Genomic DNA, 72,089 nt, shown 5'->3' on the forward strand with positions numbered 1-72,089 from the left:
TGTATAATACCTGTGTGTTTATAACAAATACAATATAAGATTATTTTAAATGTTCTCTGCAATAACTTATATAAGAATGTTTGCGGCAATACGACACCAAGGGGAAACACACATTTTGGTAAATTGATTGCTTAGCTGGAGGAGACACCGGGGGACTGTGCTTAAGAATCATATGCATATGAATCTCCCCGTGTCTAAACTAGCAAAACAAAGCCGGCAACAAGAATATATATACTGATAAATAGGGGTTATATTTATATGATTATTAAATGCTGCGCATGCGTAGGATAAGTATAATATTTACAAATGAACAAATTCATATATGTTCACAGTAATAGAAATAAACTTTCATTATTATTATTTTAAAAAATAGTAAATAAAGAAAAACTGTAGAAAGATAACTCCGGTTGTTCTAACCGGCGTACCTGAAATATGTTAAGCAAACACTACCATGTAATGGCGACGACCATAGACCGAGAAAATTTGCTATTTTTCTCTTTCTTTTTGCACTTAAATCTGGAAAACTAATAACTTAATAACACAATGTCATTCAGGAATAATCAAATGTTTCAAAGATCAAACCAGGTTAATATTTGTATTAGTTTTACTGTGTTACGCTTTGTCGCTGAATGAGCATGAAATATTTGTCACTGAACGTTAACAAATGCAACTATAAATCGATAATGCCTGAAATACAAAAGCCATACTTATCACAGTATTGAAGAATCGATGAGAATTGTGGAAAGCTACATTTATTAATAACAAAATATTCCTCAAACTCATTTGTCTTCTCAGAAGAGCAAATCATAGATATGAAACATTTTGTGCCTTATTTGGCAAATCATGCGTCAAGTTTTGAGTTTAAATAAAATACTAAATAGTGGAGAATAACTGAAGATATAAGGGTAGTTGCTAAACTCTCCAGTAATTGTCATCTAATTGATAGAGTTAGGGAAGGTCTTCTTTGGCTCAGTGGATAGAGTGCTGCCTTTAGATCCCGAGATTGAGGGTTCAGATCCCGAGATTGAGGGTTCAGATCCCGCTGGTACCATCCATGTATTATCACGTTAGAAATAAATGTGATACTAATGATGATGTTAGAATTGAGAATTTTTTCATCAGATTTGTGGGCATATTTCAAGATCTCCTTTGATGGTGAATTCAACAGTGTGACCATTAGCATGATGAGGCATGTTCACAATTTTTGTGCTGAAAACTAAGGAGCACATGATAGCAGATAATTTTTTAAGACACCAAAAATAAAATTAAGTACATAAACTAAATTAATTTTCACAGTCTACTTTTACTATTCATTATTTCTCTCACCCAGAACAAGACACATTGTGATGTCAAAATTAACTTACCAAGCTTTGTACTTCAGTGCTTAGTTTCCGTATGTAAATTGTCCTGATGATGCCTGCCTTGCAGGTGAAACATGTCGGCCAGCTTTAAAAAAAATTGCCGTCTACAAATGAAGTGTTGTCAAATTGATAATATTTTTTGAGAACCCTGCTTATCAAGGTGTCCACTTCAAGAGTCGTTACTACCAAAATTTAATACAGTGGCATTGGTTCACTAGATGTTATACATGTATATGCAGTGAAATGGTTCGTTGTAAATTAACCCATCAGTTACTAATTTTTAATTGGATCAGGTTATCCCTGGGTCAATTTTCTATTTTGCCATCCCTTTCACCAAAACAATGATTTTTTTCACCAATTGTTTTGCTCTTTACTAACAAGCTAAACTTCAGTTTGCTGTGTCGTCTTCTCATGTCCATCTGAGGGTAATATTGAGTCCCAGTGTACATATATATAAATAACATTTTGATAAATGAACACTGAATTAAAACAATATTTTTATTTATATGTATGAATTCTGTAAAATTACACTACAAAATAGAATATATAACTCTCCTACTGTCCCCTCATTGTGGTTATCGCAGTGCCAATAAATATATATGTATCGAAACATCAATGTCTTCAATCCATTTATCAGATAATTTCTGTTTAGTTGAAGAGCTTCGAATAAGATCAAAAGATTTTTCTTAATTTTGTAGATGTTTATTTTTTTATTAATTATAAAAAAAACAGCTTTCTTTTTTGGTCTATTGTTAAAATATAAATCGTTAAAAACTATTTATCTAAAAATAGGAGCACTAAAATGATTGCGCAGTGCCACAACTTCAAAACTATTATTTTGATTTAAGTTTTAAAAACAGCTCATTTTTAAGTGACATATGAAGCTATTTGTCCAAACAATCTTTTTAAACTATGCAATTAACATCTTTTTTTGCTCACTTGGCCCTTTTCCCATCACTTGGCGTCCGTCGTCCGGCGTCCTGCATCCTGCGTCCGTCGTCCGTAAACTTTTACAAAAATCTTCTCCTCTGAAACTACTTGGCCAAATTTAACCAAACTTGGCCACAATCATCATTAGGGTATCTAGTTTAAAAAAATGTGTCCGGTGACCCGGCCAACCAACCAAGATGGCCACCATGGTCAAAAGTAGAACATTGGGGTAAAATATAGATTTTGACTTATATCTCTGAAACCAAAGCATTAAGAGCAAATCTGACATGGAATAAAATTGTTTATCAGGTCAAGATCTATCTGCCCTGAAATTTTCAGATGAATCGGACAACCCGTTGTTGGGTTGCTGCCCCTGAATTGGTAATTTTAAGGAAATTTTGCCGTTTTTGGTTATTATCTTGAATATTATTATAGATAGAGATAAACTGTAAACAGCAATAATGTTCAGCAAAGTAAGATCTACAAATAAGTCAACTTGACCAAAATGGTCAGTTGACCCCTTAAGGAGTTATTGCCCTATATATTCAATTTTTAACCATTTTTCGTAAATTTTTGTAATCTTTTACAAAAATCTTCTCCTCTGAAACTACTATGACAAATTTAACCAAACTTGTCCACAATCATCATTAGGGTATCTAGTTTAAAAAATGTGTCCGATGACCCCGCCCGCGAACCAAGATGGCCGACATGGCTAAAAAATAGTACATAGGGTAAAATGCAGTTTTTGGCTCATATCTCTGAAACCAAAGCATTTAGAGCAAATCTGACAGGATAAAATTGTTCATTAGGTTAAGATCTATCTGCCCTGAAATTTTCAGACCAATCAGGCAACACGTTGTTGGGTTGCTGCCCCTGAATTGGTAATTTTAAGAAAATTTTGCAGCTTTTGGTTATTATCTTGAATATTATTATAGATAGAGATAAACTGTAAACAGCAATAATGTACAGCAAAGTAAGAGCTACAAATAAGTCAAACATGAACAAAATTGTCAATTGACCCCTTAAGGAGTTATTGCCCTTTATAGTCAATTTTTAACAATTTTCATAAATTTTGTAAATTTTTGTAAATTTTTACAAAATATTTTCCACTGTAACTACTGGGCCAAGTTCATTATAGATAGATATAATTGTAAGCAGCAAGAATGTTCAGTAAAGTAAGATCTACAAACACATCACCATCACCAAAACACAATTTTGTCATGAATCCATCTGTGTCCTTTGTTTAATATGCACATAGACCAAAGTGAGCGACACAGGCTCTTTAGAGCCTCTAGTTTGATTAGTTTATTGCCAATACCTATCAAATGCTTGAACCTTTTTTCAATCAGCTGAATACTGATTTTTTTTCAAGATCAAAACATGTGACGAGTTCAAGGTTAAGAAGACGACTCATAAGGAATAAGTCAGAGAGACGTGAAAAATAAACAAGATGGACGATGTCGAACTGCTATAATTCTTTTGCAAAACTTTTGCCAATAATATTTTTTTTCACCACAATTTAATTTTGTTAACAATATTTGAAAATGGCAAACGTCAGTGGAAACCCTGAGTTGGATCACCTTGAGTGTATGTACCATAAGATTAGCTGTAAAAAGCCCAAGATACTGTATTAATCCAAATGTGAATAATTTGTAAATATAGCCTTGACACTTAAACATGATCTGATTACAGTTTCAGGCATCAACACCTCAGGCCTTTAACCAACAACAACAGATTGGAAATGTCAGATTTACTCCAAATACCTCAACAGCTAGGATGCAAAACATGTTCAACCCACTACAGACATCGGTACAGGCTGGAATGCCACCGTGGGGGGCAGGGGTAGCAGTGCAGGCAGGGCAACAAAACTTTCAGCCTCAGATTATCCCAGCAGGGTTACAGAATCCTGCAATGGCCAATATGACCAATCCTCAACAGAATGCAGCTAACATGATGGGATTGCTAGCTAACCAACAGTTACTGGCACAGGCAGCAGGCTTAGTAGCAACTCCTGGTCTAGGAGTTGGAATGCAGGTATGCCATAGAATCTAGTCCTTGTCATTTATTGGGGACTTCAGTGCACACAGTGATTCACTATTGAATCTTGCTGCCATGCTGGTATTGAGAGAAACACTAATGACTTTGAAACAGAGTGATTGCTGGTGATTTTAAGTAACAGCTGATTCACTCTCTCTTTCCTGTTGTTTTTTTTATTTTACAGCTTAAGAAAATATTCCCCAGTGACCACCACTGTTTGCAACATCTTAGTTTAAAAATACATTTGTACATGGACTATTTTTTAGTAATTCAACCTATGTATACTTCTGAATAAGCAAAACATGATTAAGTCCTAATGATGTTAGTTTTTCAGACAGCTTATCAGGCCATTCACAACAAGTCTTAACTATGCAAATGAATTATATTGTGAACAATGTTAGATTAACTATATGTTTTTGTGCAATTTTGTGTACTGACAGTGATTCTGTTTCAAATTAGAATTTAAACATATTTTGCAGGTGCCTTTTACTGGGCAAGGGATACTTGGTGCAGGTCCAATGAGAGGACAGTTACCTCAAGTATTTCAAAATGTAGGACAAACTGGCTTAGGTAGTAGTGGACAATATTCACCGAAATCAAATATGAATCAGCGTAATTCTAAATCATCCAATCAAAATCGTGGTCGTCAATCAAATGAGAGAAGTTCAGGGAATAAGGATCAGCGGTCATTTGATAGATCAAGAAGTGATAATAGAGGAAGCCGTGATCAGAGTAAAGATAGAAAAATTAGGGAGGATAAAAAAGATCCACGACGTGAGGACAAACGAGATGATAGAAAATCAGTCAGAGGAGATGATCAGAGAGACAGTAAAAATGTTGACAGGCGGAGTGAGGGAAGTCGAGACAATAGGAAATTTGATCGACCAGAGGATAGAAAAAATGATTTCAGAGAGGACAGAAAAAGTCGTTATGACAGGAACATTGATAGACTAGATGACAGACGAGGTGTTAGAAAAGACGATAAAAATATTCTGAGAAAAGATGAGGGCAAAAGGGATGATAAAAGGTAAAGTTTGCATACATACATACATACATGGGGAATGAAATAAATATGTGCAAATGACACAGGCAGTGTGAACCAGCTCAAAGGAAAGAAGAATGACTATTGGTAGAACACATATTCTCACATGATGAATTAGTGGACGAAATTTCACAGTTTTGTTGTTATGTTCATTCTTGTTATTAATATTCCATTAAGAAAGTAAAACACATGGCAATTCATGCAAGTATATCAGATTTGAAACAACATCAAATTTTAACCAGTCACTAGATAGAAAAAAAGCACTGACAAATAGTTTTGTTCAGGAAAGATTGTTGAAGTTTTTATTGTCCAGTGAAGAATAAGTGGACTTTTCAATTGAATCCAAGAAATTTTTGCTTGCTGCAAGGATAGGTTTTTTTTACCAAATCATTATGTTTTGTACTTTTTCACAAGGGTTTTATGTGTTAGTCCCCATACTTAGTTTTTGACATAGTCACTAAAAAACCAAAAAATACCTGTTCCAGCATGTGTCCAGTAATTGTTCATTTTAAACTTGGATCAGGAAGTGCACAGAATGCTTATTCTGAAGTAAGACTTGCAAAAATTTTAATACTACAATATAGCCATGATAATGGGGAAAATGAACTAGTGAATACTTTTAATAAAAAAATACCTTTTTTCATGCATGTTATTTTTGCAAAGGAGTAGGTCCGGTAAGGGCCGATTTTGGCCTCAAATTTCAGGTTCATCTGATGAAAGATTTTGGACACTTTTTATACGACCGCAAAAATTGAAAATTTTTTGGACGTATATTGGTATGACGTTGGCATCTGGCGTCGTCCGGCGTTGTCCGAAGACACATTGGTTTTCGCACTCTAACTTTAGTTTAAGTGAATGGATCTCCATGAAATTTTACCATAAGGTTCAATACCACGAAAGGAAGGTGGGGATTGATTTTGGGGGTTATGGTACCAACAGTTAAGGAATTAGGGGCCAAAAAGGGGCCAAAAATAAGCATTTTTGTAACTTCCAGACAATAACTTGTGTGTAAGTGTATGGATCTCTCTGACATTGTACAACAAGGTTCCATATCACAAAGGGAAGGCTGTAATTGATTTTGGGGGTAATTGCCTCAAAATTTTAGGAATTAGGGGCCAAAAAAGGGGCAAAAAACAAGCATTTTTCTAGTTTCATGACAATAACTTGTGTGTAAGTGTTTGGATATTTCTGAAATTGTACTACAAGGTTCCATATCACAAAGGGAAAGCTGGAATTGAGTTTGGGGGTAATTGCCCGAAACGTTTAGGAATTGGGGGCCAAAAAGGGGCCAAAAATAAGCATTTTTCTAGTTTCCAGACAATAACTTGTGTTCAAGTGTATGGATCTCTCTGAAATTGTACTGCAAGGTACCATACCACAAAGGGAAGGCTGGGATTGAGTATGGGGGTGATGAATCATAAGGGGGTTCAAAAAATTTGGGGGGGGGGGATTTTTTTTTTTCTTTTTTTCCTTTTTTTTTTCTTTTAAAATTTTCCATTTTAAGTTGGTTATTTCTGATTAATATTTAAAAGCAAATAATAATGATATGGTAGGAGATACACACCAAACAGGATGTGTAAATTATTATATAATAAGTATTGTGCAATAGCAAGAAATTTTCAATTGCACAGTATTGCACAATTGCAAGAAATCTTCAATTGCACAGTATTGCGCAATAGCAAGAAATCTTCAATTGCACAATATTGCGCAATAGCAAGAAATATCCAATAGCACAATATTGCGCAATAGCAAGAAATTGTCAATTGTACAGTATTGCACAATAGCAAGAAATATTCAATTGCACAGTATTGTGCAAAAGAAGATACTTCGTATAAATTGCTTATTTCTTGATCAATTTCAATGGGGTTTTATTCTTGAATTCTTGGGGTTCTTTAATATGCTGAATCTAACCGTGTATTAAGTTTTTGGATTTTGGGCCCCGTTTTTAAATTGGTCCACATTGAGGTCCAAAGGGTCCAAAATTTAACTTTGTTTGATTTCATCAAAAATTGAATTATTGGGGTTCTTTGATATGCTGAATCTAACCGTGTATTTAGATTCTTAATTTTTGGTTCTGTTTTCAAATTGGTCTACATTAAGGTCAAAAGGGTCCAAAATTAAACTTAGTTTGATTTTAACAAAAATGAATTTTTAGGGTACTTTGATATGCTGAATCTAAACATGTATTTAGATTTTTGATTATGGGCCCCGTTTTCAAGTTGGTCCAAATCGGGGTCCAAAATTAAACTTTGTTTGATTTCAACAAAAATTGAATATATGGGGTTCTTTGATATGCTGAATCTAACCATGTATTTAGATTTTTGATTTTTGGGCCCCGTTATCAACTTTGTCCACATTGAGGTCAAAAGGGTCCAAAATTAAACTTTGTTTGATTTCATCAAAAATTGAATTCTTGGGGTTCTTTGATATGCTGAATCTAACCATGTATTTAGATTTTTTATTTGTGGACCCGCTATCAAATTGGTTCATATTGAGGTCAAAAGGGTCCAAAATTAAACTTTGTTTGATTTCATCAAAAATTGAATTATTGGGGTTCTTTGATATGCCAAATCTAACCGTGTATTTAGATTTTTAATTTTGGGTCCCGTTTTTAAATTGGTCTACATTAAGGTCCAAAGGGTCCAAAATTAAACTTAGTTTGATTTTAACAAAAATTGAATTCTTGGGGTTCTTTGATATGCTGAATCTAAACATGTGTTTAGATTTTTGATTATGGGCCCAGTTTTCAAGTTGGTCCAAGTGGGGGTCCAAAATTAAACTTTGTTTGATTTCAACAAAAATTGAATATATGGGGTTCTTTGATATGCTGAATCTAAACATGTATTTAGATTTTAGATTTTTGGCCCAGTTTTCAAGTTGGTCCAAATTGGGGTCCAAAATTAAACTTTGTTTGATTTCAACAAAAATTGAATATATGGGGTTCTTTGATATGCTGAATCTTACCATGTATTTAGATTTTTTATTTTGTGGGCCCGCTATCAAATTGGTTCATATTGAGGTCAAAAGGTCCAAAATTAAACTTTGTTTGATTTCATCAAAAATTGAATTATTGGGGTTCTTTGATATGCCAAATCTAACCGTGTATTTAGATTTTTTATTTTGGGTCCCGTTTTTTAAATTGGTCTACATTAAGGTCCAAAGGGTCCAAAATTAAACTTAGTTTGATTTTAACAAAAATTTGTTTTTGGGGTTCTTTGATATGCTGAATCTAAACATGTGTTTAGATTTTTGATTATGGGACCAGTTTTCAAGTTTGTCCAAGTTGGGGTCCAAAATTAAACTTTGTTTCATTTCAACAAAAATTGAATATATGGGGTTCTTTGATATGCTGAATCTAAACATGTATTTAGATTTTAGATTTTTGGCCCAGTTTTCAAGTTGGTCCAAATTGGGGTCCAAAATTAAACTTTGTTTGATTTCAACAAAAATTGAATAAATGGGGTTCTTTGATATGCTGAATCTTACCATGTATTTAGATTTTTTATTTTGTGGGTCTGCTATCAAATTGGTTCATATTGAGGTCAAAAGGGTCCAAAATTAAACTTTGTTTGATTTCATCAAAAATTGAATTATTGGGGTTCTTTGATATGCCAAATCTAACCGTGTTTTTAGATTTTTAATTTTGGGTCCCGTTTTTTAAATTGGTCTACATTAAGGTCCAAAGGGTCCAAAATTAAACTTAGTTTGATTTTAACAAAAATTGAATTCTTGGGGTACTTTGATATGCTGAATCTAAACATGTGTTTAGATTTTTGATTATGGGACCAGTTTTCAAGTTTGTCCAAGTTGGGGTCCAAAATTAAACTTTGTTTGATTTCAACAAAAATTGAATATATGGGGTTCTTTGATATGCTGAATCTAACCATGTATTTTGATTTTGGACATTGGACCATAATAGGTAAATTAAAAAAATTGAAGTTCTTAGACCACATTCTTTCTGTGTCAGAAACCTATGCTGTGTCAAATATTTAATCACAATCCAAATTCAGAGCTGTATCAAGCTTGAATGTTGTGTCCATACTTGCCCCAACTGTTCAGGGTTTGACCTCTGCAGTCGTATCAAGCTGCGCCCAGCGAAGCATTTTATTAAACACTTAAGTGTCTACTTCAGTCGATTCAATTACTTTATGTGAAAGATTTGAACTGATTTAGTCATTTCAGTCGCTCAAATTCAAGCTTAAATATGAAAAATCTATCAAATATGCAATAATATGTACATTTTCAGATGGTTTTTGTCAAAAATGAAAGTGGCCGCATCCGTGTTCACTCTCAACCTTTATATATGTTTATATGTATTATCATCAAATACAACTTACATTTAAATATTAAGAATGAACACAAATGCGGCCACTTCCATTTAAGATGGATACCGTCTAAAATTTAACTCAAATGCTAAAATTGTGAAGATTTCAGTAATATAGCATGACTAAATGATGCTAGTACCCAATAAATGTGCATTATATTGTTTAAAACAGCCCATATTTATGTAACAGAAGTATTCTACTTTCCAATAAATAGCTAAAAAGTTATATTTTAACAATTTTGTAAAACAGCTATATTTTGGGGCCAAAAAGGAGTCTTACTGGACCTACCCCTTTGAATTAGGCAACAACTTACTGTTATGATAAAAAAAAATCTCTACTTTGCACCAAATAATGTCCTATGAAATAGAATTAGATCAGGCATTTACATGTATATCAATCTATAATACTTTGTTTCTCTTATTGAAATTTATCTCTTACCTGTTAAAAGCTGAGCTTTTGGAATCCAGATTGATTAGAAAAGAAAACAGCCTTTTCACCATAGTTTCCAAAAGATATGCCACTCATAGTTGCCAAATCAAATACAATTGTGTATCTTATAAAATATTTATGCATTCACCATATTCATGTATGTAGCTCCAAAAGGGTTCTACCCCTTAATCTGCTTCTAAAATAGGTAGTTTTTGGCTTAATTTGTGTTGGTGTTTTTTCCCTTGCCTGCCATATTGGATGGCAAACTGGTAACTTTTCTTATTTGACTAACCAAATAAAAACGTGTGGTACAAGTAAGTCTAAAGAAAGTTAAATTGAAGTTATTATACAAGGCTCCAAAAATAAAAAAACAAGTTGTTTCTTAAGTCTATCAGTCAATATATCAAGTTGAATTTGTTTTATTTATGAAGGAATTTGTGCAAATTGATCTCAAAAATTGTGGCAAAGTCAAATAACCCTTACTTAAATAAGACAATTCAAAACTATCTACTGGGCAATGGATACTTAAAGAAAAGAACCTTACTTAAATAAGACAATTCAAAACTATCTACTGTGCATTGGATATTTAAAGAAAAGAACCTTACTTAAATAAGACAATTCAAAACTATCTACTGGGCAATGGATACTTAAAGAAAAGAACCTTACTTAAATAAGACAATTCAAAACTATCTACTGGGCATTGGATATTTAAAGAAAAGAACCTTGCTTAAATAAGACAATTCAAAACTATCTACTGGGCAATGGAAACTTAAAGAAAAGAACCTTACTTAAATAAGACAATTCAAAACTATCTACTGGGCATTGGATATTTAAAGAAAAGAACCTTGCTTAAATAAGACAATTCAAAACTATCTACTGGGCAATGGATACTTAAAGAAAAGAACCTTACTTAAATAAGACAATTCAAAACTATCTACTGGGCATTGGATATTTAAAGAAAAGAACCTTGCTTAAATAAGACAATTCAAAACTATCTACTGGGCATTGGATACTTAAAGAAAAGAACCTTACTTAAATAAGACAATTCAAAACTATCTACTGGGCATTGGATACTTAAAGAAAAGAACCTTACTTAAATAAGACAATTCAAAACTATCTACTGGGCAATGGATACTTAAAGAAAAGAACCTTACTTAAATAAGACAATTCAAAACTATCTACTGGGCAATGGATACTTAAAATGGATACTTAAAGAAAAGAACCTTACTTAAATAAGACAATTCAAAACTATCTACTGGGCATTGGATACTTAAAGAAAAGAACCTTACTTAAACAAGACAATTCAAAACTATCTACTGGGCAATGGATACTTAAAGAAAAGAACCTTACTTAAATAAGACAATTCAAAACTATCTACTGGGCATTGGATACTTAAAGAAAAGAACCTTACTTAAATAAGACAATACAAAACTATCTACTGGGCATTGGATACTTAAAGAAAAGAACCTTACTTAAATAAGACAATTCAAAACTATCTACTGGGCATTGGATATTTAAAGAAAAGAACCTTACTTAAATAAGACAATTCAAAACTATCTACTGGGCATTGGATATTTAAAGAAAAGAACCTTACTTAAATAAGACAATTCAAAACTTCAAAACTATCTACTGGGCATTGGATACTTAAAGAAAAGAACCTTGCTTAAATAAGACAATTCCAAACTATCTACTGGGCAATGGATACTTAAAGAAAAGAACCTTACTTAAATAAGACAATTCAATACTATCTACTGGGCAATGGATACTTAAAGAAAAGAACCTTACTTAAATAAGACAATTCAAAACTATCTACTGGGCAATGGATACTTAAAGAAAAGAACCTTACTTAAATAAGACAATTCAAAACTATCTACTGGGCAATGGATACTTAAAGAAAAGAACCTTGCTTAAATAAGACAATTCAAAACTATCTACTGGGCAATGGATACTTAAAGAAAAGAACCTTACTTAAATAAGACAATTCAAAACTATCTACTGGGCATTGGCTATTTAAAGAAAAGAACCTTACTTAAATAAGACAATTCAAAACTATCTACTGGGCAATGGATACTTAAAGAAAAGAACCTTACTTAAATAAGACAATTCAAAACTATCTACTGGGCAATGGATACTTAAAGAAAAGAACCTTACTTAAATAAGACAATTCAAAACTATCTACTGGGCATTGGATATTTAAAGAAAAGAACCTTACTTAAATAAGACAATTCAAAACTATCTACTGGGCAATGGATACTTAAAGAAAAGAACCTTACTTAAATAAGACAATTCAAAACTATCTACTGGGCAATGGATACTTAAAGAAAAGAACCTTACTTAAATAAGACAATTCAAAACTATCTACTGGGCATTGGATACTTAAAGAAAAGAACCTTACTTAAATAAGACAATTCAAAACTATCTACTGGGCATTGGATACTTAAAGAAAAGAACCTTACTTAAATAAGACAATTCAAAACTATCTACTGGGCAATGGATACTTAAAGAAAAGAACCTTGCTTAAATAAGACAATTCAAAACTATCTACTGGGCATTGGATACTTAAAGAAAAGAACCTTACTTAAATAAGACAATTCAAAACTATCTACTGGGCATTGGATACTTAAAGAAAAGAACCTTACTTAAATAAGACAATTCAAAACTATCTACTGGGCATTGGATACTTAAAGAAAAGAACCTTACTTAAATAAGACAATTCAAAACTATCTACTGGGCAATGGATACTTAAAGAAAAGAACCTTACTTAAATAAGACAATTCAAAACTATCTACTGGGCATTGGATATTTAAAGAAAAGAACCTTACTTAAATAAGACAATTCAAAACTATCTACTGGGCAATGGATACTTAAAGAAAAGAACCTTACTTAAATAAGACAATTCAAAACTATCTACTGGGCAATGGATACTTAAAGAAAAGAACCTTACTTAAATAAGACAATTCAAAACTATCTACTGGGCATTGGATACTTAAAGAAAAGAACCTTACTTAAATAAGACAATTCAAAACTATCTACTGGGCATTGGATACTTAAAGAAAAGAACCTTACTTAAATAAGACAATTCAAAACTATCTACTGGGCAATGGATACTTAAAGAAAAGAACCTTGCTTAAATAAGACAATTCAAAACTATCTACTGGGCATTGGATACTTAAAGAAAAGAACCTTACTTAAATAAGACAATTCAAAACTATCTACTGGGCATTGGATACTTAAAGAAAAGAACCTTACTTAAATAAGACAATTCAAAACTATCTACTGGGCATTGGATACTTAAAGAAAAGAACCTTACTTAAATAAGACAATTCAAAACTATCTACTGGGCATTGGATACTTAAAGAAAAGAACCTTACTTAAATAAGACAATTCAAAACTATCTACTGGGCAATGGATACTTAAAGAAAAGAACCTTGCTTAAATAAGACAATTCAAAACTATCTACTGGGCATTGGATACTTAAAGAAAAGAACCTTACTTAAATAAGACAATTCAAAACTATCTACTGGGCATTGGATACTTAAAGAAAAGAACCTTACTTAAATAAGACAATTCAAAACTATCTACTGGGCATTGGATACTTAAAGAAAAGAACCTTACTTAAATAAGACAATTCAAAACTATCTACTGGGCATTGGATACTTAAAGAAAAGAACCTTACTTAAATAAGACAATTCAAAACTATCTACTGGGCATTGGATACTTAAAGAAAAGAACCTTACTTAAATAAGACAATTCAAAACTATCTACTGGGCATTGGATACTTAAAGAAAAGAACCTTACTTAAATAAGACAATTCAAAACTATCTACTGGGCATTGGATACTTAAAGAAAAGAACCTTACTTAAATAAGACAATTCAAAACTATCTACTGGGCATTGGATACTTAAAGAAAAGAACCTTACTTAAATAAGACAATTCAAAACTATCTACTGGGCATTGGATACTTAAAGAAAAGAACCTTACTTAAATAAGACAATTCAAAACTATCTACTGGGCATTGGATACTTAAAGAAAAGAACCTTACTTAAATAAGACAATTCAAAACTATCTACTGGGCATTGGATACTTAAAGAAAAGAACCTTACTTAAATAAGACAATTCAAAACTATCTACTGGGCAATGGATACTTAAAGAAAAGAACCTTACTTAAATAAGACAATTCAAAACTATCTACTGGGCATTGGATACTTAAAGAAAAGAACCTTACTTAAATAAGACAATTCAATACTATCTACTGGGCATTGGATACTTAAAGAAAAGAACCTTACTTAAATAAGACAATTCAAAACTATCTACTGGGCATTGGATACTTAAAGAAAAGAACCTTACTTAAATAAGACAATTCAATACTATCTACTGGGCATTGGATACTTAAAGAAAAGAACCTTACTTAAATAAGACAATTCAAAACTATCTACTTGGCATTGGATACTTAAAGAAAAGAACCTTACTTAAATAAGACAATTCAAAACTATCTACTGGGCATTGGATACTTAAAGAAAAGAACCTTACTTAAATAAGACAATTCAAAACTATCTACTGGGCAATGGATACTTAAAGAAAAGAACCTTACTTAAATAAGACAATTCAAAACTATCTACTGGGCAATGGATACTTAAAGAAAAGAACCTTACTTAAATAAGACAATTCAAAACTATCTACTGGGCATTGGATACTTAAAGAAAAGAACCTTACTTAAATAAGACAATTCAAAACTATCTACTGGGCATTGGATATTTAAAGAAAAGAACCTTACTTAAATAAGACAATTCAAAACTATCTACTGGGCAATGGATACTTAAAGAAAAGAACCTTACTTAAATAAGACAATTCAAAACTATCTACTGGGCATTGGATACTTAAAGAAAAGAACCTTACTTAAATAAGACAATTCAAAACTATCTACTTGGCATTGGATACTTAAAGAAAAGAACCTTACTTAAATAAGACAATTCAAAACTATCTACTGGGCATTGGATACTTAAAGAAAAGAACCTTACTTAAATAAGACAATTCAAAACTATCTACTGGGCATTGGATACTTAAAGAAAAGAACCTTACTTAAATAAGACAATTCAAAACTATCTACTTGGCATTGGATACTTAAAGAAAAGAATCACATTATATTCTTCAAAAATAAATTTTGATATTTCATTTACAGTGTAGATAAAAGAAAACCATTCATTGACAGAAAAGATAGTGAAAGAAGAAATGTAAAGGGAGATAACAGGAACAGAGGCGAAGGTGATCGGTCAAAGGGAGAAGGAGATAGGTCAAGAGACTATGGGAGGAGAAGTAACCAAGGCAGTAGGTCTCGTAGAGATGACGACCAATCAGACAATGCTTCCAGGTTTGATTTATAATGCACAACAGAAAAGTTCTTTCTCTTATTCATCATTTGTTAATTTGATGGGCTATTTTTCATTTTCAGTCTGCAATGATTTTGGAATCAGAAACTTGCCTTGTCACTAAATTAGCATTTTCATATTACTAAAAAGATGACATCAAGATTGTATGTGATCTGTTTTTGGAAAATCCTAAATTGTCTAGAAGTATTGAAATAATGTTAATGATTTGTGTTGCTGAAATTCAATACAGTTACATTTTCACAAGTGAAGTCCTTTTAATAGAGTGAAATTCCTTGGTACTATGTATATGTAAATAGAACAGACCTTAAATTAATGGATAACTTCATCAGATATAGAGGTTAGAGAATATAAGCCAATTTTGATTTTTTCAAAAACTTTTTGATTTTAGTAAAATGATAAGTTAAACTAGAATATTTAAGGATATACCGGTAGGCAGTTTTAGTATAAGAAAAACCATTATCAGTAGATGATTAAGGAAACATGTTTTGCCTTTATTTAATAGCCCAGACAAGAAAAGAATGAGGACAAAAGACAGCACAAAACCCTCAACCTCTACAAAGAAGTCAAAGAATGAAGACCAAGAGAGTTATTCAGAGATTGAGGATACACTAGAAGATGTGATGGAAGAAGAGATACCAGCTTGGTTGAGGTGTTCTCCGTCAGATCTGTACTTCAACAGAGACAACAAAGTAGGTTCTAATCATGCTTTCTGTTCTATGTAGATGTCAGACACTAGAGATTTTATTATACCCTTTCACAGAGTGGTGGTATACTAAAAAAACACACAATATCAAAATCTTTGTACAGACATTATGTTAGATTAGAATATTTATAAACCCTTTTGAGTATTAGGTAGTCCAGGACTCATCTTGGTGCTTTACCAAGAACTCTGATGATAGATACTACATCCAGTCTACTACATTCCTAGTGTGAAGTGTTTGGTCTCAGAAAGAGTACCCCATCATTTGAATATCAGATTGAAAAGATAAGAGAAAAGTTCAATATAGAGTTTTGGGATAACGTTGCCCATTCCTTAATGAATAGTCTTTCAAATTTGTCCATCAAAATATATAAAATGTGAAAACTCAGCTTTTGATTACAGCTATAAGCATTTTAGACTTAATTTGCAGTATTTCCTTACGCATTTCCGTGAAAAAAGAGTATGTGTGATTTCTGATAGATACATGTATTAAATCATTTGTAGTTAAAAAAAATAAAGATTATGTTTACAGTAATTGTTCTATTTGATAAGCCCTGGCAACCTGAATTGAAAGTCAAGGGTATTTTATGGATTCAGGTGACCTCTAAAATAAATGTGTAACTAGATAATGTATTGTTGTTAATTATGTTTCAGAATTGATGGTTATAATTGATTATTATTCATAAAGTGTTGTTTGTTACTTATGAGTGATTTTTATCACTAGATAGTTACAGATCGAAGGTCCAGCTACTATCATATTAGCCAGATTTGACTACTCAAATTCAAATGACTAAAATAAAATACCCACTTTTGTCAAATTGAATTTGGAAAATATACCATGATGAGACATTTAAAGCAAATGCAACAACCATTTGTCTGAGAAATTGTATTTTATGGTAATCAGCTAATAAAGTCCCCCATTTGAATGGCTACAAGATTGGGTACAAATAATCATATACATGTAATATGCCATAACTTCATGCCTTATTACTAAAGCAGAACAATAATCTGTCAAATTAAAACAAGCGTGAATATAAAAAAATACATGGATTTACTGCTATTTGATAACCAGAATAAAAAACCTGCTTTGTAAATACAGAGCTCGAGTCAAATGTAATTTATTATAAACTTCGGGTTTATGTTTCTTGTATCTAAATTGAAAGTAATTCAACTGATATAGGGCTAGCCAAGGTCTGTTTATGTACTGGTAATGACTTCTGGAATGAATTTTAAAGTTTTAAAAATGTAGCCCAACTTTAAAAAAGTCCTTAGATTATTAAAATTGCTTGAAAAAAGTTCTGGACTCTTATTACAGGTGGTTTGGAATAACATTTTGGACAATCAGACAAATTGTTCTATCTATAAACTGGCCACAATAGAATTTACTAACCTTTAGCATGATTTATATTAACAAAATTTCCTGGTGCAATGGCCAATTTAATTTCAGGTCTGAATAGCATTTCATAAAAAAAGGTTCCAAGGGCCAACAGGAAAGTTTATTTGGAGCACTGACAATTATCAATCTTTCGTAGTTCCAAGCCAATAAAATGCATGATGGTAGCTTTTATATACTTAAAATTACATTATAATAGATTCCCATGTAATCTCCAGTAGTATAAAAAATAATTAGATGTATACCAGAGTGTGGAAACAAAATAAATTCATTATAGATTCCCACGTAATCTCCAGTTGTATATAACATAATTAGAAGTATACAAGAGAGACAAGACTAGTATGTAAGTATCAGGCCTCACCCTGTAATGAACAACTAACAGACTTTATAGAGCATATTTCATAAAGCATTGCTGGTCTTACTTGTTGTTTTAGATGATTAAAGACACAACATTACTTTATGCCTGTCTGGGTGGACGAGATTTACATGTTGGTCTGGATTGTGATGAATTCCATCTGGTACCTGGAGCCATTGTTTCTCAGCTTACAATAGAGGCTGCCCAGAGAGCAATACAGATTCCAGGTCACAAGACTGTTTATTTCATAGCAGGTATACCAGATCTCCTGACAACACTTACTTCACCTGGTTACGAAGAAACCATCTTTGAAGACCGGAATCTCTTTGATACGTTTTATGGTCAGATGCGACAGACTGAATTGGCCTTGAAACTTCACAATTGTCATGTAGTGTTTAGTACCATATCATCCATGAGTCTGAGAGAGTATAACGAGAACAACAAGAAGATGGGAAAGACGTACACGTTGAGATTTGAGAAAGATTATCCAGAAATGCAGGAAAATCTCCATCGATTACTGAAGCAGATAAACAGTACCATCACTGCTATCAATACAAGACAGAAGTTATTAACTCCCTTTATACATTCTCATATCAACAAGTGGTCTACGGAGAAAAACAAAACTGTTTATCGTCTTAACAAGCTTTTGGATGGACTGAATCCATGTGGATCCATAGTGGATGGATGGCGGACCACAATTAACAAGACAATCTTAAAGAATAAAATCATGATGTCGAAGTCAGATTTTGATTTGAAAACATAGGTACTGTATTTTATGTTAATCAAGTTTCTGTTGGTTTGAATGATAGTATCTACAGATGTTGTAAGATTGGATGTTTATAAGTTTGAAATTATCAACAATATGATAAAATGACAGCAAACATATATTCAGCATATCAAATATGTATACAGATGTTGTATGACTGTAAGTGGATGGTGGATGATGATGTGATAAATGGAGTATGGAACTGCATTACGAGTTTAACTTCCTGTACATTAGAGGGGTTGTAGCTGATTTAGAAACATTATGTTAATGGACCATCATGAGAAGTTATGAAATGTTTAAGGGATGCCAATAGTTACTATTAAAATAGTACAATGTATATAAATATATAGATAGATTTTAAACAGTTTTTCATGCATTTTGTTAAAGAAGATGAAGTTAGACAATCCTTAGTATAGAAGACTTGAAGAGAGTTATCACGATGGTTTATAAATGAGTGACTCAGAAGTTTTAAAAGAGATGTTTCATGATGTTATCAGCTGTTATGATTGAAAGATTTTCCCACCAAGGTATAGACACTGTATTATATGAGAAGTTTGTATCATACACATGTTGAAATCATTTATCATTGCACATATTTGTCATTAGTTAGTGATACTTCATCATATTTCTTACTGTGAGCGCAAAATTTAAAAAAGAAGTTAGGAATACTTCACTTTATAAACTAAAACATTAGACATATTGGAGAATATAAATATTCTGAATTGACTGAACAGTTTTGTCTTCGACTTGAACATTTCCTTTAGGATACAATACAATAATATCTGAATAGATGAAAAAATGCTACTGATAATGAAGAACACCATCAATTTCCTAACAGGCAGCTGCAAGCAAAGGCATGAGTTTAATAGGATTGCCATAATATGCCTAAAGCTTTGGCATCCTGACAGTCTAAGAATAGTAACAAAAACTTTGCAGTACCAGCCTGCCAAAATTCCGTCAGACTTAAAACATGAAGATACTTACTTAAACATTGAATTTGATTGGTTGAGCTGCAAGATGTCCGCCATATCTGGATTGATAAGAATTGAAATGAAGTGAAAATATCAAAAAGTCAGCAGAGGGAAAATATTTCTATACATTGAAAATGTCAAGCTTAATCGTTTCTTCCTGAAATTACAGTACACCAGTCATTTCCGAAGTATTTAAAAGTCATGTGATATCCTGCCAAAAAAGAATAACTCCTGAACAGAAGAATGCACAAAGAGTTCTCAATGTACTTGCAAAAGCAGTCATTTATAAACAAATAAACAAATGGAAGAAAGTCAAACTGATGAATACATTAGAACATCACCTAACAGTCATTTCTAAATGGAGGAAAGGGTTTTAACAGCAATTCCTATACAGACTAAAAATACTTTAAATCAAGAATACACTCCTTTACATCTGAACCTCAGAAATGGACTTATTATGTGATAAAACCTAAAGCCGTTTTAGATTAAAGACAAAAAGGCAAAGATATGAATATAAAGCAAAATGTCTTGAACTAAGATTTCTAAATAACAGAGAATGGGACAGTTTAAGCAAATTTTTGACAGCCATGACAGCATGTACAGAACTAAAGAATTTATATGATTCATTAAATGAGATAGAACTCAGCAACACTTGGAACTATCTATAATTACGAGAGGGATGATTTGTAATGAAGAAAAATTGACAATGGGAACATCTAATCGAGGAGAAAATTACTACAAGAAGAATGGAATTAAGATTTGAGAGATTTAATGAGCAGTAAAAGAATGAGTTTTAGTGAATATTGCAACAGAAAACAGTTTTTTTTAGAATAAACTTAATATTAGTTTAAAGGTGTTACTGGCAGAATTTCTGAAAGGCATACATAGAAATACACAGAATTACCGGTAGATAGAATTTAGAAATGACTTCAATAGTTAAAATGAAGATGAACTTTACATCGATCCCCTCATTAATAATTAAAATTGCTTCTACTGAACAAGAGCTTTTATACAACCAACTTCCTGTTATATTGATGAAGACTTTTTTGTTGTTAGAAAAATAGAATAAAGACTTGGCACAAGTGATCATGTGAAACAAAAAGTAAATCAATTGTTTTACAGCATCAACATTTCGAACTTTGAACTGCTACTCAATAATCAGGAAACTTAAGAAACAATTTTAGAATTCATCTACATCAGGAAAATATGACCAAGGAAGTTTATAAGAAGAATGGAACCTACACTGAAAAGCTAATGATGAAACCTTTGAAAATTCAAAGGAGACTTTTATGTATATAATCTTGTACACTTTCAGTAAATTCCCAGTAGTTCTTTTCTTTTTGTAATACTTTTATTCTCTTGTATATTTACCATCTAGTAACTTATATACTTTGAACTGCATTTTTTTTATCCTTTGGGGTTTTAAAATTATTTTAGGTTCAGTTGTGCAGTACATACATTTTTGCTTGATTATGATGTATTTGTTTCTAGTGAGTTCTTTGCCAAAAAATTCTTAAATTACAAGTGCGTTTGTGGTGTCATTTGCCAGTTAAATAGACTTGTAATTCCTGTACTGTATGATAAATTATAAACAAGTCTAAATTGAAAACAACGTTCAAACCTATGATTGCGCTGGATAAAAACTGCAATTTTTATACGTGTGCATGCAAAACAAATTTCTTGGTAGAGGGGTCTAAATACAGCACAAACAACATTTTCCAAAAGACCTAAAAAGTGAAAAAGTATATTTAACAAAATGCATTTGACTAGCAGGTCGAACAATGGATGTTCTTAAACCCTGCTGACTGCTATTGGCGATTGCAAAATAAACGGATCATCAGATGTAACAAAATAGATCTTAACTATTAATTTAATACCAAACAGAAAACAATAAACTTGTGGAAAAGATGGTATACAGCAAACAAAAGGTGCAAAAATTAGTATACCATATCCGGATTTCGACAATTAATGTCTCTTCAGTGATGTTAGGAATCGAAACAGTATTTGGAAGGCCATATAATTTACCTCAATTTAGGATAGACTCTTGAATTTTGAAGAGTCGAAATAGGATGAACGGATCATATAAACCCGAAGGCAAATATAATACAAGTTATAAATTATAAATTTATAGGCTTGACAAATACAACTTGGTGTTCCTTATTGGAAGGAGATATGAACAAGAAAAAGAAGATAACACTTTAAAAAAATAGTTATGTATTTGACAAGTGTAGAAATATTTAGACTGTATATACATGAATCAATTTTCTACCTAACCAAAACTTCTATATCATGTATATAGGATTATATTGAGATTTTAATTGTTAATCTTAGCAACTCATGTCTGAAGTTTAAAAATTTCTTCTGCTACACATTGTTACATGCATTAGGTGCCATTCAAACATATAAATGATGATGCAGACCATCTGGGACACTTTTTACAAAAAAATCTTACGACTTAAATTATAATTTATAACTCTGAAATGGGCATGACTTACAAGCAATTTCTCAAGTAAGATTTTTTGTGATATCGATTGCTGGCTTTTTTCGAAGATAACTTTGACATAACAAATATATTGGCATTTGTTTGAAATTTTTCTAACTTTTTATGATGAAATTGAAATAACTGTAAGGCTGATACATGGTAACAGTATATGAAACTTACATTTAGATGTAAAACTGTTTAAAATTGTTGTGGACTTTGATTTTTTTTAAGTAGGAGTGTTTTGAGTCCTTGCCTGTGCTTTAATAAAGAATAGTGCTAGATCGTCTTTTTGGTCAGATGCTATATCTTTTTTTAAAACATTATACACATATATATATAGAATATCACTGTCACATCCCTATATGAATAAAACATATCTTTACTTTTATTAGGTATATTTTTTTAATGTCATGTATGGGTTACAAGAAATATCAAACTTTAAACTTATACAGTATGAATTTAACAAAAAGTATGTGACTAATTGTTCTAATTCTTGATTAGTCTAGTTGCGTATAGCATGTAGTTTGTAGTCCAAAATCTGTTCACTACACAAATTGCTAAGTTACTAGTTTTATGCATGGTGAGTACTTGAGGAACACCAATACTGCATGGTAAAAAATTATAAAATGAAATATGGCAATGTGGCTGATGATGAAGAAATAGGAAAACACTAACCAGAAAATATGAATGAATGAGAAGGAAAGACATGGACACACATGTGTAGTGATGAGCAAGTTACACATAGGACTTATATTGAAAGAATGTACATTTATATACAGAGAAAGAATTTTCATGAAGGACATTTTTAAAGTCATAAATGAGCCAAAGGAATATAAGTTGCATGAAAAAGCACAAATGCAAATGGACTTTGGACAAGAAAGACCAAAATGTTTGACAGCATAGATTATTTTTCTAACACTATAAAGGGGAAAGTGTCTTCCCAGGATCCTGTTGTGTGAAGTTTAAAGAAAGCAGAGAATGGTTTATTCTAATGGGAATGGAGGTTCAAGTACAAACTCAAGACAGATAAGATTTTACAACAATAACAAAAAGTAACCATTACAGTAGGAATAACACTGAACATGTACTCTTGCATGCATACTGAATTTAGTTCTTTTGTCTTTTTTTACAGATGTCCTTAATTCCTCTTTATGGCAATTTCTGAATGAAACTTGTGTATTGTTTAATGTAAATGAAACATTGTTTTAAGAGAAATAACAAATACCAAAATCTAGAGGTCACTACACAAACAAAGCAAATTATGCAACAACAGGTGTACAGACATCCAATTGCAAGGAAAGATAAGTAGAAGAGAACTAAAAAAGAGGGCTATTAAAAAGTATTAATCCATAAAGCAGACAACACCATGGCAAAAAGAAAATGGACGAACATACCAACAACATTTCTCAAAACCCCACACATAAAACTAAAGATTGATCAACCCCCACAAAAACTATGATGAACATGGGTACCAAATATTTATTTCCTACAAATTCTGCATTAGTTCGATGTTTAAAATCAGATTTGGATTACTTCTCACAGTTATTGTTGATCCATTAAAGATTTATTTTGTTCCTTAGAGCACTTGAGTTTTCAGTGAGGAATTGATATCTTTTTTGTACTGTGTTAATGTCAGGTTCTCTGGAAATTGTTATGGTTAATACCAAGGGAAAGCAGGTTTGTTTATCACAAATAGTTGATACAAATTCATTGTATATGTACGTGTACCTAATTATGTGAAGAATAGAATGGCTGTGTATATGCCTATTTAATCTCTATTTCACTGATGGCACCAATTATAAGTCTTGATGCTGAAGTTAACTTTGAGCACCTGTTGTACCCACTGTTAGTATTGATCTTTTTTAGAGGTTTTACTGAGTTATTTATCAAAATATATGCATGGTAGTATAAATAGTTTGGGTGTAAGTCTCTTTAATTGTCTTGGTATAGTACACTTCCTCTTTAGTATCATGTAACACCTACTTTAAATCAAGATTTCCTAAAACAGATACAAAAACTTCGTATGAAATAGTAAGTGTGAAGTCAACACAGCTTTTAAAGAAGTATTTGTGAAGATACAGCCTGAATGCTGAAAAATATAAGCAACTGTGAAATTTAGAGATGTTTTGACAAATATACATCCTAAATGATCATCTAGACGAGGACTTCATCAAAGATCTTGTGAAAAAAAAGAGAAAAAATCAAAGGAACAGAATTACAGACATGAAAAGGATTGCTATTTTCATCATTTATGTATTCATCTAAAGAATGACATTTTGGCTCACAGATCATCATTTTAGATATTTTTTATCCAAAGATGAGTAATTTTAAGTTCTAAGGAGCTAGGATTTATTTTCTACTAATTGATGTTTTAACAAAGGACTAACAACGACATGTTGGTAGGTATATCTTCATCATTTATGTAATGTTGTACTGTTTAATGTGTTACTTGTACAATATCTTTAACTCACCAAATATTCCTTTCCTTCCTTCCCTCCTAATAAATTTCTTTTCATTTTCATCCCCATTGTTTTTTATTTTGATTGATTGTTTATTGCTGAGGAGAAGTATAGGGGAGTTAGCTAAATGTTTCTACTCCTTTGATGTGAATAAATACCACTTGCATGAAGTGTTATTTTTCCCTTATAGCATTTATCATAGCTTTTAAGCTAGAATAAATTTAAGAATTGCATAACACAAAATATTAGAAAATATGGATTTTGAAAATTTCAGACTTTAAACTTTTTATAAAAAATACAAAAATAAAAATAAAAAAATTTCAATTTTTGCTCCTATTTTCTCATTAACTAGGCATGCATGTTCAGGATGATTAAATATTTTAAATAAATTTACATGTGACTTCTGTTTGTGTCATGGTCTCTAGATATTGCTTTGCACTGGATAGATGACGGACTCAAAATTTAAAGTACACCAATTCTATAAAAAAATTGGCATATTTGAATAATTATATAATTTAAGATCAATTTCTGCAGAAAATGCATTCAGTTATATATACTGTAAAAGCAGAAATTTTCGTGGAGGATTTAATTTCGTTTATTTCGTGGAAAGAATGTATCCACGAAATTAAAACTCCCACGAAAATTTAACCTACATATAATATCACTTCCATTTATTGGAAACCACGAAATTAAATCCCCATGAAATCTTATAAAGAGACAAAACCACGAAATTTTAACCCCACGAAAATTAATGTTTCTACAGTATTATATAAAACGGTAGGATAAAAATCTGTAAAGAAATATACCAATTTGTTCTATATAAAACCAAAAAAATCTAGCCATTGGGTTTAATAAAAGTTTGAAAAATAAAATGGCTAAATTATAATCCATTTTGCATCTTTGTTATGATAAATTTGGTTGTCAGTTAGCTACTGAAGAATACCAAGAAAAATCAATTCTAGGTGGCCTTATAAATCTTAGCATGTTTCAAAACCATTGATTACACATTTTTTTATTTTCTAGTATACAATTTAGAGCCCCTGAATGATAGTATCATTTGTTCCCAGCCAATTTTAGCTCCCCGAATCATTTAGACACCATATTTATTTTGTGCCACAGTATAGACACTTCATTCCAAATAAGGAGGTACGATAACAGCCATTGTTTGGCCCCTTGAATTGCAAAAATATTAAACACATTTTTAAGCATTTCAAAATCATGGTAATATTATAAAATAAATGAACATGTTGCTATATTCTGGAAATTATAGTGCAGACAGGTACCTGTGGTGTCACTATGACATCTTTTAAAAATATGTTGAAATTTACATATTTGACTTAAGATGGCTATATAGTCTTTGGTCAAAATATATATATGAGCAAGAACTATACCCAAAAAGACATTTTAGACAAATTGACATCTTTGTAAAACCTTTTTTGTAGCAAAATATATTTTTTGGTAAAGGTGTGGCTCATATCTAAATATAAATGACAAAATATCAAATTGTGGTTATTTTGGTAGTTTTTGAGGTTTTGCCCTAAATGTACGAAGTTTGAAGGCTTAATGCCAATTAGTCCAGGTAAAAAACAAAATAAAATAATGGAAATATTGATGTCCGACAGACTGATTAATGTCTTATGACCATTTGAAGGATGTTATTTAGAAGATTTATAATACTTTTTGTTTTTTTTTTTATTTAAGGGGCTAAAAAAGTGGCTGCATCATACCTTCTTTGCACTTATTACAACACAATGCAACAAAGTTGCAGATGTCATAATGTTATTGACCAGTCCATCTGTCATCACTTTGTTGTTGTTGCCAGGATGCACTGTCATTTTTACCATTCTGGAGTTATGTCACTTTATAGATGGAAAAATTGCTGAATTTTTCGTTTCTGTTCTCTAACTTCAGTTTGCCTCAACCAAATGTTATGAAACTAATACACAATGCTTATTATCACAAAACACAGATCAAGTTTGAATTTGGATGGTGTCACTTTTACTGTTCTCAAGTTATGCCTCTTTATAACGTTATATGTAAGCGGGGGCATCATCTGTGTCCCATGGACACGTTCTCCATTTATTTGTAATATCCTCTTCAAATTTGAATGAAGATTTCTGCTCATCAAATCATTGGTTGAGTTGTATAATAAGAAAGATCTGAAATGGAGGAGAGGACTTGTAAAAATATCTCTTGCTATTTATTTATACTTTTTATGGCGATCTGTTTTATGGGTCGAGGTAATTGGAGTTAACCATCAAATTTGGCAATTAGCCTTGACAAATTGCCTCATACCAGTAGATAAAGTTTAGCCTGTCATGTTTGAAAAATTGCAGAGCAAGTCTCTACCACTGCCATTATGTTGACAGGCGGAAGGGTTTTTTTGTCTCGCTTTTCCGTCAAAAAGCGAGACATAGGTATGCTGTTTCTGGCGTCGGCGACGACGGCGACGGCGTCAACAATGTATTAGTTTGTGATTAGGTCTAGTTCATGGTGAATCACTAGTGGTAGGTCAATGATATTTGGTATGCAGTTGTTTTAGCATTGGCACATCTCATTACCATGGAGATTATTTGGCCCCTCCCCCTCAGTCAAGGTCTATTGACTTTGACACTTTTCATAGTTTACATGTATTAGTTTGTGATTAGATCAGTTTAAGATGAACTGCTAATGTGAAGTCAATGATATTTGCGATTGCAAGTATCGTTTCCATGGAGATTATATAGCCCCACCCCTGATCATGGTTCATTGACTTTGAAACTTTTACATAGTTTACAAGTTAATGTTTGTGTTTAGGTTTGTTTAAAGGGAACGACTTATAATAAGTCAATGGTATTTGCTATGCAGTTGTATTAGCATTGGCACATCTCATTCCATGGAGCTTGTTTACCCATGTACCTTCAGTCATGGTTCATCGACTTTGAATATTTGCATAACTTACATGTTAAAGTATTGCTATTTTAATTTCAACATTTGCATTATCAAAATTACAAAAAGGCGAGACATATCTCTGTGATAACAGTTTATTTTCATAGGTAATACTTTTAGGTATTAGTCAATCAACTTTCTAGAACAATTAGACACTGGGACAGGTTGATGCTAATATCCTAGACAAGTTGGCTACAGAGACAAATAACTTTTTGTCATACAGCTATTTGCCTTCATCATATAACTGTGTTAATAAGATCACTGTATTATTGGTACAGTTTAACAAGCAATAGAAAAAAAGACCAAGTGCTATTTGTTTTAAAGCTGTGTTAAAAAAAAGGAAAATACTACTTTTAGAATGTTTTTACAAAACTATTTAAGCTGACATATTTTTCACACACTGTTATTATATTATATTTCAGACTGGATGTCTCCTTGCAACAAAGAGGATGAAAGATTTAGAAGATAGATTTGAGAATGAAGTAATATTAAGAGCAGAGAGAATTAGGGACTCCAGACCTAAAGTTGACCTACCATCTAGACCACCACCAAAACTACATATACATAAACAGTGTTGCAGTCATCAAACAGGTATATATCAGTACAACGTTATTGATTTTAGTAGTAATTTCAGACCCTAAGTTTAACAACCAAAAAACTACACAATGCTAATGTCAGGCAATCTAGACCTGAAATTTGTCTACAAAATTATCTACATATATAGTGCTGCAGCAATCATCCATCAGATATATATAACAAAGCTGACTTCTCTTTGAATAAATAACACAGGCTAACAAAAGTGTAACATCAACACTTAAATTCTCAAAAGAAGAAAAAAAAACAAGAAGATATAACAAAAAAAACACCACTGACAAGGCTCCTTATATGTATATGCTAAATACACATCCTATCTAGTCATTCTTTTAACTGTATTGTGATAAAAGCCATTATATCCCTACTTGAAATTTTAGCTAGAAATAGTGGCCGTATTAAGGTCCTGCTAAACCTATTCCTTTCCCTTTATAAACATATACATGATATCTTCTCAAAGGACAAACAATGTTTGGAATAAAAGAAGTCATATAACAACTTTTGAAAAAGCAAAATATGTTAATGATATCTACTATCCTATTGTTTATTATGATAAGAGGACAGCTGTAGTAGTAGCAGCAGCTCAGATTCTAGTGATGAGGATGATGAGGATGATGAATGGGTAGAGGAACTGAATAAAAAGAAAAATCATCCATACAGACTTCATGAAGAGTTATGGTACAATGATCCAGGAGAGGTAAACAAATCAACCTTACAGACTTAATGATGAACTTTTATATAATGATTTAGTAGAGGAAAGCAAATCTAATATTTAATTCCTTGTTATTTTAATAGTAATGTTCTGTAATGGCAAAATTTCAAACTCCCATGGAACTCATGGTGTACTGGTTTACATCTATCTATTAGTTGGTCCCATAAAAAATTTTGTTACATTTTTCTCTGACAAATCAGCGCTTTCTGAACTTTTTTATCAAGCTTCATATAAGCATGTTTTCACATACATCGTTGATAGTTTTTCCTGTTTACCAAATACTTATATATTTTTACACATAATTGCCATATATGAAATTTTTGTAGTGTTTCTCTCAGAAACTGTTAATCAAAGTACCTTAAATGTTATCAAACTTCATGTGAGCGTGTTTGATGCATTTTCACATGCATCACAAAACAACTTCCTGTTTATCGAATTTAAGTAGTGGGTATAATAAAAGTAGCTCTCTCTACTTCTGGTTCTTTCTTATAATACCATATTCAGTCAATGTACCTATACAGTTAAAATTAATTAAATTGGATTCAATCTTTTTAGTAATCACTGTTAAATCATATAGTAGACTTTATTCTTACATTATTATCATACCCCAAATCTAAAACTGTGTTCTATATTGAATTTATTTTTTCCGTCCTTCTGTCCCTCAGGTTGTCCATCTGTATGTTGTCCAAAAATTATTTCTGTCCCACATTTCTCAAGTTCTACTGAACAGGATGACTTCATATTTGGTCAGCATTTTTGATGGTAATGATTTGTAATGTGTGAACACTTTTCAGATCTGTCAGACACCTTCTTCCTGTTTTCAATACTTTCAATTATTCTGTACGTTTAAAACTTTTTTCACACTTTTCTGAGAAAGTACTGAACAGAATGACTATATTTAGTCAGTAGTTTGGCACTGATAAGTTGTAACATGTGCAGGCTTTTCAGATCTCTCAAATACCTACTTCCTGTGGTCAGATTTTTGAATTAGGAATGGGGGTATGCTTCAACTTTTTGTAAATTTTAATTTCAGGCTGCTTGTACTGAAATAAAAACAAAATATATATTAGTTATAGTTTTTATTTTTGTTACATAATTGATCCCTAATCTTATTGCATTTTTACTCGGTTTCAATTTTTTTTTCAATTTTATAAATATAAAAACTGATTTTCAGATGAATGCAGGTCCATTATGTAGATGTAGTATTAAGTCCAGAAAAACAGGAATAAGACACAACAAGTATCCTGGTGAACAGGTAAGGCAACAAGTATCCTGGTTAACAGGTAAGGCAACAAGTATCCTGGTGAACAGGTAAGGCAACAAGTATCCTGGTGAACAGGTAAGGCAACAAGTATCCTTGTGAACAGGTAAGGCAACAAGTATCCTTGTGAACAGGTAAGGCAACAAGTATCCTGGTGAACAGGTAAATCAACAGGTATCCTGGTGAACAGGTAAGACAACAAGTATCCTGGTGAACAGGTAAGGCAACTAAGTATCGTGGTGAACAGGTAAGGCAACTAAGTATCCTGGTGAACAGGGAAGGGAACAAGTATCCTGGTGAACAGGTAAGGCAACAAGTATCCTGGTGAACAGGTAAGGCAACTAAGTATCCTGGTGAACAGGTAAGGCAACAAGTATCCTGGTGAACAGGTAAGACCAGACAAAGTAGTTGTTTGTTACCTTAAGAGTTTTTAGTCTAATCCTTTTGAGAAACTGCTATATAATTATGTTTCTTTAACAGTAAGAATTCTGTCAAACCCATTTCAAGCTACTTAAAATTGAAAGTTCCTTATTGAAATTCTCAAGTTCATTGAAACTGTTTATATATGACAAATGGCTTATCCTGGTCTATTTTTAAAAAAGAACCTCATTTTGACAACAGGACTTTACTTAAAATTAGAAGCACCAAAAATATTTTCATGAGATTTTTTTTATGGGAAAATCTAGTTATTAATTTCAATTAGTTTGTGGACAGGCATTTAAAAACAAGCTGGTCATTTATTAGATTTAACATGCTTCAATTCTTGTTTTAATATATAACTGTATTATGTAATTAATATTTTAGGCGATTTCTGCATGTGACCCAGAAAGTAACAACAGCAACAAATTGTATCATTACAAAATTACTATGTCTCCACCTACAAACTTTTTGGTAAGTACTGACATTCAAACATCAATAGTGATACAAAATGGTAATGTTGACCAAAAACTTAATTTACGAGTGTCTCGACCATGTTTTATGAATATTTACTAGCAGTTTTCCACATGAATGAAAGCTCTATGTTTCTTTTCTGTTAAGAAATAGACATTACAGCATATTTTGAATACATAATAACGTGCAAATTATTACAGAAAAAGAAAGTAAGTTTTGTCTTCCTTTGTAAGTTTATATGCTTTCTCATGAAAACGAACTTAGAAATTATGAAGCCCTAGAGGCTGTATTTAAAAGAGGATGTTGATAAAAACCATCTAGTACCATTCTGATCATGACTGTAACAAAGCAGTTTATTTTATTAGAGTTTAAATTTCACAGTTTCAAGGGCCAAAACCTGTTCTTGAGGCTTTTTTGTGCATTTTTCTTGCCCTTGATTCATGCCTATGTAAAAGATCAAATTTAGATGAGGGGCTATTTTTTTATGATTTTCCCTTAATCACTGTATGATTGAAAATATACTCCATAGGCAAAAATAGCCAACTCCACTCTATTGTTTGCTTTTAACAATTATTTCAGTTGATATCAGTGTTTTTCAGACTTAATGTCCTAGTATTATTGAGTATAACAACCAACTATGAGTATATATTTGTTTTTCAGACTAAATGTCCCAGTATTATTGATTATGACAATCATGAGTATATATTTGAAGGATACTCCTTGTTCTCCCACAGTAAACTTGAGAATGTAAGTAGTTTAACTAGTTCTTTACATCCCAAATGTTCTCCATACATCAATGATATTTCTTTACATCCCAAATGTTCTCCATACATCAATGATATTACTTTACATCCCAAATGTTCTCCATACATCAATGATATTTCTTTACATCCCAAATGTTCTACACACATCAATGATATTTCTTTACATCCCAAATGTTCTCCATACATCAATGATATTTCTTTACATCCCAAATGTTCTCCACACATCAATGATATTTCTTTACATCCCAAATGTTCTCCACACATCAATGATATTTCTTTACATCCCAAATGTTCTCCACACATCAATGATATTTCTTTACATCCCAAATGTTCTCCATACATCAGGCCAAAATTAGAATTAAGTTTGTTTCCCCTTACCCGACCGACCCTCTAAAAATCCGCCGACTGAAATAATTTTTTTCGAAAAATCACGTTGTTGTTTTTTTTTTTTTCGTTTTGCTCAAAAGTTCGTTTTTTAATTTCGATTCCTTGACTGATCCATATTTTCAACATTCCGCGAAATCATTGTCGCCCATGTGTTTGCAGCAAAGGGTAAACAACGTATGCAAGGATACTGAAATTGGAATGGAATAATGTTTTAAATAAATGCATCCGAGCAATCGTAACTACTCTGCCATTCTAGCTAGGCCTCCAATAACGATTGTGCATCCGCGCTCACCCATGAGCTTAAATGTTAGGCCCGGTGTTTCTGCCGTGTTTGGGGTAAATCCCTGAGTTCGCCTTCATCAGTGGTCGACTCAATAAGTTGTATATTGACGTGCTATTTATGCTATGTTGTTTCATTTCGTATGTTATATTAGACCATATACCAGTTGTCTTTGGATAAAATAGTAGTTGATTTTTTTTCGAGCTCAGTAACATATTGTGTTGTGAAAAGTTGAGCTGACTATACCAGCTAATGCTTTGATAACAGATCTTGTAAGTTTTTATGTCTTTTATAAGCTATAATGGGCTGATGATTAAATATGGTCACACATTCAGGGTTTTGTGAAATAAGATGCCAGTGTTTCATTATTATATTTTTAGTTTCTGTATAGATAGGATGAATTTTGTTAACATTACTAGATGTTGCTCCCGTTTCACTGGGCAATGTGTTAGCAAGTTTTCCCTTTCTGTATTTTGTGTTTGATAAAAAAAATCGTTGATTTCAGATATTTGATATCCTCGTTTGAGCTTCTAACTGTTTTTTTTAAGATCAGTTTTGCTGCATGTGTTTCTGAGATACCTCAATACTTCACCATTGATAAATCCTTTCAATGAAAACACTTTTTGGGTGTGAGCTGTGTCTGTACAGATATTGATATGTTTCAGTTGGTTTGATATTGGTTTTAATGTCTTGTATCATACTATGCCTTCGTTAAAGAATCTTTCTCCTTTGTATAATTATGACAGTGTCTAAGAATATTGTTTCATCACAGGAAAATTTGTAGGTGAACTTCAACTATCATTATCATTTTGTTTCTCTGTGTTTAAAGCGTTGTAAAATGTGTTCAAGAATTAACAAACATTGTAAGGTCTGCTAACCTAGCGAATGCTGATCCTCACATAGGCATGCCCAAGGTTTCATGGTAAAGTTTATTGTTAAAAATAAATTCATAGTTTTCTAGAATAAGCCTTAATAGGCGTAGTCATACTCGCTTGGATCACGGTTTGTGGCTTCTAGTATTTCCTTAAATGAAAAACAAGTGTACATATTTTTTGCATCGAATGTTACTAGGTAGCAGTCTCGTTGGGGTTTTATATTTTTCAATTGAATTAATAAAACTATAAGAAAAATATAGAACCGTGTCTCAATTTATATGTGGTCTACTCTTAAGTCACAAAGACATTGATATTTACAAACATTTTCTAGTCTGAAATTGTAAGGTCTTCTAGTCATGCATAATACGTTATACAGTATGTTGTTTTAGTATCAATAAAGTTCAATTTGTTGTTTTTCTGTGTTTTCCTGTGTGTTAGATATATTTCAGGGATTTTCTCTAAAAAAAAAAAAAAAGCCTACCTACCTACCCACTTCCGAAATGGTGGGTAGGGTAAGGGGAAACAAATATATTTTTAATTGCGGCCTCAATGATATTTCTTTACATCCCAAATGTTCTCCACACATCAATGATATTTCTTTACATCTCAAATGTTCTCCATACATCAATGATATTTCTTTACATCCCAAATGTTCTCCACACATCAATGATATTTCTTTACATCCCAATGTTCTACACACATCAATGATATTTCTTTACATCCCAAATGTTCTCCACAAATCAATGATATTTCTTTACATCCCAAATGTTCTCCATATATCAATGATATTTCTTTACATCCCAAATGTTCTTCACACATCAATGATATTTCTTTACATCCCAAATGTTCTTCACACATCAATGATATTTCTTTACATCCCAAATGTTCTCCACACATATTTCTTTACATCCCAAATGTTCTCCACACATCAATGATATTTCTTTACATCCCAATTTTCTCCACACATCAATGATATTTCTTTACATCCCAAATATTCTCCACACATCAATGATATTTCTTTACATCCCAAATGTTCTCCATACACTTTTTGAAGGAATATCACATGACAGCATTTCTAAAATACAAAAAGCTAATACACAAAATGGACAACAGAAATTCCCCAAAATTATTAGTTAGTACAACAGGCTGCATCAACTATCAAAAATAACCATTCATACAAAGACAAAACATCAACAAACAATGCATGGTTCAAATAGCCTGATTCAGTATAGGCACAAGATGTAGTGCAGTTAAACCAGTTTTATTCATGGTTCATTGACTTTAAATGTTTTCCATAGTTTACATGTAAAAGTATAGCCATTTTAATTTCAACATTTGCATTAAACTATCAAAATTACATAAAGGAGAGACATATTCCTGTGTCATACGTTTATTGAAGAAGAAAAATTCACTATTTTAATTTTAAAACATCGAGGTAGATGAAGATTTTGGTTTCTTTGTAGATTCCTGTGTGTAAAGTGATACGATTCAACATAGAGTACTCTATACAAATAGTAGAACAGGATTTATTACAGGTTTGGTTAATTACAAGAAATTTTAAATATCTTTTAGATAATTGTTTGCACAGAATTTGCTTTTGCATATCATAATACATGTACAAATACATAAAATGGTATCAGGAATTAACAAAAAAATATTGGACAGTTCATCAGACCATACGAACCACCAGCAGAAGACACCTCCTAAATATAATGATAGATGCATAAATAAAGACAACACTTGGTCGAGATAGGCTGACTTGGTTAAGGCACAAAATATGGTGGATTTAAACAATCCTTCTTCTGTGCCACATAGATCATATGTCGTAAAAATTAGAACACACAATAAATAACATAACCAGTGTGGCTACCAACAATGATGACCACTTTCTTGTACAATGTAAAAACAGATGACATATGATTTGTCACAGCTGTTGGTTAAATACTGACATTCAAGAAAAACCTAAAATAAAACAAATAAAACTAACAGGATTCATAATGTCTCATCATCAAATTTAATAGAAATATGTAGTATTCATGAGAGGCCAGTAAGTACTGTGGATTCATTTATTTTTAGTGGATACCAATTTTTATGGATTGACGAAAAATTTTGTGGATATTTGATTTCGTGGTTTTGCTGAAATCTGTATACAAGCTTATAAATATGTCTTACTTTATTAAATATTTAAATTTGTGGTCCACCTTTACCTATGAAATCCACAAATTGGTATCCCATGAATGATTATGAATCCACAGTATTTAAATTGTTGACAATTTCAGACACAGTTTTGTATACAGCGTAGAAATGGTATTGGAAAATTATATCTGTCACTCAATAATACAGAATAAACCATGGGGAAATTGTAGCATCAATATTTTGATTCTAATAATTTATAACTATATCATGAAAAATGTAAAATAATCTTTTCTGTAAATAAAGAGCAAAGGAATTAGGAAACTTCAGGTCCTACATTTGATTGTACTGGGTACTGTTGACTTAATTTTTGTCGAGCCTGCGACTTTTGTCGCAGAAAGCTCGCCATAGGGATAGTGATCCGGCGGCGGCGGCGTTAGCTAACTTCTTAAAAGCTTTATATTTTAGAAGGTGGAAGACCTGGATGCTTCATACTTTGTATATGGATGCCTCATGTTACGAAGTTTCCATCAGCCACATATCCAATGTCCTTGACCTCATTTTCATGGTTCAGTGACTACTTGAAAAAAAAGTTAACATTTTTTGTAATGTTAAATTCTCTCTTATTATAAGTAGTAGGATAACTATATTTGGTATGTGCGTACCTTGCAAGGTCCTTATGCCCGTCAGACAGTTTTCACTTGACCTCGACCTCATTTCATGGATCAGTGAACAAGGTTAAGTTTTGGTGGTCAAGTCCATATCTCAGATACTATAAGCAATAGGTCTAGTATATTCGGTGTATGGAAGGACTGTAAGGTGTACATGTCCAACTGGCAGGTGTCATCTGACCTTGACCTCATTTTCATGGTTCAGTGGTTATAGTTAAGTTTTTGTGTTTTGGTCTGTTTTTCTTATACTGTATGCAATAGGTCTACTATATTTGGTGTATGGAATGATTGTAAGGTGTACATGTCTAGCTGGCAGGTGTCATCTGACCTTGACCTCGTTTTCATTGTTCAGTGGTCAAAGTTAAATTTTTGAGTTTTGGTCTTTTTTTCTAATACTATATGCAATAGGTCAACTATATTTGGTGTATGGAAATATTTTATGATCTATATGTCAGTCGCGCAGGTTTCATTTTCACGGTTCATTGCTCAGTGTTAAGTTTTTGTGTTTTGGTCTGTTTTTCTTAAACTATAAGCAATAGGTCAACTATATTTGTTATATGGAAGAATTGTTAACTGTACATGTCTGCCTGGCATGGTTCATCTGACCTTGACCTCATTTTCATGGTTCATTGGTGAATGTTAATTTTCTTGGTTAATGTTAAGTTTATGTGACAGTTGTAATAAAGCTTTATATTTAGGACTATCAACATAATATCAATGATTAGTAAAGAAGGCGAGACATTTCAGCGTGTGCACTCTTGTTATAATTAGAGTATGCTTTTAAATTTGCTATGTTGTTTTGATTTGTATTTGTTAAATTTCTTTGATTAATATGCCAATTAAGTATTTTTGCTTACGATGTTCAAATTTTTGCTGATTTCATGGATTGTTAACATTACAAAATTAGGTATTCAAACAAAGGCATCTACTTTGGGTAATGTCTGCAAAGCCAGAAACTACATTACAAAAACTCATGAAATGATATTTAAGTAGGAAACCATCAAAACTAGGATTCACAAATTAAAATACTCTAACAAAAGGTGCAATTTTTTTCATGGATGATTTAAGATTTATTTTTAGATTCAATTTTAGAAAAATGTATGTTAGTAATGTAATTTTACGTGAATATATATTTTTGTAGAATTATACAGTGAGGAGTTTGGATTTGTTCTGTAAGTTTTTATTCACGGAGATATTAGAGTTAGTGGATATTGATTGGAAAGGTCCTGGTGATTCCGAACATTGTAATAGATTCCACCTAATGCCAAGATTTGCTAGGTCTTTACCAGGTAAATATCATGTATAAGATTGACTGGCTTGAGATATTACAATGGGTTTTATTTACAGTAGAACTTAAATTTCTCAAACACCAATGGGACCACCAATGTCTGTTCTAGTTATAAGGCTTCTCTAGATATTGAGAGTTGTTAAATTCTCAGATAACAAATTAAATAAATTAAATAAGATTTTTTTTTTCAAAAACCAATGGGACCACCAATGTATGCTCTAGTTATAAGGCTTCTCTAGTTATTGAGAGTTGTTAAATTCTCAGTTGACAAATTAAATAAATTGAATAAGGAAAAAATTAAGAAACTAAGATTCATACCCCTCAGGCAGTTGAATGAATTTGGCAATACATTTTCAATTCCCTTTGGTCATATAACCCCGAATGTTTCTACGGTTTTATACATCCCTGGCTTTCAAATGTTTTGGTGTGAGTGTTCCTGATGAAAGTAAATCCTGAAAACCTCTTCAGATGCACAAATTTAATAATGTGTTATTTTCATTTACAATCTGAAAACGTATGATATAATTTTCAATGGGGAAATATTTTGTCCAAATGATTTATTTGAAAGGAAATAAATAGATATTCATATGTGACAGTAAAATTCTTAAGTGTTACAATGTTTCTGTCTTGAATGAATATTTGAATAAACAATATAGGATCATTTGCTGCAGGAGTTATTGTATATGTCTGTCTTGTTTAGATAGCTATCACAAATCTTTGACATCAATAGACACTACTTGAATATTCATAAACTTAAATGTACACAGTTAGATACATATTGGGATGTATTGTCTTGTCCGTCACCATAAATTTCACCTGTCTTAGAAGTCTTTTCATTTAACATTGAGGCAACAAAATGCACTGAATTATAAGAAGAACCAAATAAAAAAAGTTTTTTTTTGTTCATTACCTCAAAGTACTCAGATGAACCAAGTTCAAATAATTTGATACCTTCAGACTCTTTTCAAATTATTTATAAGTTTTGTGTTCAAAACATTCATGTCTTTGATTCTGTTTTGTAGAAAATGGGAAGGAAATTTTATCCATGAATGTAGTACTGAATTATCTGTTACGTAGCTCTAAGCCTATGGTAGATGAAACTATGCTGAAACAAGTCCCGGATTACGATGCCAATGACTGGCAGAATATTGTTGATGATGTCAGAGGAATGGTTGTCACATATCCTGGAATGGTTTGTTTTTTTCTAACTTCAAAATGCCTGTAATATAAAGTAATAAACAATAACGCTGTAAAACAATTTATTTTTGATGACAGTCGGGAAAGTGAGACATAACAATTCTACATTCCCTCTGCATTGTTGTCAACATTTATGTAACTGGGTCAGTCTGACAATGAAGTTAAAGATTTCAATAACAATGCCAAACTGTCATGGAATTTTACAAAACTTGGAAAGAAGCTTCTTCATAGTCAAAAGACTTATCCAATGCAAAATTTAGAAATTTTTGTTTTCAGTTATGTAGTTTACTGATAAATGCAGTCAACATTACACTTTTTGACTTACAGCAGAAATCACAAGCTACACACATACACATTTTATTTTGTTTATACAAAATTAATTTAAAAGAGTTATACTTATTTTTGCCTCCATGTTTTAGATTTAGTAACAATATCAGGTTTCTACAAATTTGATTTTTGTAACCGTGGTAACAGTTTAGAACATTATGTTTGGACTAAAAACAGAAGTGGAATACAATTATTTTGAAATTGAACATGAGTAATTTTGTTTAATTGAAATAATAATATTCTGGCAATAACATGTGCATTTCGAAAGTTGCAACAAGATATGTGTCTCAAAGATAAGAATTGGCAGTTTGAATTTTGATGGTATTATTTGTATCCAGCATTCCTGAAGTTGTAATAATTAATCTCACATGTTTAACAATGACAATAATAAATACACACAAATGTTTCGAAGTTTACAGTTTACAGTTTATGACAAATGGTGTTGCAATCAAAAAAGAAGGCAAAAATAGTTTGGTTTTCCATGCAGAAATATAACATGATCAGTTAAAAGTGTGCCATGCACACTATCATAGTATTGTATTTTTTGTTAACAATTTATTGATGCAACTTGCAAGTTACATGAAATATAAAAAATTTAGAGATTTCATCAATCTTGAATCTTCTCAAACATGAATATATCAACTAAGTGTGAAAACTACAGAAATATAATGCTAGAATTCAGATAGAAAAGACTTAAGGCAATGAAGCGTTTTCTAAAAAATAAGTTGATATTGCAAAATTTTGGTTGCACAAAAAATTGTACGAGATTTGTAATATTTCAGAAACCATGTTCATTACGTATAGACCAATTAGATAGAAGCCACGTGGGGGATGGTGAGGATGATGAATCAGCTTATCCACTAATTATACATTTTGGTATCAGACCAGCACAACTGAGTTACGCAGGAGATCCTAAGTATGCACATATAAATAAAAGCAAAATATTTATGTTTGGTTTTATAAAGGATTCAAAGTTTTCTCATAGTATTTAAACTAGTAAAGTCAATATTTAAAGTGTTCAACAAATGAAATTTTCAATAGGCTTGTTGTATGGAGAATTTGGAAAAACCATCAAATGAAGTACTGTTAATTTAGAAATTAATGCATGCATTTATTATTGCGATTTTAGGAAAATGGATAAAAATGCGAGTTTAATTATTGCGATTTCAGGAAAATCTACATACAAATATATATATCATCTTTCAGAATGCTAGTTCTTATTATTGCGATACTCAGCCAGTCACTTTATTCGCAATAATGATAACCTCACAATAATTTCCAAATTTACAGTATCAAAGATAATTTGTACCCTCAAATTTAATAAATTCCAAGTAATGATGAACCAATAGAGTCAAAAACATTGTACATGTCTAAAGTATAGTATGTCTAGCAATTTACTGTTTCCTATATTCCTTTAATTTCAATTGAAATGTTTAACTTTCCAATATATATGCCTGCAGCAATTGTCCCGTGCTACTTATAATGTAGCACATGACATTGCTCCTTTATTAGAAAATTTAAGACTATCGTTTATATTACCTAATTTTTGTTTCAGTTATCAGAAGCTATGGAAACAGTTTGTCAAGTTCAAACATTTACTGAACAGTAAACCCAAAATTTTATTTACTGACAAACAAAAATTACAACAGAAAGAAGATCAGCTGAATGAATTAAGATTGAAAAAGTAAGTTGTGACCCTTGTAAAGTGGACAGAAAAGTTAAGTTTTGATCCTGGTAAAATAGGGAATTGTTGACAAATTATTAAAAATCAAATCTTAATAAGTATATTATGTGTAAGGTATTATTTTTTTGTGGTGAAACATGATATGAATGTGGACAGAGTTCAATGAGGAATGTTAAGGTCTTTGATGTTTATACTTGAACGAAGATGATTTTGGAGTAAACATAATTGATACAGCTGATTTTTTAGCTCACCTGGCCCAAAGGGCCAAGTGAGCTTTTCTCATCACTTGGCGTCCGTCGTCCGTCGTCCTGCGTCCGTCGTCCGTCGTCCGTAAACTTTTACAAAAATCTTCTCCTCTGAAACTACAGGGCCAAATTTGACCAAACTTGGCCATAATCATCATTGGGGTATCTAGTTTAAAAAATGTGTCCGGTGACCCGGCCAACCAACCAAGATAGCCGCCATGGCTAAAAATAGAACATAGGGGTAAAATGTAGATTTTGGCTTATATCTCTGAAACCAAAGCATTTAGAGCAAATCCGACATGGGGTAAAATTGTTTATCAGGTCAAGATCTATCTGCCCTGAAATTTTCAGATGAATCTGACAACCTGTTGTTGGGTTGCTGCCCCTGAATTGGTAATTTTAAGGAAATTTTGTCGTTTTTTGTTATTATCTTGAATATTATTATAGATAAAGATAAACTGTAAACAGCAATAATGTTCAGCAAAGTAAGATCTACAAATAAGTCGACTTGACCAAAATGGTCAGTTGACCCCTTAAGGAGTAATTGCCCTTTATAGTCAATTTTTAACCATTTTTCGTAGATTTTTGTAATCTTTTACAAAAATCTTCTCCTCTGAAACTACTAAGACAAATTTAACCAAACTTGTCCACAATCATCATTAGGGTATCTTGTTTAAAAAATGTGTCCTATGACCCCGCCTGCGAACCAAGATGGCCGACATGGCTGAAAAATAGTACATAGGGTAAAATGCAGTTTTTGGCTCATATCACTGAAACCAAAGCATTTAGAGAAAATCTGACAGGATAAAAATGTTCATTAGGTCAAGATCTATCTGCCCTGAAATTTTCAGACCAATCAGGCTACACGTTGTTGGGTTGCTGCCCCTGAATTGGTAATTTTAAGAAAATTTTGCAGCTTTTGGTTATTATCTTGAATATTATTATAGATAGAGATAAACTGTAAACAGCAATAATGTACAGCAAAGTAAGACCTACAAATAAGTCAACACGACTAAAATTGTCAATTGACCCCTTAAGGAGTTATTGCCCTTTATAGTCAATGTTTTACAATTTTCATAAATTTTGTAAATTTTTGTAAATTTTTACAAAATATTTTCCACTGTAACTACTGGGCCAAGTTCATTATAGATAGAGATAATTGTAAGCAGCAAGAATGTTCAGTAAAGTAAGATCTACAAACACATCACCATCACCAAAACACAATTTTGTCATGAATCCATCTGTGTCCTTTGTTTAATATGCACAAAGACCAAGGTGAGCGACACAGGCTCTTTAGAGCCTCTAGTTAGTTGATTTACTGAATTTAAACAAATTTCTACTGGCAATTCTGTTGTCGTGAACTGGATAATTAGGACAAACAGTAATGTATTTGAAGATTTGTTGGCCTCAAAGAGAGAGTTATTGGGTACAAATTGGGTTACTGGCAACACAAGCATGTAAGTGTAGCCAGTAAATGCCCTCAAATCTTCAAATACAAAACTGTTATCTCCATTTTAATGCAACAAAAAGAAAAAAGCTAAATCATACATTTTTAAATCTGTCACACAATGTCTGGGCTTGCATGCACAATTTTAGATCACCAATCATGGAAGTCATCCCCTGAAACTTATTGCGTTATCCTATCAATTATGTTGCATTTAATAGAAAAGATAAGTTCAAGTAAATCAAGAAAATGATGACTCTCTGTTGAAATCCTTACCTTTGTATATATTTACAGCACAATGAAGAGAGAGGTTACAGTAGAGATTAGTGCTAAAGGATTCGTTCGTACAGGGATCAAGTCAGATATCACCCAGGTAAGGGAATTAAATAGTAGAGATCAGTGTTAAAGGATTCATTTGTACAGGGATCAAGTCAGATATCACCAGGTAAGGGAACTAAATAGTAGAGATCAGTGTTAAAGGATTCGTTTGTACAGGGATCAAGTCAGATATCACCCAGGTAAGGGAACTAAATAGAGATCAGTTCTAAAGGATTCGTTCGTACAGGGATCAAGTCAGATGTCACCCAGGTAAGGGAACTAAATAGTAGAGATCAGTGCTAAAGGATTCGTTTGTACAGGGATCAAGTCAGACGTCACCCAGGTAAGGGAACTAAATAGTAGAGATCAGTGCTAAAGGATTTGTTAGTAGAGATCAGTGTTAAAGGATTCGTTTGTACAGGGATCAAGTCAGATGTCACCCAGGTAAGGGAACTAAATAGTAGAGATCAGTGTTAAAGGATTTGTTCGTACAGGGATCAAGTCAGATGTCACCCAGGTAAGGGAACTAAATAGTAGAGATCAGTGTTAAAGGATTCGTTCGTACAGGGATCAAGTCGGATGTCACCCAGGTAAGGGAACTAAATAGTAGAGATCAGTGCTAAAGGATTTGTTAGTAGAGATCAGTGTTAAATGATTCATTTGTACAGGGATCAAGTCAGATATCACCCAGGTAAGGGAACTAGATAGTAGAGATCAGTGCTAAAGGATACGTTCGTACAGGGATCAAGTCAGATGTCACCCAGGTAAGGGAACTAAATAGTAGAGATCAGTGCTAAAGGATTTGTTAGTAGAGATCAGTGTTAAAGGATTCGTTTGTACAGGGATCAAGTCAGATATCACCCAGGTAAGGGAACTAAATAGTAGAGATCAGTTCTAAAGGATTCGTTCGTACAGGGATCAAGTCAGATGTCACCCAGGTAAGGGAACTAAATAGTAGAGATCAGTGCTGAAGGATTAGTTTGTACAGGGATCAAGTCAGATATCACCCAGGTAAGGGAACTAAATAGTAGAGATCAGTGCTAAAGGATTCGTTTGTACAGGGATCAAGTCAGATATCACCCAGGTAAAGGGGTTAAATAGTAGAGATCAGTGTTAGAGGAATTGTTCGTGCAGGGATCAAGTCAGATATCACCCAGGTAAAGGAGTTAAGTAGTAGATATTTGTGCTAAAGGATTCTTTGTGAAAGGGATCAAGTCAGATATCTCCCAGGTAAGGGATTAAATAGTAGAGATTTGTGCTGACTGTATCTTTCTTGTTGGTATTAAATCTGATTTAATATATTTAGCTTAGGGAGTGAAAAAGTGGAGAATTGTATTTTTATAAAGTCTGATATTGATATGTAATATAACATTACACATCTTGTGACAAGTAAAAGATTTTACAGCAAAATTTTAAATTTCTGAGCCAAAAATGTTTTCTAGGTTTTATGTGTTTTACTTAAAAATGATTCAGATTACCTTAAAGATCAAATTTACCTATTTTTTTTTAGCACACTATGTTGATACCAGTACTACTAGATCATTTGAGATTTCACAATGCTTTGACAAAGCTAGAAAAGGATATACAGTATAACTTCCAGGACAGAGGTTTATTACAGGTATGTATACAACATTGTAACAACTCAGTTTAATTTCATAGGGTATAAGTGAATTATTTCCTTAAAAAGTGAGAAACAAGTGTTATATTTTCACAACTTTTCCATTTGTCCACTGTTGCATTTCAGAAGTCTTACAAAATTATAGTTTTAGCATACCCATTATTAGTATTTGTATAGCATCTTTCTCATCTTCGTCAAGGTAAAATATCGTTAAATAGGTTAAGTTCTGTTAGTGTTTTTTGTAAAATGAAGATCTTTGGTTGTGATTTTATCTGCTACTTTAATAACATTTTGATTCATATGAAAACAGTTTATTTTTAGAAAGGTTCAATATGATGAATCCCCATACTGTATATGCAAATTCCTTTACATTTCCACTGGCTTTGCTCTAATGAGATACTACTTCCAATGCCTTAAGGAACTGTGTTGAATATTAAAATTGAGAATGGAAATGGGGAATGTGTCAAAGAGACAACAACCCGACCATAGAGCAGACAACAGCAGAAGGTCACCAACAGGTCTTCAATGCAGCGAGAAATTCCTGCACCCGGAGGCGTCCTTCAGCTGGCCCCTAAACAATTATATATACTAGTTCAGTGATAATGAATATTTATGTATACTTTTAGCTTGCCCTGACACATACATCCTATAAAGTGAAATATGGAACAAATACAGATCATGCAAGGAATTCATTATCTAACTGTGGGATGAGACAGTTGGAGTACGGGGACAGAAAAATACATTTCCAACATACCCGTAAAAGAGGTACTGTAAAATACTAAAATAACTTGAACAAAATGTAGTCACAGTAATAGGGAATATAATTAGCACAAGTAGATTTATACAATAAGTATATTATTTACAGGTATATTTTTATTGGGAAAAAATTGACGCACCCAAGAATCAACTTTATGTATGGTGATAATATGTTAATTCGCATTTTATAACATAGCTGTGACATTGCCACATCAAAAATGTTTTGTAATTTATATTTTTTTATCAGATGCATTTCTTTACTTTATGTGGAAATTTGAAATGCTTCTCAAAAATTTAACTTTGGCCAAAAAGGGGCCTTGATGCACGGACTCCTTTCCACAAAGTATAGATAAAAGAATTAGTTATAAAGCATCAGGTCATGAAAAAAGATGTAATAATTTGTAAAAAAAAATTAAAACAAAAAATGCAACTTATTTTTCAAAATAATGAACGCCAAAGTTATTAAAGGTGTCCACTGCATTCAAGAATCATCCTCATTATCAATACATAAGTACTCACCACTGACAAATTCTTAAGTATTGGTTGATAGTGTTTATATAGACCACATATAACTTGATGGGGAAATTAGTGGTGTGTCAGATTATTCTGTTTGAAAAAAGGGATAGGAACTGTAATATAATGTTATTTTTGATAACAAAATAGGCCTTCAAAGCAAGTAAGATAATGTCTTTCACATTTCAGGAATCAATATACTGATAAATATAATGTCTAGAATGGGAAATAAAGAGGAAATGTTATCAGAAATACCACACAATGAAAGGTTAGAATTCCTAGGAGATGCTGTCGTAGAATTTATAAGCAGGTAAGATTTCATGGTGTTAATATAAACCCAAAATTCAAGATCTGGTATTGTCCATTAGTTTGTATGTGCACTAAAATCTAATGTGCCACTTTGAATGCCCATATCAGGTTTCTGGAATTCTGTGGATTCATTATTTTTCGTGGAGTACCAACTTTTGTGGATTTCGTTGGCTAAAAGAACCATGAATTTAAGCATTCAACAAAGTACAAAAGTCCTACAAATACTTTGACAAAACCACAGCTATCCCCCAAAATACAATGTTTCCTCAATCAATGAAAATTGATACCCACAAAAAAAATAAATGAACCAACAGTACCTGTTGTATACACTTAGTCTAAATATATTTTGTGATAAGTGCTTTAACAAATCTGTAAAACTTTTTTACACAATGTTTAGTTTTTTGAAAACATTTGTCGTTTGTTCATTTTCAGGCTCTGTACAGATTTTCAGTATTTAACATTATTGAAACTATAAATTTTTTCTCGCCTGCGACGAAAGTCTTGAAAAGGGAGACATCGCTTTTCCGGCAACGGCAACTGCAACGATGGCTTCAACAATTGTTTAGTTTTCTGCTTAAGTTAGTTTGATATATAGGAACTACTTGTGATAGATCAATGATATTTTGTATGAAGTGGCATTACTATCAGTACATATCAGTTTGACGACTATTTTGAGGCCCTGTCCCCTAGGCCATGGTCCAGTAATTTTGAATTAATTAGCAATTTTAAATGGTAAGTTTTCTGCTTAAATCAGTTTGATAGGGACTAGTTGTGATAGATCAATGATATTTTCTATAAAGTTGCATTACTATCAGTACATATCAGTTTGACGACTATTTCGAGGCCCTGTCCCTAGGTCATGGTCCAGTGACTTTCAATTAATTAACAATTTTCATTGTTAAGTTTTCTGCTTAAGTTAGTTTGATAGGAACTACTTACAATAGACAACAATGTTTTTCTATAAGCTACATTACTGTCTGTATATCTCAGTTTGTCAACCATTTTGAGGCCCTGCCCACTAGTTGGTCTAGCGACTTGAAATTAATTAGCAATGTTGTTGTCCATCAGATTGTCTTTTTCTGAATTTTATGCTGACAGGCAAGACATATCTCTGTGTCAACAGTTTATTGTAAGTTAGTAAAGAAAAAACAACTACATGTATTTAATTTTTAACAGTGTACACCTGTTCTTTATGTTCCCTTGGTTGGAGGAAGGTGGACTGACAAGTTACAGGACAGCCTTAGTTCAGAATCAACACTTAGCAGTACTAGCTAAAGTTAGTATCAATTGAAATTATCTTACCTTACCGAACTACCTAGCTTTTTATCTATAAATACTTTCAAAAGTATTACAAGAATACAAAAATATTAAAATATTACATCTATGTATACAACATTGAAATTTAAAAATTCAGTCATAGAAATTTGTTGTCCATACTGCACTTTATAGCTAATATTTGATCAGAATATAGTATTGATCTATGGTCTACCAAATAACAATAAGATCATATAGGTATAGAGTAAAATCACAAAAATACTGAACTCGAGGAAAATTCAAAAAGGAAAGCCCTAATCAAATGGCAAAATCAAAAGCTCAAACACATCAAACGAATGGACAACAACTGTCATATTCCTGACTTGGTACAGACATTTTCTTATGTAGAAAATGGTGGATTAAACCTGGTTTTAAAGCTAGCTAAAGCTCTCACTTGTATGACAGTCGCATCAAATTCCATTGTATTGACAACGATGTGTGAACAAAACAAACAGACACAATAGGTAAAAATGTCACAAATAGGGGTACAACAGCAACACGAACCCAACCAAAAACTGGGGGTGATCTCAGGTGCTCCGGAAGGGTAAGCAGATCCTGCTCCACATGTGGCACCCGTCGTGTTGCTCATGTTGTTACAAAGCTGGTAAATAGTCTATTTCGGTAGGTCACAATCGTGATAAGGGAATGGGATTGTAGTTACGACATAAGTTTTAGTTTCTTTGCATGTAGCTAAAAAGACAGATGAATTTTAACAAGAATTTATTCTCCGTTTTATCCTGAATGCAAATAATCAGTACACATAGAAGCTCTTCTTACATTCTAGCAACATTCAGTTACAACAATGAGTGTCTCCCTGCAGAAAGTTATTTTGTGACATTACACATTTACAATCTGATTCAGACTGCAATTTTAGTATGATATATCTAAATAACATTAACATCACATACTTCCTGAGTATATATGTCAAATTTTGTGAAGGACTTAATTTTTTGGACATTATGTAGCATGCAGTCATTCAGCTATTGTTTCTGTTGTAAACATTCTACTTGTAACATGAAATCTTTTATTCATAAGTAGTTAATTTGCATTGGTAAGTAGTTAACTATTTTCAGCAAAAAAACAACTTCTAGAACATTGTGAAAGTGTCAAAGTAAATGTTTTCATGCTGTTTTGTAGTTATGGGTTACATTTATTGGCATAACTTCAAATGACATATGCATGTTGTGTGTCAATGGATCAGACGTGTGTGAAGATTTCAATCTTTTGTTTGATTATTTTACAGAATCTACACTTGGATGAGTACATGTTATATGCCCATGGACCTGATCTGTGTCACGAATCAGATCTCAAACATGCAATGGCCAATTGTTTTGAAGCATTAATGGGTATGTAGATCTGCAACTTGATAATAGTCAAATGAACATTTGATGTACCGGTTTATACCTAATCAATACTCTTCTTCTGTCTAATGGTCTGTCGTCTTGGGACTGGCAAGGGCTGTTAAATGGTTTTGAATGATTTTATAAAGTTAAAAATCAGAAATAAAACATTACGCTGAAAAAACAAAACATTGAGCAATGCGAACAAAAAATAAAAAAAGGAACGGTCAGCTGTTTTTCCTCCTTTACCCCTAGTCATGGTTTGTAGATTAGGGATTATTTTGACCTTGATTTAATATATAGCCATGATCATGGATTATTATGTCTGTTTAGAATCAGAATCAGGCATGAACTCTTGTTAAAATGTATATACAAGTTATTGCATTGTGTTTCAGGGGCATTGTTTTTGGATGGCGGTATTGAGGTTACAGATAGAATATTCTCTAACACTTTGTTTGGTGATAGTGACGAATTACTTCAGACATGGAAAGAAATACCACTTCACCCTTTACAAGAAGATGAACCTAATGGAGACAGACACTGGATCCAGTCTAGTCCTGCTTTACAGGTAAGCTTAGATACTGGATCCAGTCTAGTCCTGCTTAGAAACTGGATCGAGTCTAGTATGCTTTGTAGGTTAGCTTGTATGGTTGCTTATGGATGCCAGTCCTACTTTATAGGTAAGCTTGATTGTTTGCTAATGCAGACGCTCGATAGAGTCCAGTCATACTTTACATTTAAGCTTGATTGGTTGGTATCTTGTTGAGACGGACACTGGTTAAGAGTCCAGTTTTTTTATTGGCCCCACCACATTCGTCATTGCGTTATTTTCTCATTCCACAACAATCAGTTATACAGACTTATTTTCTAACCGCCTTCACATATTGAGCTGATTTTAATTATGTGAGTCTTCTATGATGAGTTACAGATCAAGGTTACGTTTGGTTCCGCTTCATTGATTTTTGTTGAAATTACGGGCTTTGGACTTTGAAAAGTTTGCAATAACAGTTATACAGACTTTTTTCTAAATGCCTTCACATTTTGAGCTGATTTTTAGTATATGAGTCTACTATGATGAGTTACAGATCAAGTTAACGTTTGGTTCTGCTCCGCTGATATTTGCTTAAATTACGGGCTTTGACTTTGAAAATTATGTGAAAATAACAGTTATACAGACTTTTTTCTAAATGCCTTCAAATATAGAGCTGAATTTTAGTATGTGAGTCTACTATGATGAGTTACAGGTCGTGTTCAGGTTTGGTTCCTCTCCATTGATTTTTGTCGAAATTACGGGCTTTGGACTTTTAAAATTTCATTAAAATAACAGTTATACAGACTTTTTTTCTAAATGCCTTCAAATATAGAGCTGACTTTTTGGATGTGAATCTTCTGTGATGAGTTACAGATTGAGTTAACTTATGGCTCTGCTCTGCTGATTTTTGCCGAAATTACAGGCTTTGGACTTTGTGAAAATAACAGTTATACAGACTTTTTTTCTAAACACCTTCACATATTGAGCTGAATTTTAGTATGTGAGTCTAACTATGATGAGTTACAGATTGAGTTTAGCTTTGGTTCCTCTCCATTGATTTAATGCCAAATTTACGGGCTTTGGACTTTGAAAATTATGTGAAATTAACAGTTATACAGACTTTCTTTCTCTCAAATTTCCACTCCTAAAAATGGCTTCAAGCTTTTTTTTTTCGAGCCGGGCCATTTGTGTGGTTCTGACACGTCTAGTTCTTCTTTTTTATTATGAGAAATCAATATTTATTGAGTTGAAGCGAGGCAATTTTTTATATTGTAGGCATTGACAGAAGATAAATGATATAGACTTAGACAAAATGATAATTTTGGTCATGTACTGTTTCTTTTATATACCACAACAAACTTATAGTACATGTATCAGTAAACTCATGATATTAAAAATGAGTTTTATGTTATCATTATAATTTTGAGAATTTGAGAAGAAGTTTTTCCAGATAATAAGATACTGACTTGCTGTTTTTAAACAGTAAAAAAGTCATTTTATGTTAAATATTTATTAATCTTGTATCCTTGGAGTAAAAAAGTTCTTTATGTCTGATGTACATTTATTTCAAGATCGCCCTGACATGCAGCTTTTAATTTTTGGCTGGTTTGGGGCCCTGACATGCAGCTTTTAGTTTTTGGCTCGTTTGGGGCCTTGGGACATCAAAGTGTAGTCCATAGTGAAAACTTTGAAATTGCCTAACTAGGCTAGGGGCGTCAAGTTTCTGTATAAAAATTATAATGGATCCATTGTCAAGCAGATGAATGGTACATTTTATATATTTTCTCCAGGAATATTTACCTTTTAGTCATTTGCTACCACCCTGTAGCACAAGCCAAAGCTTTATTCTCCTCAAATCTATTATAACTTTATAAACAATTTCTCTGGTGTTAAAATATTATTAGAAAATATTTGATATAACAATTTGAAAATTATTGCTGAAAAACCTCATTTGGTAAGGTTGAAGAAAAATCTTGAATCATGAGGTAAGTCCATTTGACTCTAATGTAGTTTTATTATTTTTACCAATTGCAGAAGCTGCTCAAATTTGAAGAAATTACAGGGATACAGTTTGATCACATCAGACTGTTAGCCCGAGCTTTTACAGTGAGATCTGTTGGTTATAATAACTTAACATTGTAAGTATTCATATTATTTGTGATAAAAGTTTCTTTACTAAATATTAGATATGAATTCATATAACTAGCAAATCCTTTGTTGTGCTTTGTAATTTAAGGCCATCTAAAAAATAAAATGCAATGTTTTTAAAATTGAAAAGTTGTTTTTATTTCATTAGTCTGAATTTCTAATTAAGTACAAGTATTAAAAAATTGAATATCTTTATCAGTGATTCCTTATAATGTAAAAGATTAATTTGAAAAAATCTGTGAACTAATAAATTATCTATTTTTGTTCAGGGGACACAATCAGAGACTTGAGTTTCTCGGTGACACAGTTTTACAGTTGGTTGCTTCAGAGTATTTATTTAAACATTTTCCTGACCATCATGAGGGACATTTATCTGTAAGTATACAATGACTATTTCTTTTTTTAATTGCAGGTAGCTAGCATACTTGATACAGTACTGAAAAATATATATTTTATATTCATTTTTTAATAAAATTATTTCAGTAAATATTGCTTTAATTTTACATGTTATATATTTTGGTGGAATAACCCTATTCACTTGTTTTTTTCTGTTGAATCAGCAAACTTAATTTTACATTTGAATTTTTAGTTATTAAGGAGTTCCTTGGTAAATAACAGAACACAGTCCATTGTCTCAGACGACCTTGGAATGTCTGATCATATCATTCATGCTGAAACTAGGGGAGAGAGCATTGATATGAAAACAAAAGAAAAGGCAGATTTATTAGAAGGTATGAAGGTTTTTTCCTTTCAACAGTTACAAATCATTTTCAAGGGAAATGAAAGTGATTATAAAAATTCAACAATTTTTGAGATTTAGACATGTTAATTGGTCCCAAGTTTATACACTTTCAAACCTGAACACGTTAAATCAAAGAAAAAAACTTCCTCTGGTAAAGCAATGAAATATTTCATACAATTGTTCTTTAACATCTTAACCAAAAGCACAGGGGATAAAAAACAATGTACGAATTTCTATTGAACACTATTTCCTATGTGCAACGTCAATTATTTTGGGTTGTTCGACAATCATTTAAGGTTATTCTGGCCATATTTTTTGTATATTAGAATTAAACTTATGAAAAAAATGTCCAATTAGTTATAAATAAGCTACAAGCCTGCTAGATATTGGCAATGTCACCTATTTCAGCATTCGTTGGGAAAAAAGCAAATCTGCTGTGCTAGCATAAGGCTTAACTGCCTAAAATGGGACTTTGAGTAAATTTATATTTGAAAAAAAAAAACTTAAAATTCTGTTAAATGAAAACACATAAAAAATACAATATTTAAGGTGCTGTTCTTAATATAGTTGTTACAATTTATTAAAATTCTGAGCTGAAAACCAAGCATGTTTTAACTTGTATGTATATTGTACTTCTTGTGCTTTGCAAGTAAATTCATGTATTTATTTTCAGCATTTATTGGAGGTCTTTATGTGGACAAAGGGTTGACTTATTGTCGAGTTTTCTGTCATGTCTGTTTCTTCCCAAGACTACAGGTAATCACTTGAAACGTTTTTCTCAAAGACTACAGGTAGTCATATTGAATGTTTAATGATCATCAAAGACAACAGGTAGTCATATTGAATGTTTTATGATCGTCAAAGACTACAGGTAATCATATTAAATGTTTTTAAATGATTTTCCAAAGACTACATGTCATGAAATCAAATGTTTAATTGTTTGCCCCAATAGAACAGGTCATGAAATCAAAAGTGTAATGATTGTTAAGGACTGCGTGCAATGATATTACATATTTACTGATTTACCAAGATTACAGATAATCATGTTTAATGGTTTGTCCTAAACTACATGGTAGTAGATACTTTTATACCCATCCTGATCTTTGTCAACAAAAGATATCATATTTCAGGATTTCATTAAGAACCAAGTATGGAATGATCCTAAATCACAGTTACAACAATGTTGCCTGACTCTCCGTGATCTTGATGGTGGTGAGCCTGACATTCCAATTTATAAGTAAGTTTCCTATTTTCATACTTTCAGCAGAAAGAGAATTTTTTTAATATTATTGGTTTAATGTATTATATTGATTTATATTAGGGTCAGAAAGTGTGTATAATTTTTCATGGGTATTCTAAACCATAAATTAGATTACAACAAAGAAAATATTTTCCATTGATAAAATTTGCAATGTGCAAAAGTTTGATTACCTGGTATTTAAATACCCTTGAAGTATTTCTATTTATAAAAATGTAATCTAAAAACAAAATTCTTTGATGTTAGTTAATTTTATACTATATATCTATGAGTTTTAAACTGTTTGAAAGTTCTTAAAGAGAGTAACAAACTTGAGAAATTGATGAAAAATTTTGGCTGAAAAAACTGAGTTTGTCATATAGGTGAAAAATTTAGCTTTTAGATACAGATAAGAAATTTGAACTTCTATGACATTATACATTACAGATGGTGTTAAACATAATGAAAAACATAGGATGGTAACATAGAAAACATAACAACATGTTGGTAGATTTTATATATTGATTAGCTTTTTATTTTCTTATCTCAGAATGATAGAGTCTATAGGTCCAACTAACACAAGACGTTACAAGGTAGCAGTTTACTTCAAAGGAGAACGACTGGCCACAGGAACAGGACATAGTATACAACAGGCTGAAATGGCTGCAGCTCATAATTCTCTTAAAGAACGATCAGGTTAGGCAGATTTATTATATCCCTGACTAACAATAGCAGGAGGTTAATGATATTCAGAACATACAAGTTTTGGTTTATCCCCTTGTTTGTCTGCATTGAATTGGACAGCTAAGCTATGTGATTATGTTGCCATTTATAGGAGCTTTTTTATAGAAAAGTTGCTCACATGATTTGTCTGTGATTTTTTATTGGTTGATTGATCAAACTACCTCCAAACAACGTCCCTTCAAAAACCAATGAACAAATTACTGTCAAAAAATACTTTTTAATATCCTAATAAAATACCGCTGGATTGACAACAACACTTTAGTAAACTGCAAGTTTTATTGTGTCGACTAGTTTCGCCGATTAGATCGGCGAAACTAGTCGACACAATAAAACTTGCAGTTCACTAAAGTGTTGTTGTCAATCCAGCAGTATTTTATTTATTTATTGTTATTGAAAACCCTGCATACCATCGGGTATCCTTTTTAGTGACTCTACCTTCACTTCACCACAAAGGCGTTGGTTCAGCAGTTTCTTATTTTTAATATCCTGTATTTCATTTTTGCCATGGAGCCTGTAGGTCTAATAGAGCAACAATGTGTATCTAATCTGCATATTTTGGTTATTTGGGAGATATTCTTCTGTGCAGTGCATTTTCTTTATTCAGAAGTTCTTTATAAAGTAAGATGATTTGTTAATGGTAATACTTGATCAAAATTTATGTAAACATATAACATAACTGCACTTTTAGTTATGAATTAAAAGAGATAAGGAGGTAAATAAAAGACCCAGCAACCTAACAAAGAATAAAGGGCATTTAGAGGTCAATACAAGATTAACGTTGATGGGCGTTTATTAAGTTCATTTTATATAAAAATAAGTAGATTTGGTATATATATAATTGCCAATGAGACAACTCTCCACCAGAAACCAAATGATGTTGAAGTTCACAACTATTGGTCATTTTAGCATGTTTCTATTAATATAATTACATAATAAATCTGGAGTTGAAAATAGCACTTCCATACTGCCTGAGGCTTATGTTTCTTACCACTGGACTATCTATGTTTAGAGTTACAAAAACCAGACGGACAAGCACAAGTCTGATATATGTATTTTTAAAACAATTGCATTGTCTCATCTGTAAGATTATCGATGGTTCTTTAAATGAGAGGGAGTTTCGCAGCTACAATCTCATCAAAGGGTGAGTTTGAAAAGACCATCATTGGTAACCTGTTTATGGCTATTTTTCTAGGCAACCTCAATGACGTAGGCTTATGGTGTCGTACATTTTTTTTCTACTCGACTGAGAAAATCCAATATCACTCGAGTAGCCTGATATGAAAAATTATCACAAAAAAAAAAGGACAAAGGAAATAGCAATGGCTATCTTTATAATTGTTTAATGTCCAAACTGGGTTCTTATGGATTGCAGATTAAACATTGCCAACAAAGTGTGGTACCAATACAATAAAATACATTCACACTTTAAAAGAATAAAAACAATCATACAGTTTCATTGAAATTTCTACATTTACCAATGACAAATGTATTCCCTTTCATCGAATTTTAATGCGAATTGATTGTACAACTTGTTATGCCTAAAAGTTGCCTGAACATATTTTCAAAGATTTTCAAATAAAAATTATGGTGAAACATTATTGAATTTGTACTCACTGTAAAACTATAATATCTCACATAAAACTTCTTATGCAGTCTGATATTTTTGAGAATAAGAATAAAAATAAGAAGATGAGGTATGATTGCCAATGAAATAACTATCCAACAGGAACCAAAGGGCAAAGATGCAAGCAACTATATGGCACTGTACAGCCTACAACATTGAGCAAATTCCATACCTTATAGTAAGCTATAAAAGGTTCAGACATGACAAAATTTGAAATGATTTAAAAGAGATAACCAACAGCCTATCAACACTCAGTACTTTTAAATCGTATGCCTACTTAGATTTAAAGATCCTGTATTTCTGTTGTATATATTTACTAAAGACATAAATAAATTACATTTAACATCCTCCGTGAATCAAAGTTTAGCCAGAAGCTTAGTGATAGAGAGACACAAAGTCACTTACCATTTCCACTCTGCCTTATTAGATACTTAAATTGGTTGGACTTTTTTTTGGTTGGACAAAGCATATGAGGATTACACATGACTTGGCTTATATTTGTATTTGTTCAGCTGGTAAAATATCAGCCATAAAAAGCCCTGTGCTGGTGAGGTTTTAAGAAAATTTCAACCTCTGTTTAAATTGATTTTGTTTTGTTCCAGAATTATTTCCAATATTGGCTCACCAAAAGAGGTTTTTAGAGAGGAAATATAAAAGTATAGAAAATCAAAGGAGGTGAACAGTGAGGAATAAAGACAATGATTCAAGCAGATAAAATAACCTCTTGTGTGAGGCTAAAGAATTGCCATTGTAACAGAGGCAAATCAGTGTTGTGTATCATATGAACCATTTATTATGGAGTGCTATTAAAGGATTTTAATCAAAAATTATGAGCAAAGAAAAAAGTAGATTGCAACAAATTATTACTGTAAAGTTAAAATTTAATTTGTGCATTTATCATTGTGACTCTCAGACGAATGTTAATATTGAAAGATTGATAAAGAGAAGTGATTCCTGTATGAGTTGTTGTAGATGATGTATGTTGTAGAAAACTACCTGCAATTATTTAATAATATTTATGATTTCCATGATGTTGATCCTTTCACAGCTTTTGAATTAATGATAACTTTGCATTAATTTATGAAGAAAAAAAAACTCATAAAAATACAAGGCTTATAATTTTGTACGCCAGACGTGCGTTTCGTCTACAAAAGACTCATCAGTGAAGCTTGAAACTAAAATAGTTAATAGGCAAAAAAAAAGTATGAAGTTGAAGAGCATTGGGGACCAAAAATTTATGGAAAAAATTAAAACAATTAATTTTGCAACTGTGACATTGCCAGGACACTGATTTATTTTGTCTTTTTAGGTTTTTTGACACTTCATATCAATACTTACTGATTTCTTCTGAAATCTAGTGACCCCATTTATATCATTTAAATGAAATGGTCATAGCAATTACATGTATTTTTATACAAAATTCTGTGAACCTGTATTCATGAAATCACTGTTTGACAAGAAAAATGCATATTTCTGTGTTTTTTACAAGCATTGTACAATCTTTTTTTTTTCAATAGCCAGATGCAGTTCACTGAGATCTAAAGCCTACACCAGTTCATGAAAATCAGAATTATGGTCAAATTACATATACATTCTTCTCCTTAAGCCAAACTTGACAAACATTGTCAATTAATATGAAAATCATAGATGAATTTTTGTAATGGAAAGTAATGCATTTCATCATTTTGTACAACTGATAAATTTCAAGGTTCTTCTGTATATATTGACAGTGTTACCGACCTTTGGAGACCCTAATGGGTAGTCAAGGTCATTAAACACCCCTGTTGTAGTATTGTCAGTGGAGTACATTGAGGCAGAATGTGTTGATTTTTTTTTTTTTCAGTTTTTTCTTCATGTATGAAAATAGTGCTTTTGTTACATTGTGTTTAATGTGCAATTTGGTGCTGAATATTTATGAATAAAAAGTAGTTGATGTTGTTCACAAAGTTTTGTTTTGCTTGTGAGAATAGTCACAGAAGAAAGAATAAGGCATGCTATTTCAAGTGCCAGCAGAGTGGCCACCAATTGTTAGTTTGTGATTAAGTCTGTATTATAGGAAGTCAATGATATATTGTATGCAGTTGTATCAGTATTGGCACATCTAATTACAATAGAGATATTTGCCCCCTGACCCTTTAGTCATGGTCCATAGACTCATCTGATTTCCATTGACTATTTGGCCCATAGACTCATCTGATTTCCATTGACTATTTGGCCCTATTTCCTCAGTCATTGTCCATTGACTTTGACTTTGAAACTTTTGCATATAAAAATAAGGAGATGGGATATCTATGATTGAAAATTAGACAACTACCCACCAAAGTTCAAATAATATCAATTAAAGAAATTGATGGTCACCATTCAGCTTTAACCAATGAGAAAAACCCAAATTGTATAGTCAACTATAAAAGGCCCCAATTTGAAAAATGTGAAACTATTCAAAGGAAAAAACTGTTGGCCTAATTTATAACAATTTACAAAGATAGTTATGCTAAGTCAATAATTTTTGGTATGCAGTTGTATCAGTATTGGCACATCTAATTGCAATGGAAATATTTGTCCCCAGACCCTTTAGTCATGGTCCATAGACTATGAAACTATTGCATGGCTTACATGTTATTGATGCATGTTCTGTATGTTCATCCTTTCATTTGCTAAGACTTAGTGTACAGAAAAATATTGTTTAAGGCATATATGAACTGTTATAGAACAATGGATCATGATTTGAAAAGGAGTTGGTTCACTTACTCATAATTTTTGCCTAAAAAATCTGAAACTTTTTAACTACGATAATGTTGTGAAAATTTGATTAAAACATATTTCAATGTCCAATTGCTTCAGTTATAGAATATTATAACCAATTTGGGCATTAGTGATTTATTTGTAACTTCATAAATGTAGATGAATTTTGTTAAACTTGCATAAATTGTCAAAATTTATGACAGTTATCTGAAAAATTACCAGTGGTGCCACCTTTAGTTTTTTGTCAAGCCTAGCTTGACATAGGGATAGTGATCCGGCGGTGTCGGCGTTAACTAACTTCTTAAAAGCTTAATATTTCAGAAGGTAGAAGACCTGGATGCTTCATACTTTGTATATAGATGTCTTACGATATGAAGTTTCCGTCTGTCATATGTCCATTGCCCTCATTTTCACAGTTCATTGCTCCATCTTAAGTTTTTGTCGAGCCTGCGACTTTTGTCGCAGAAAGCTCGACATAGGGATAGCGATCCGGCGGCGGCGGCGGCTTTAGCTAACTTCTTAAAAGCTTTATATTTTAGAAGATGGAAGACCTGGATGCTTCATACTTTGTATATGGATGCCTCATGTTACGAAGTTTCCGTCAGTCACATGTCCAATGTCCTTGACCTCATTTTCATGGTTCAGTGACTACTTGAAAAAAAAGTTCAGATTTTTTGTAATGTTAAATTCTCTCTTATTATAAGTAATAGGATATCTATATTTGGTATGTGCATACCTTGCAAGGTCCTCATGCCCGTCAGACAGTTTTCACTTGACCTCGACCTCATTTCATGGATCAGTGAACAAGGTTAAGTTTTCGTGGTCAAGTCCATATCTCAGATACTATAAGCAATAGGTCTAGTATATTCGGTGTATGGAAGGACTGTAAGGTGTACATGTCCAACTGGCAGGTGTCATCTGACCTTGACCTCATTTTCATGGTTCAGTGGTTATAGTTAAGTTTTTGTGTTTTGGTCTGTTTTTCTTATACTGTATGCAATAGGTCTACTATATTTGGTGTATGGAATGATTGTAAGGTGTACATGTCTAGCTGGCAGGTGTCATCTGACCTTGACCTCATTTTCATGGTTCAGTGGTCAAAGTTAAGTTTTTGAGTTTTGGTCTTTTTTTCTAATACTGCATGCAATAGGTCAGCTATATTTGGTGTATGGAATGATTGTAAGGTGTACATGTCTAGCTGGCAGGTGTCATCTTACCTTGACCTCATTTTCATGGTTCAGTGGTCAAAGTTAAGTTTTTGAGTTTTGGTCTTTTTTTCTAATACTATATGCAATAGTTCAACTATATTTGGTGTATGGAAATATTTTATGATCTATATGTCAGTCACGCAGGTTTTATTTGACCTTGACCTCATTTTCAAGGTTCATTGCTCAGTGTTAAGTTTTTGTGTTTTTGTCTGTTTTTCTTAAACCATAAGCAATAGGTCAACTATATTTGTTGTATGGAAGAATTGTTAGCTGTACATGCCTGCCTAGCATGGTTCATCTGACCTTGACCTCATTTTCATGGTTCATTGGTCAATGTTTAGTTTACTTGGTTAATGTTAAGTTTATGTGACAGTTGTAATAAAGCTTTATATTTAGGACTATCAACATAATATCAATGATTAGTAAAGAAGGCGAGACATTTCAGCGTGTGCACTCTTGTTGTGTTTTGGTCTTATTTCTAATACTTTATGCAATATGTCAGCTATATTTGGTGTATAGAAATATTTTACGATGTACATGTCAGTCTGGCAGGGTTGGTTTGACCTTGACCTCATTTTCATGGTTCATTGCTTAATGTTAAGTTTTTGAGTTTTGGGCTGTTTTTCTTAAACTTTAAGCAATAGATCAACTATATTTGGTGTATGGAATGATTGTAAGGTGTATATGTCTATCTGGCAGGTATCATCTGACCTTCACCTCATTTTCATGGTTCATTGGTCAATTTTCAGTTTTCCTGGTTATACTATAAGCAATAGGTCAACTATATTTGATGCATGGAATGATATTACATGTCTGTCTGGCAGGGTTCATCTGACCTTGACCTCATTTTTATTGTTCATTGATCAAAATAAAATTTCCATGGTTTGGTCTGTTTCTTTTGTACTATAAGCAATGAGTCATCTATATTCGGTGTATGGAATTATTGTATTAAAGGTGTACATGTATTTCTGGCTTGGTTTATCTGACCTAGACCTCATTTTCTTTTATCATAAATGTTAACGTGATACTTGTAAAACTTTATATTTAGGACTATCAACATAAAATTAATGGTCCGTATAGTAGGAGAGACATTTCAGTGTGTGCATTCTTGTTATAAATTTCTGATATGATTTTGAGAAGTTATGGAACTTTATTCTTTGAAAAAGTGACGGGTGTATCCTGTACTCATGGCGCAGCTCTTTATTTATTATACTTTCAAAAATAATACATTTAACACTACATACAAATTAGATTTACTCAAACAATTGAAGTTTAAAAAATGCACCTTAACAAGGCTGTTTATTGGGGTGACTGGTTCTATTTCTTTAAAGACAATATTTTTTTCTGATTATTATGCAATTTTTAACAAAATTGAAAACCCACATTTATATTGCAACTCGGCCTACAGCAAATTTTGTATATTGTTATATCCTATCATGCTAGTGTACTTGGTATATGAGTATGATTTTTGGAGTCTGCCAATCTGCCTTTTTTTTAAAGGTCAAGATTCTGAATTAAAAATCATAGATGGGCAAATAACATGCTAAAAGTATATGATACTGTTTCTGTAATTTGCCCTGAATTGAAAAAAATGAAATTAGTTTTGAAATGAAGCTTATTTATATGAGATGCATATATAATGTGCTAGTAGGATCAAAATATGACAGTGGAGTACAGTAAAGTATACACAACAAGAAAAACTGGAGAAGATTAAATGATTATTTGTAGATTGGTGAAATGCAACATATTTCATATTTTAATTTTTAAAATTATATTACATGTAGTAAAAAGGATGTGGTAGAGACATTTTACATTTTAAGGAGAACAATGGATTCTTATATTTTAAAATCTATGGTGTATATGTTTGACATTGATTTCATTATCAATCTGATTATACCCCATGCCACCAACCCTTGCTATAATTAAAGTAGTGGGGTACTAGTATTTAGTTTATTACCCTTGAACATCTGTCTTTCATTTTGGTTTCAAGGTCAAGGTTGTAGTAACTAGATATAGACTAAATTTCTGCATACAGTAGGTTCAGGGTGCTTGGTTAAATATTCTATATTGAATTGCAACTTTACTTGCATATATGGTCACATATATTACGAGAGGATGATTCTTTCTGATTTTGAAGTCTACCTCCAAGGTCAAGGTCATGGTGGATAAAAATAGATCAATTAAGCTCTTCACCTCTATGAGGGGATGTGGGTATGTGGGCTGGCTCACTAAAGGTTCTTTAATTATACCACACAGAACAAAGTTCTATAGGGTATAATGTTTTTGTTCCATAGGGTATAATGTTTTTTCAGTCTGTCCGGCTGTCAGTCCGTCAGTCCTGTTCTTGTCATCGCAACTCCTCTGAAACCACACTACAGAATTTCATGAAACTTTGTAGATAATAAGGACATACTATGTAGATGTGCATATTGACAGGGAATTATGATTCATTTTTTTCTCTTGGAGTTATGCCCCTTTGAACAAGTTTAAAATTTTGGCCTAAATATACTATTGCAACAGTTTGTCATCGCAATTCCTCTGAAACCACACAACAGAATTTCATGAAACTTTGTAGATAATAATATGTAGATATGCATATACACAAGAAATTTTTATCAGTTGACTTTTGTAGGAGTTATGGGTCTTTGAATTTCGGAATCTGGTTAGATTTTGTTTGCCCAGTGACAATCTGGGGGCATGTGGTATGTGAGCGTGCTCACAAAGGTTCTTTAATTTGATAAAGACATCTAGATTTTTAGTTTTCACAATTTAGTGCTTTTTAAACCTTTAATTTTTAACCAATGTTCCAAACAAGATGTACAGTTTTTAAAGTGACACATCTGGGCTGTATTTTCTGTTCATGGAGATCAATTAGCTCTAGCATAATACTCCCTATTCCTATGGCTAGAAACAATTGAATAGGAAACTTATAAATAATCTACATTCATATCATGACTTAAGCTTTCCCTTATAATTTGATTAGCCATCAATAGGTCCAAGACCACAATTATTGTCCTTTTATTTTTGTTGTCTATTAAATTAAGGCTCTAGTGTGGACAGTGTATTTCTTGCTAATTTTTACATACACCTTCCAAATTCAGTTTTTATGGGTTTATGCCTAAAATAGTGAGATGCAAGATGAAAGCACACTAAAAAAATTGAGTCATAAAGTAGTGATTTGGACCAGTTGAAAAGGTTAAAAAAAAAATTAGTATGCATGAAGCTGTCAAATTGAAATAAAGAACCCTCTAAAATAAAATTCTCATATTTGGAGTAAGAGCCCATGCATTTTTATACGACCGCAAAAAAATTTTGAGGTCGTATATTGGTATGACGTTGGCGTCGTCGTCGTCGTCCTTGTCGTTGTCGTCGTCGTCGTCGTCCGGCGTCGTCGTCCGAATACACAATGGTTTTCGCACTCTAACTTTAGTTTAAGTGAATGGATCTCTATGAAATTTTACCATAAGGTTCAATACCACAATAGGAAGGTGGGGATTGATTTTGGGGGTTATGGTACCAACAGTTAAGGAATTAGGGGCCAAAAAGGGGCCGAAAATAAGCATTTTTGTAACTTCCAGACATAACTTGTGTGTTAGCATATGGATCTCTTTGACATTGTACCACAAGATTCCATATCACAAAGGGTCAATGCTGGGATTGATTTTGGGGTTAATTGCCTCAAAATTTTAGGAATAAGGGACCAAAAGGGGGCAAAAAACAAGCATTTTTCTAGTTTCATGACAATAACTTGTGTGTAAGTGTATGGATCTTTCTGAAATTTTACTACAAGGTTCCATTTCACAAAGGGAAAGCTGGAATTGAGTGTTGTGGTAATTGCCCAAAACGTTTAGTAATAAGGGGCCTAAAAAGGGGTTTAAAATAAGCATTTTTTAGTTTCTAGACAATAACTTGTGTTCAAGTGTATGGATCTCTCTAAAATTGTATTACAAGGTACCATACCACAAAGGCAAGGCTGTTATTGAGCTTGGTTTGGGGGAAAAGGGGGGTGGGGGTGATGAATCATAAGGGGGGCGGGGGTCAAAAAAGGGGTAATTTTTTTTTTTCCTTTTTTTTTTGTTTAAAATTTACATTTTAAGTTAGTTATTTTTTATCACGAAGAGAAAGTAGGAATTGAGTTTTGGGGTTAATTGCTCAAACATTTATGAATAAGGGGCCAAATATTGGTCGAAAATAAGGATTTTTTTAGTGTGCTCTAATGTTTAAGGAATAAGGGGAAAAAAGGTTAAAAAACAAGGGTTTCCATTTTAATAGACAAATAATTGAGTAAAGAACATTATTTAAAAGCAGTGTAAGGTTGGTAATTCAAACTCATTTAAATATCTCATCTACACTGCTTTTAAATTATGTAAATTGGAAATTTGCCAATAACTTTATTGTTAATAAATGCATTGGAAATTTGCCAACAATTTTAGTGTAATAAACTTCATTGGAAATTTGCCAATATAAAATTTTGCTGATGAAGGTTTTTTGTTTACCTTTAGCCTTGACTGTGAAGTCATTTTCTATTTTTATAGCCTTATGATGTAGTTGAATAATTTAATACTTTTATGATGTGTTTAAATGGGGTTTTATCATGTTTATGGTTGCAAATTTATTGTTTTAGTATAATAAACTCCATTTAAAATTTGCCAATAAAAAAAATTTTTGTTTATTTTTAGCTATGATTATGATTTTACTTTTATGGTTGCAAAGAAATTTTTATTTTTAGATATTACTGTTAAATGATGCTGATTAAGGTTTTTGCTATGTTTAGCCATGACTATGATGTCATTTTCTATTTTAATATCTGTTATGATGTATTTAAATGGGCTTTTATGGTTACAAAGGAATTTTATTTTTAGATATTACTATAAAATGTTGCTGATGCTGATTAAGGATTTTGTTTATTTTTAGCCATGACTATGATGTCATTTTCTATTTTAATCCCTTTATGATGTAATTTCCATTTTTAGATATTACTGTTAAATGATGCTGATTAAGGGTTTTTTGCTATGTTTAGCCATGACTATGATGTCATTTTCTATTTTAATATCTTTATGATGTATTTAAATGGGCTTTTATGGTTACAAAGGAATTTTATTTTTAGATATTACTTTAAATGTTGCTGATTAAGGATTTTTGTTTATTTTTAGCCATGACTATGATGTCACTTTCTATTTTAATACCTTTATGATGTATTTAAATGGGCTCCCATGTATTTAGATTTTTGATTATTTATACATGTTACCAAATTGGTCCACATTGAACAAAAACGGTCCAAATTTCAACTTTATTACATTACATCAAACATTGAATTCTACATATTCTTTGATATATTGAAATTAACAAACAATTTAGTTTATGGAGATTCCACCATAATAGGTAAATTAATTTTTTTCCAGTTCTTACACCACATTCATCCTGTGTCAGAAACCTATGCTGTGTCAAATATTTAATGACAATCCAAAGTCATAGCTGTATCAAGCTTGAATTTTGTGTCCATACTTGCCCCAACTGTTCAGGGTTCGATCTCTGCGGTCGTATCAAGCTGCGCCCCAGCGAAGCATTTTATTTTATAAAGTTGATGTAGCCTGTCCCAAAAGTAGTACACTGCACTGTTAAAATCTTATTGATAAAACACTGCTTGAATCTATTAATTGTGGTCTCCGGCCATTAATGATAGGATATTGAACAGTTGGCAACCTGCCTTATTTTGATTTGCTAACCTCTACATGGCTTCACATTTGTTCCCCTTGAATGCAAAGCAGGACTACTTGGTATTTATAAAGAAATGAGCTTAACTTCTTTGTATATATTTAGTATGGTATTTACAAATAGCCTTTTTTGTCAGAAACCACATCATACACTTTTACAAAATCTTGAGCAATGAACCTAGGGTGGTCCTATACTAATTTTGAATGCTTGGTGTCGATCTTAAATCTAAGATGGCTGCCAATGTGGAACACAGTTTTACATAGGATCCTATGAGAAAGACATACAGGCAGCTTTTTCCCAGAAAATATCTCACAAATTTAAACATTTTAATCATGCACAAATGATACTAGGGTGGTGAACATTAGGGAAATTTAGAGGCACTGTTTTAGAGAATACAGGTAAATAAAAGGATTCGGTAAATAAACTGTTCTAGAGAGGCACTGTGAAATTTCAAGATTCAGTACAAAAAAAACCAAGTGTTTTAGAGAAGCACAGGGAAATTCAAAGATCAGTATAAATGAAGGTTGTTCTTTTTTTCAAATATTTCAAGATATGAATTTTTTTTGTGAAAAATGCACCTCTGACTGTGGCAAAGATGAGATTCATTTCCTGACAATGTTAACAAAATTGAATCTGTAGATAGACTTATTCACTCAAATTTTGTAAGCAAAAAAAGGTCAAAATTTTTCAACACTTGGCCATGAGCAAAATGCATCCTGGATAACTTTACTAAAGATAATGTATTTTGATTAATTGAATGTTGTATTACATTGTATGCCTGGAACACTTTTACAGCCTTTTATATGTTTGTGTAGTAGTGACCAGGGGCGTAGCTACCCGGAGGCACGGCAGCACGTGCATCCACGTCGTTTTCACAAAAAAAAAAAAAAAAAAAAAAAAAAAAAAAGAGAGAGAGAGAGTAAGGGAACATTTCTATATGGGCCGGCTATACGAATGGTTGATTGTAAAACCATTTAAATAAATTGTTAATTCTAACTCGTTTTACTGGACTATTAGGTCATTCAATTTTAAAAAGAACTGTCTGTCCGAGTAGGACACTAAACTGCTGATTCTTGTTCGAAAGATACACCAAACTTTTATTACACGTATCTTCACTGTTATCATCTAGATATTGCCATACAACTGGTCGAATGCATATGCATTTGTTAATTAGCTGGCTAATTAAAAACGCAGATCATGAAAAAGATCGTGATCAAAGTACCATTTACTCTGAAAAAGTTCATTAATTTCAACTTCGAATATTCCTAACTACGTAAAATTCGAAATTCCCATCTCTCTCTTGTAGAGTTTACCCACAAAATTTTTAAACATCTAAATACATATGTTAAGCAAAATATATGAGAATGTGTCCACCAAGTATTTGGTATCCATGATGTTTTGCTAACAGAAACTCCACATATAGTATTGTGTTTATGTTTATTGTTTGTTTTTTTAAATCTACTTTGCTCAATACAAATACTAGCATATGGAACAAATCTCCGTGATTTTAAAAGCTTTCACTTACAAAAAACGCAAGCGACAATGTTAAGTCTTGAAGTTAAACAAATAGTTGACCAAAAAACCACAACAAAAATGTCCAAGTTTTATTTCGGTTGTGATTGTTTTGAAACGCTATATATGCGGAGCTTCCGGGGGGCTTCGCCCCCTGGCCCCCCTACCAGGCAGCCCCCAGACCCCTCGCCCTATAGTTTGTGATTCCACTTCATTAAGAAGGTAGCTACGCCCCTGAGTACATTGACTTTGTTATAATACAGTTAGTTCAGAGTCTAGATATAATCGAAAATCCCCTTCGAGTGCCTTCCACAATCCACTATATAAATAACACATAGCTGAGAGGGTGATAGAGCAGATTGTTACCCTGAAAAAAACATTGTCAACTGAGGCGAAGCCAAGGTTGACAATGTCTTTTCAGGGGGTAACAATCTGCTCTATCACACTCTCGGATATGTGTTATTTAATTTATTATACTGAATGTTCTGTTATTACTGTCTATTAAATTTCAAATTCAAAGTAATAAACTATGTCGTCTTGTACATAACAATCATCCGTATTTATGAAAGCGCACACTTGAGCAAGCGTCTCCGTGAAGGGTAATAGAGTATTTGCCATAGGATAGAGTAAATTGTCTCCCTCGTATTAACCAATCAAAATCTGGCATTTTGACATGAAGTATAATAAAATTTCATTAACACCTGTTATATACTAGAGTGAAGGATTTCAATCTCTCACTTTGTTGAAATTATCTTCTACCAATTCCTCTTCAGTACAAGGAGCAAAAAATAAAAGAATAGAGAAAAATGAGCCAAAGAAACGAGTTTGGAGAATACAAAAATAAAAATAATGTGATTATCATGTAATTTATTTAGTTTTAAGTTGTGCTTTACTTTTACTTAAGATTTTTAGTTGTGCTTGCATGTTATTTTATATCCCTCTGGTGGGGATCCAAGATTTTGAAAAGGAAGGGGGCCCTGGCAAGCCAACGTTTGGAGTGATACCTGTAAAAGGTATATGCAAGTTAAATTAAATTAAGGTATATAGGATTTTTTTTCAGAGACAAGTGCCTGTGTGCTGATAAGCTGTATTTATATGCATTTGAATATGTACTGCTTAAATCCTTTTTCTGCATGCTCTATGTTTTTATGTTATGTATATGTTAATTTTATTACGTTGAAATGTAACAATAATAAAAAAAAAGTTAATTGTTACATTGGATACTAATTGTCGGATTGCAAGGTTGGGTTAGGAACTGATTAATTACGAATGTAACAATAATATTTGTGTCTACTGTTATGTTGCGTTATTGTTACGTTAGATATATTAAACTTTTTTAACCTACCTTTATTTTGTTGCCTAATTCTTCGAAATACTTGATAATGATAATAATTATTATTCAACAAAAAAATTTTAAATAGTTTTTAAGTATTAATTGTTTTAATGTTCTGCCAAGATTAGTAGTGCCAAAGGCAAAAAATATAGTTCAATGGTTCGATGTTTAGATGAAAAATGTTCACTTCAAATGCAAACCTAACTTTGAACAATGGATGAATTGATTCCTATTACCAAATTTGTTTGGGTGAAAATTTATAACTTTAGATGCGTTTGAATCAAAACTAAAAAAAAGATCAAATTTTATACACTGAACGCAGTTCGCGAAAAATTGATACATCGAAAGCAAAGTTTGACAGCAGTGAACTAAAATACTGCGCACTTCTGTAGTGTAACATCAGTAATGGACGAAAATGAAATGACATTAAAAGACAACATAAAACAACCTCACATGTTTCCAACAAAAATTTTGGACGAAAATATAAACATTTCAAGAATAAAAAATATTTTCACCTGAAGAATGGCAGACATTGAAAGTTGCTTTAACTTCAAAAAGGGATATTGCATAGTGGAACTGTTTTAGTCTGCAAAAGCACGTGCACATTGCTGCATCACTCGTTTGTGATAGCTGCCTATAGTGGTTTCACCAAAAAATGCGTCGGACTAAAACATGCTCTTAAAAGCACATACTGGATGTGAAGAAGCTGTCATCAGTTTAAATAAAATGAAAAAAATTGTATGCAATATTGTAGCATTGCAGTGTTTATGAATAAAAGTTTTTAAGTTATATTTTAATACATATTACTAGTTCCAGCATACATTGAAGTGCATTAACGTAACAATAACGCAACGTAGCCGTAGACACAACTATTACTGTTACGTTCGAAATTAATCGGTTCCTAATCCAACTTTGCATTCCGGCAATTAGAGACCAATGTAACAATAACTTTTTTTATTATTGTTACGTTTCAACGTAATCGTAGCCAGTGCCTAATTTTATTTTGAGAGCTTACTAACCTTATGATCCCTTACGTTTTTATTGTTATGTGTAACCAAATCAGAATAAAACTTAACTTTGTTATCTATCATGTCTATAGAAATATGCAAGTAAGGCCATATTTAGGTGTATCTACTCAAACAGTCCTGCACTCATTACAGTCATCATCGCCACCGGAAATTGGGTACCAACGAAGCGGAGAGAAAGGAAAAAAAAGAAACAAGGTAAGAAATCCTTTAATTTAAACCATTTCTACTGTTTTGATGAGGTTACCACTAATGAAACCATTTTCTGATAGATTGTGCTTTAATCTTTTATGCCAACAAGTAGCAAACAAAGACATGATTTTGTGTTATACTTCAAAACTGTGCACTTGGTACCAGACAATTTCGAGGTTAATCGCCCTCCGACGTCCAGCTGGCCAGATATTCAACTGTTTTTCATTCTTTTTCCAGACAAATTTTTAGATTATGATAGTGTGACATCAGTCATATTTACTGAAATTCGCTATCAAAAAGACGTTTTTGAAAGAATATCGGTAAAAACCAATCACGCCTAGGGTACGGCAACTTGCTCATGTTTACAGATTTACGCCGGTACGGCAACTTCTTTTCCAACTGTATGGCAACTTGCTAGTTTTAAAAAATTTATATGCATCCTTTTCAAGAAATAGCGCTAGAAGTTGAAATACCTAACTATGCATTATATTTCTTATATATCCGAGTTTACGTCAGATATGAGATGCAATGTAATGTAGTTAATTTTAATACATTGAACAAATGAAAAATCAGTTTATCTTTTCTCCTAGTCATAAAATTATGATATTAAAAACAAAATAAGTAAGTGTTTATAATTTAAATACGATACATACGACAGAGGATGAATGTTTTGACTTTCTATATTCCTATTTTATGGTTTGGTTTATCTAAGCAAGCAAAAGGGTTATCACACTTTTTATCATTTGTGAACTTATATATATATAAACTCATCATATATACCAGTCTTAAAATTTTGTACCTCGAAGTGGGTTTCATCTACGTAAGACTCATCAGTGACAATTGAATCAAAAAAGTTATAATAAAGGCCAAATAAAGTACGAAGATGATGAGGATATTAGTGAGAAATCCATTTTACATCGTAATATTATTTCAGCCATTGGAGAACCTGTGGTTTAAATAAATACGATGCTTGTTTGAAGAGAGGTTTATGGGCTATGAGCCTCATTCATTTCTGTCTGGATATACACAAGACACATTTTTTTTGGAAAGATTGAAACTATAGTTCCAAGCCTTTCCTAAGGCCTCCCTAACAAGAAGTAGCACAGGTGAGCTACTAAATATACAAAATGTATACACACTGAAATATAGTTCCCTATAATTCTCATGTCTGTGTACATACATGTATGCACTTATGAACTGTGAAAAATTTGGGTGATATCTTTGAGCAGTTTATTGAAGTATGTATGTCTTTAAGTTTTGTCACTTTGCAGGCAATTTTCGTCATTTTAAATAGGTAAGAGTAATGATAAAATAGCAGTATGATTGACAACTGCCATGATCACCAAACAATCAGAGACAAGGTGTGGCCTTCATTACAATGTCCCACCTCCTTAAATGCCAATCATATTGACCAAATTATTAATCATCCTCAGTCTTACATGATTAAACAAACCCTTCATTATACATCTCAATACACAAAAACTTGACCTCATTATTGAATGCACAAATGTATATATAAATAGAAATGATAGATTTATTCATTGCCGATTACTTTTGATCTACAATACATGAAGTGATTCTATAAATTATGTCTAAAAGATAAAAGATTTCAAATTCGTCCGAATTTAAAACATTTCTAATTTATCTACATCAAGAGGCAAGTCAAAATGTAATCTTGGTTTGCTCGCAGTAACTTATTATTTTCTGTGCGATGCAACATTTAATAAAGATAACAAAAAACGTTACAAACATCTCCAAACAAACACACATTTAGCTATTCTACACTAAATCAATATAATATTATATAATGTAAATAATATACTATGCAGAACGTGTTTTTTTTTTACTTAGAAGTTACTGTGAGCACCTCGATACATACTATACAAGTATCAGACTTATATATGACTATAGAACCCCACCCGTAATACCGCCAAAGAAATATCCGTGCAGTACAACACAAAGACTTATAATTAAATACTAATCAAACTAGTTCTACAAACTAGTTCCACAGTTTCTAAAGATAGAAACAGAAAAGGGAAAACCCAAATATAACGGAATAGAAATAAATAAGGATTAGCAAGATTTTTTTTCTTAAAGAAAAAAACAAAATATGAAATCAAGATATAAAAAAGTATTCAGTAAGGTCTATATTTTATTTGCTAAACCTTTTCAATCCTCATCTGTAATTAGTCAATAAGTAAGGGATCATAGATTTATTTTTACGAGGAAGCTCCGAGCATGCTCGGAGTTTCGTTAGTAGGTTATTTTCAGCAGTTTATGTGACAATCATTATCATGTTCCATTAAGATGTCAATCAAATATATAACACTTCTATAAAAAAAAATGATATTATGAATCGCATAGCCCAGAAACAAGCATTTATTTATATCTATCAACAAAACACCACAAAATGAGAATCTACATATTTTGTTCTGGCTTATACTTACCGAAGATTGCTAGAAATTACAAAGCTTATATAGTATAAACAGCAACTAGAGTTGAAAATAGATATCTGAAGAAAATATTTGAAAACAACTATATAGATTGTGTTTGCAAGTATTCCTCCAAAAATGTAGCTAGCTACCATATTCATAAACTATTGTTCTTTGCCATCACACAAAAGCTATCTAAGTTATGTTGTATACAAAGAATCCGTGGTATCTATTGCAAATTGGGGAAAAGATATATTGCTCTACCACATCGCCTTGTTTTTATATCTATAGCCTGAATGATTTCAATCAAAATCTGTGTCCCATAAATACTCTTAAAATAAATATAAAATTTCCAACAACTCTTGTCAATTCTAGAGAGTTCTAGGGTCCTTAGTATTGTTTGCAGATGTTTTTCTCTCT

General features: G+C 32.1%; 1 protein-coding gene across 1 annotated transcript; it reads left to right on the top strand.

Annotated features, from left to right (window-relative positions):
* The first annotated feature begins 452 nt into the window (after window positions 1–452).
* LOC127729203 (ribonuclease 3-like) lies at window positions 453–57,448 on the top strand. The gene is made up of 29 exons (XM_052236907.1): window positions 453–585; window positions 3,984–4,325; window positions 4,808–5,355; window positions 15,304–15,492; window positions 16,014–16,200; window positions 27,988–28,156; window positions 28,714–28,853; window positions 30,043–30,123; window positions 30,934–31,020; window positions 31,681–31,767; window positions 34,790–34,861; window positions 37,272–37,419; window positions 38,441–38,610; window positions 39,725–39,858; window positions 40,498–40,626; window positions 42,610–42,688; window positions 44,144–44,251; window positions 44,878–45,016; window positions 45,710–45,830; window positions 47,006–47,105; window positions 48,387–48,489; window positions 48,879–49,051; window positions 51,050–51,153; window positions 51,433–51,538; window positions 51,753–51,894; window positions 52,579–52,661; window positions 53,036–53,142; window positions 53,693–53,838; window positions 56,113–57,448. Exons 1-29 carry the CDS (start codon window positions 544–546, stop codon window positions 56,187–56,189), a joined length of 4,113 nt encoding a protein of 1,370 aa, XP_052092867.1. The 5' UTR covers window positions 453–543; the 3' UTR covers window positions 56,190–57,448.
* The last annotated feature ends 14,641 nt before the right edge of the window (window positions 57,449–72,089 follow it).

The sequence above is a fragment of the Mytilus californianus genome, unplaced genomic scaffold (assembly GCF_021869535.1).
Source record: "Mytilus californianus isolate M0D057914Y unplaced genomic scaffold, xbMytCali1.0.p SCAF_2, whole genome shotgun sequence".
Classification (NCBI taxonomy): domain Eukaryota; kingdom Metazoa; phylum Mollusca; class Bivalvia; order Mytilida; family Mytilidae; genus Mytilus; species Mytilus californianus.

Bases quoted from the DNA above. Each gene is read 5' to 3' on its own strand.
- LOC127729203 (XM_052236907.1), top strand. From the start codon at position 544: ATGTCATTCAGGAATAATCAAATGTTTCAAAGATCAAACCAG. The intron at 586-3,983 runs GTTAATATTTGT...ATCTGATTACAG, and splicing joins TGTTTCAAAGATCAAACCAG to TTTCAGGCATCAACACCTCA. The intron at 4,326-4,807 runs GTATGCCATAGA...CATATTTTGCAG, and splicing joins GTCTAGGAGTTGGAATGCAG to GTGCCTTTTACTGGGCAAGG.